Source organism: Eutrigla gurnardus (genome assembly GCF_963514095.1).
Source record: "Eutrigla gurnardus genome assembly, chromosome: 5".
Lineage (NCBI taxonomy): Eukaryota > Metazoa > Chordata > Actinopteri > Perciformes > Triglidae > Eutrigla > Eutrigla gurnardus.
In genome coordinates this window covers 20,731,979-20,792,926 of record NC_139919.1, presented here as the reverse complement: position 1 = coordinate 20,792,926, position 60,948 = coordinate 20,731,979, and the positions used below count along the sequence as shown (strand labels likewise).

The 60,948-nt window shown below is 40.5% G+C and overlaps 1 protein-coding gene across 1 annotated transcript; it reads left to right on the top strand.

The window, feature by feature from the left end:
* Positions 1–433: 433 nt before the first annotated feature.
* klhl4 (kelch-like family member 4) lies at positions 434–23,490 on the top strand. Its single transcript, XM_084010537.1, has 11 exons — positions 434–1,344; positions 9,502–9,669; positions 10,645–10,781; positions 11,122–11,318; positions 14,272–14,484; positions 15,730–15,916; positions 15,996–16,220; positions 18,778–18,940; positions 20,193–20,405; positions 21,575–21,746; positions 22,128–23,490. The coding sequence occupies exons 1-11, from the start codon at positions 890–892 to the stop codon at positions 22,185–22,187; spliced, it is 2,190 nt and encodes a 729-aa protein (XP_083866663.1). The 5' UTR covers positions 434–889; the 3' UTR covers positions 22,188–23,490.
* Positions 23,491–60,948: the final 37,458 nt, after the last annotated feature.

Sequence of the window (60,948 nt, the reverse complement as noted above, 5' to 3'; positions counted from 1 at the left end):
GGATGAGCATGCGTGTGTATCTACATTCATTAATGGATTACAAGCTCCATCACTACAGTAATAGTCCTGATAGTACAGTGCATGCAAGTAGTGTTCCTTTTTTCTTCCTGGAGCAAGCAGTAATTTACCCTCATAAGGTGTGACCTCATCATCCTGGCTCTGTGGTACCCCACCTCCCCTTCGGAGCCTCACCAAAATACACACACATAAACCTGCACATACTTACAGCACACACAGAACAGCGGCAGCGGGGGACTGGGCAGGGCTTGGAGAATTTCTCATTTTATTTACAGAGTATCTATATGTCTATTTCTCAGAGAGAGCGAGAGCGAGAGAGAGAGAGAGAGACAGAGAGAGAGAGAGAGAGAGAGAGAGAGAGTGTGTGTGTGTGTGTGTGTGTGTGTGTGTGTGACAAGCAGAGAGAGAGAGAGAGAGAGAGAGAGAGAGAGAACGAAACAGGGGAGACGAAGGGGAGGGAGTGTGGATCATCCATGTGCATTAACTCGGCTCCAGCGGCACAGCAGCAGCAGCAGCAGCAAACAGAAACAGCAGCAGCACAGGAGGAAGAGAGAGAGAGAGAGAGAGAGAGAGAGAGAGAGAGAGAGAGAGAGAGAGAGAGAGAGAGAAAGACAGAGAGGGAGAGTTGGAGGGAGGGTAGTAGTCTGAGGCACAGGAACAAAAGCTGCAGAGGACTGCTTTCCATCTCCACTAAAAGAACAACGGAGGAGTATTAGAAGGAGGAGGGGGTGGTCATGATAGTAGTGAGACAATAACGGGAGAGAAGAGGCACATTGTAGTGAGGACTGGAATCAAGGCACTTCTCCTCTCTGCTCTCCATGTTTTTGGGGACTAAGCGTGCAATTGCCTTCGTCTCCAAACCCAGAAGAGGATGTCTGTGTCGGGGAAGAAGGAATTTGACGTGAAGCAGATCCTCAGGCTCCGCTGGCGCTGGTTCAGCCATTCATCCCAAGGTTCGGCGGGCGGTGGAGGAGGTGGCGGAGTGGGAGGCTACATCCAGCAGGACGGCCTGGACCACAGGGGGACGCCTGTTCAAGGCCGGCTGAAGAGTCACTCACGGGAAAGAGGCGTTGGAGGACTACGGAAGACTAACAGCCCGGTTCACAGCATCTTGGCGCCGACGCCAGGGCCCACACCTGTCTGTGTCAGAGCAGGTCAACAGTCATGGCACCATCAGCAGAACACCATCCAGGGTCTCCAGGTCAACGAGGAATCTTCGAAGAGCAGCCCCTCACCCAGCACCCCAAGGAAAGAGGACGCCATCCCTGGCCAGGAAGATGTTAAGAACACCACGGAGGAACCTGCAGAGGTGGAGGCGAGAGAGAGGTACGACTGCATTAGATTCTTAGGAGAGACATTTATCATGTGGTACCACACCGGCTAACTTGTGTGCTCAAATAGTGGTAAACCAGGTTACGGAAGCTATTTTGGGAAGACATGGTTCCCTCACATTTCATAAGCTAGATACAATCTGCATCTGTATGAGAATGCCTGCACCACAGGATTTAAAAATAACAATGCTTTGTTGTGATCAGGAAAAATTAGCACAACCATGCTTCAAACAGTAAATGCTGCTGACTTGGCAGATAACAGCCAGAATCTTTTCAACATTTCAAATTATCTGGCCAGCTATCATTTTCTAGTTTACTGTGGCTCAGCAGCTGCCACCATGGCTCACCTGGGGAAGGCTCATCTCATTGTCCACAGCATGTTAGGTAGCATAAACCAATAAAGCATCCTATTAATTATTCATTGCACCGAAAGCCAAGACCTTGTCTGCTCCCTTGTGTTCTGCGGTCCAGATTTTGTATGTACTTTGCCTGATTCCTATTAGTGTATTTCGTTTTTACACGTAACACTAATGCATTCTTCCATAGATTTGAAAGTGGCTAGCAGGAAGGAGCCATTACATCGTGTAGTATACCGGACCTATAAAAAGCGCAAACACATTATCTCGACTGCCACTACAAACACTTTATAAGCCAAAAGCTATCATAGCCAGAGGCTAGCGCATGCTATTTCATTCAATTTTACAAACACCATTTCACAAGCACTGATGACACTCTCAGGGTCACACATGCCTTTTCTAGCTATAAATCCCAACCCATGCTTCCCCCTGGTTGTGTTTGTTCCCCCTGTCTTCCCTGTGATGCTACCTCGTCTATCAGGAAGTAAACAGGTTAGAGATGTGCGTCTGTGTGTGTGTGTGTTGTCTGACAGAACACTAAAAGCAACTCACATCAAGGATGAAAAGACAGAGTCTCCCTTTTATCTCGTCTGTGACATTCGAAGGTGATTGGTCCTTAAGCATCCCTGCGTGCTTTTTGTTCCATGCACCTGCCGATGAAATGAACAATGGAAGGGAAGCCACCCCTTTGTTTTATAAAGAGCTCACCATAATTAGACAGGTAATTCTAAATACACATTCTCTGTCTACAGCCCAAAAATGTGTCAATGTGGATTAAATAAATGCCACGGGGGGCCAGTGGACGGTTGAGTGCCTCTGCACAGAACATGAATTATTCTGAGTTAAGATGCAGTTTTGAAATCCGCTCGAAATTCTTGCTCTTCGTGTTGGTATAATTGGCAGATGTTCACGTTTTGGGGTCGCTGTAAGTGAAGAGTGCATGCATAAAAGATGTGCCTCACAGTAATAATGTGTAACCCTCCGGCTCTCAAGAGAGACCTTGAGTTCATGCTGGCCATGTAAACTACAGCACAGCCATCATATTGTGACAATGACACTGGAATATTAAAATGTCTCTGTTCTGGTGGATCACATTGATACCCTTGGCTCGGTTGTACTTGGTTGAAGTGATATCCATTCATGAATTTGATAATCAGTTATGGAATCGGTCATAAAACGTGTTTTAATGGGGTTTATTTTCTCCCACCCAAAGTGTTAACATTGTATACAGTAAATAATTGCTCATTGTTCTAAATAACAGTGTCATTAAGAATAGCGAGATCAATCTCTTTGTCTTTTCATATAAATAAATGAATCACCTTGTCAGCATCTCTTTTACATTATTTGCAATTTGTGTTTTCTGATCATGCAGTGGCTTGAAAAAATATCTTTGACATGACATGCATACATGTTTGCGTGTGACATAGTAGAACCTTTAAATCAAGTGGTGTATGATGGAAATGCAGTCACTCGATACCTGGGAAGGATTAGTTGTTTGGTCAAGCACTGCGACTGTACAGATGTACAAAGTTGCACGGTGAATTTGGCCAGTGACTGCATGACACATCACAGCTCGCATGTTCTTCAGTGGCTAAGCAGATGTGTGGATGTCACTGAGATATGCACATTCATTTACTCCACCAGCTGGGTGGCCCTATTATGTCTCACATCATAAATCCTTGACACATAATTTGTCACAATCCCTCAGGCTGCATGAAGAAATGACTTCTGCTTGCTGTGGAAAAAAATACAAAAGTTTTAGCCGTTCCTCTGTAGTTGTAAAATATGCATCCGTCGTTTGGTGACACATGCCCCTCAGTGATTGGCTTCATTCACACAAATGTCTACAAGCCATCTATCCCATCGGCTCGTTCCATTCGTTCATTGGTTTGGCTTCTCGCTTTTGTTATTAATATTTTAGATTGCTGTCAAACTGAGCAAACTGAAAAAGTCAATGAAAGCAGCTCAGCGTGTGTGGGTGTACCTTATTGGAATTAACAATGTGAGCATATATTTAGGATTCTGCTTGACTTCAAACATGTTTGATATTAATGATGAATCCGAAGTGTTAACATTACTTCACGGGTATTTATGTGGCAGGAAGATTATTAGAACTATTAATGTTAAACCAATGAAACAGACCTTTTCCTTTAATTTAATGTAGTTGTAGCTCATTTTAAATAACTTGACTGGTTGCTATGAGTACTGGAGATATCTCAAAAAGTCAGTGACTCATTTTATGCCGTGGTCCACGCTTGAATAATTATTCTCATTCTGTTAGCTTTTTAGAATTTAGTTAACCTTTCTCATGTGACTGACCATCTACAGGGTTGTTAAATCAGATGTAGTGATGTAAGGAGCAGATAATGCTATGTTGTTTCCCACCCTTGCTCCTCATGCTCTATGGTAATCTATATGCTCTAGACTCTCATCCAAATATCCTCTTTCCATTATTGGCAGAGAATATATGACAGGAGTTAACCCGAATGGAATGGAAACCCTGACCTCTCCCACATAAACACTAACAGAGGCTTGAGTCAGCGGGCTGTTAGTTTGAATGATATCTCAATTCCCTCTCCACCGCCTTGGGAAAGAAATACCACCACCTCTTCCCCTGTCAACAGCAGTAATTCAGATATTTGTTGGATGCTTCACAACACCGCAAGGCTTATAGGGTCTTGGTCTGCATGTGACATCAAGCGGGGGTGTCTTTAAGAGGGTGTAGATTGTAAAACATGGTATATCTGTTGTAATCTCAAAATGACATCCTCAGAGACGGTGGATATTTTGAATTCCATGTATAACTGATTCTGAGTAGCCTTTAAATTCACCAAATCAGCATTCAGGCCACCTCATATGGAGCCTAAAGATCAAGCCAATAGTTTAAGTGGCCCCTGCTTATGCTTTTGCAGAAGGCAATGATGAACAGATGAATAGAGACACAGCAGCATTATGTATTGGACACAGTCCTCACTCTGTTTAAATGCAGATCAGTCATGTTATCCTCCCCAAACAGACCAAATTCGAAGGAAATAAAAATCGTATGAATTCTACATGGGCAATATTAGAACGGGCCATGACTTTGTTCAACGGTCTCTGAGGTAGTCAGTGATTATCTTTGAAATCGTCATCATTGAGACTACGATCAAGTGGAAAATAAAAAAGCTAAATAAATTATATCAAGCTGCAGGAAGGTGTTCGGTAGGTTTTTCCTGTAACCTGCATGGTTAAAGGAAAACACCACCGCATTTCCATACTGAACTATGTTCTGCTCTGATCTTAGACGAGGTGATATACCTCCCTCTCTTCTGTGCGTGCACTCAATGGCTCTTGCGCGCACTCCGCGCAGCGCTAATTTGCTAGCATGTAGCTTGTCCCAGTATATTCCTTAGGATCCAAAGGGGGGTGAAGTTAGAAGTGACCAAGCACTTCCACGTTGTCCCTATTTAAATACAGTTACGTGAGTAGTTACACGACCCAAGTTTGGTTACACAAAATGAAACATGCCAATTTTTCTAAGCGGATAACAAGGATAACTATATAGTATGGCGGAATAACAACTGGAAGCACTTTGACGTCGGCGCAATAATATCATCACTCCGCTCCCCCTCTTACTTCCGTCAATAGAACCTACGTGACCTGCACGCCGTCGCCTGCACTACCTGTAGTAGTTTGTGCACAGTTGAGGAAGCATCAGGTTGTAGTAAGATAGTTTGTGAACAATCAAACATCATGGTTATAACGTGCATCGTACAGGGTTGTGAAAACAAGCAGAAGGTATATAGTCCCGTCATGTTTTGAGTGATGATATTACGGCGCCGACGTCGAAGTGCTTCCAGTTGTTATTCCGCCATACATTATATAGTTATCCTTGTTATCCACTTAGAAAAATTGGCATGTTTCATTCTGTGTAACCAAACTTGGGTCGTGTAACTACTCACGTAACCGTATTTAAATAGGGACAACGTGGAAGTGCTTGGTCGCTTCTAACTTCACCCCCCTTAGGATCCTAAGGAATATACTGGGCCAAGCTACATGCTAGCAAATTAGCGCTGCGCGGAGTGCGCGCCAAGAGCCATTGAGTGCACGCACAGAGGAGAGGGAGGTATGTATCACCTCGTCTAACATCAGAGCAGAACATAGTTCAGTATGGAAATGCGGTGGTGTTTTCCTTTAAGATATAAAATAAAAATGTAAGATCTTATGTAGGATTTGGGGAAAATAAAGATAATTTGATCTGTGATCATGAATATACACCTATTACATAAAACGTTTAAGCCCACCAAGCTAGGTTGCATAGGATCTATATGATATATACTTATCTAATATATACAGTACACATAGGGTGACCCCGGACCCACTGCTTAAATATTGTAGATTAATTTGTTTACCCATTAAAATCAGATGGAGATAAATTGTGGACAATCCGACAACGATGACATTCTCATACACTATGCAAGTTAACCTGCCATCAGCAAAGCAGTGAGGAGCTTTCTGCTAACATCTGCACATTTTTTCACTTATAGGACGCCCACAACCCCCAACACACACACACAGGGACACACACACGCACACACACAATTTACCACAAATTAATCAGCATTATAATTCACAGCATTGTAATCATAGTTAATCCATGAACAACGACTGGTGATCTGAAAATGGAATGAAGATTTAGCATTAATATGTACCATACCTATACCCTGTTCAAGGCAGTCCCAGTCTTCATTTGCTGGCAAAAATGAAACACTATTTAGAAATTCACATCCACAGCACATTATTTCCTCAGTGGCTCCAAGCAGATAGTTCAAATATGTATGTCAATTATGGAGATTTGCATTATTAAATAAACAGATGTTTTCAACTTCTTTTTCATTTTTACCTTGGAAGATTTCTCCCCTACATGCAATTTCTTAATATTCAAAAGAGAGACCACCCGAGACGTTCGTTAGCTGTTTTGCAGACATTCTGCTGACATATGACTTCTCCACCATCACTTTCTCTTTACAACGTGTGCATTTTTTGGTAAAAGCTGAGGGGAAATATAAGCAGGCAGCAGTGTCAATTTCCCTTGCAATCTCTCACATAAAGGCCTGCTGCTGGCCACATTCAGAGCAGATTTCAAAAGGCATGGTTTCTGTATGCAACTCCATTTCCTCCATCATTATCAATATTATGTCCGGCATAACAAAGGTATCAGAAGAAGAATGACTGCTGTGAGGCTTCTGTGAGATAGTAAAGTGCAGAGAGGAAAATATATTTCTGCACAGTTATCATCCCAGCCTCACTTCCAGGATCAAGTTATTATAGTCAGTGTATATATTTCCCTCTACACAAAGGCAAATGACAGTAATACCGACTGTCAAAGCACAGCGGCATAAAGATCTCATGGAATATATAGACTTGACACATTCTGCACGAGGCTTTGAGGGAGACGTTGGATTCTCATCCCAACCCAAGCTACTCTGCAACCTTCTGGGGCAAATGGCTGTTATAATCCATTTTGAAAGAGACATTTCCCATTTGGCCCAGGCAGGCACTACTTTCATTCTTGTAGAGGGATGGAGTTGACACTAGTTGAAATAAGAGTGAGATTCTCAGCAACATGTCTGACTCATAACGTCTACAGCTAGGAGCTAATCCTTTCTGGCAAAAACACATATAACATTATATTTTAATATTCTAAGTAACGCCTCTGTATTATTTTTATTGAGTATCCTTTCTTTATATAAGCGCTGCATCTTGTGCTAAAAAATAGTATATCCTTTCCGAAACAAAGACTTAAAATTCTAGTTCTTAGCTTGTTAGTTTTTTTAATGTCTTTTCTCAGATCCAGTTGTTTACGTTGCGGTGTGATATCTTCGAGAAGATGTGAGGAGCAAATGTCAAGAGTTAAGGTGAAATCTGCTCACAGAATTAAACAACATGTGTACTGTAAGGTTGATTGTAATCTTATATATCGGCAAATTTGTGTTCTCATTGTTTTAAAAATGCAAGTTGGCACATTGACATAGTAATATGATCCCAAAATAAATCTATAGCCTGTTAGAGTCTGTGAGTCTCTTTGAATTGCTCACTAATGTGCGATGTACAGCAGTGTCCCTACAGCAGTTTCTCTGGAGTAAGGTGTTCTGGGGCTTTAGTGCCTCAATAAAATTGGGCTATACCTCTGATGATCCAACCCTCCACTGAAAGTGAAATATACCCCACAGAGAAATTTACTGCTCCCTCGAATGTGATACCAAAGCAATTAGTGTCGGAGAGATTGGTAGGCATGAAAAATCCTTACAGCAGGCCTTGGAGCCAATACAAAGGCAATGCATCTCAGTTTTACGGCTCCATTGCTTATTCAGTCTTGTTTGGTGTTCCTTCTGCAAGACTCCAGAGGCAGCGGGGAATTATCGTGACGGGGCAATAAATTTCCCTCGCATTTAGCATAAAGTCTCCCAATAAAGATTAGACTATAGGATACTGCAGTGACCAGAGGGCAATATAAACAATTCCCGGAGGTAAAATGTTGTTGCTTTTGGTAATTAAAGGGGAGAAAGTCACACACTCCGCTAAAAACTTTATAATAGTGTGTTAATCAGGCTTGATAAAATCCATCGCCCCCTCCACCCCTCCTGCATTATCAATCTTAGTACATGCCAATATATGTGCTGCCACGTGTTACAGGGTTTTAAGGTCATTTGCATTGACAAATCTGTAACTTGTTTATCCAGTTCTCATATCAGCCTATGAGTGGCAATGAGTGGAAGCAAAATGTCGATTTAAAAAGTAGCACTTTTATTTTTTTCCTTGAGCACAATCAGTCTTTGCACAGCCGCAGGACCGTGAGATGACAGTAAATTCCCTTGGAGAGGCAGCTTGGGCCTGCTTATGTAGCGTAACAAACAACCCTAAATGTCAATGCGTGGACTTTCTCTGTGAAGGACACCAAAGTGTCTGGGCTGCATTATTTGCCACGAGTCTGAGGGATTACTTGGATGCCTGTAGAACAGCGTGTAATCTAGCGGCCCATGGGGACGGGGACTCAGCCTCGCCACAATGCTGCGAGGAGCAGGCTTGTTCACTTGTTACGTCCCTGTCTTTGGGAGAAAAAAAAAACACATGCACACGCAGATATGCAGACGCACACAGGAACAGACACAAAGGCGTACACACATACAGACACAGGGACAAATTATGTCTGGAAGGCTGTTGCGTAGATTGTGGCACTCGTTTGTCCCATTGGATTGCAGCACTTATCGACTTATGTGCAGAGTTTAGTCCGTAAAACAGTTTTAATTTCAGCTTAGAGTGGCAAGAAAGATGCAGATACCCTGCAGGGAACAGAGGATTCGGGAGTGCCATGTGTACGAATAAGCTCCTTTGTGTCCTCAATCATTTTGTCGCTTATCTTGCTGTGTACAGCTTTTTGGATATTTTTTATTTAATTCATCCTTATGATCGTGGACAGGGAGAGGAAACAGTGGATGAAATTAATTAACTAGTTTAATTAATTAGTCTCCCTCAATTAAAATGTCTTTGTTAATTTCACCTGCAGTGTCTAATGTTTTTTTGTTGTTTTTTTTGGTCTGCGTTCTGTGAAGTCCCCATCAAGTGAAGTAATTGGTTACAGCTCACTACTTCTTACATATGTCCATGACGGAAACAAATAACAAGGGCAAAGCTTAACACAACAAACCTGAAGTACGCTTCTGGTTATTTATGCAGCGTTCTAAAGAGCTATAGATGGTGCTATAGACATCCAGAAAAGGTCTATTGCTTTGATACATCTGTCCTCTCCTCCACAGGTTGGCTCTCAACACCTTCTCCAGAATGAACACCAACTCCTCCGACGAGTTTTTCCAGGCCACAAATCATGCAGAACAGACTTTCCGTAAGATGGAGACCTACCTCCAGCACAAGCAGCTGTGCGATGTCCTCTTGATAGCAGGGGATCATAAGATACCTGCTCACAGGTTGGTGTTTGTGCTTCTGTCCTCTTTGATTTTCATTAATTAGACACAAATCTAGTTATCTGGTTGTCGATGCGAGTGTTCACGCTTTGGTCTGGTTTTGTATGCTGAACTATATTTTGTCCGTCCCGATCCATCAGAGGGATAATGGAATAATCTTTGAAATGGAAAACAAGATCTTGTGATTTTCAGGTGGCAGTAAAGATATGCAAACTCCATGTCCGCTGGTATCTAAATAATGCACACTGCTGTGATCTAATTACACCCCTGCCCTCCCCCACTTCTCCATTACATTTACGCCATAGCATCACTGTAATCCAATACACAGAGGTGTCAATATTTGGGCATCCAGCCATCGGTTCAACGGGCTGAATTGAACAGATCGCATGACATCTCCTGAAGTCAGGGAGGCATCGTGTTCACTGAGTGGATATGCCTGTATATATCTGTCTGCCAGCATATATTGTTAGTTCACCCAGACAGATTCATGAAACAGAAACCACAATGCGGAGAGAAAAGAAAAAAAGCATCAGTGACTGACCTACTTGAAATAACCAGCTCTCTCATGGAATGTTTCAATGTGGATTTACATGTTAATAGGAAATAGATTGTTGGACTATTTCATTCGATTTCAATTCCTTGTATCACCAGATGATGCCTGGACAAATGAGCGAATGTAATTAGACGTCTGACCAGTGTAACTATTAGCAACATGAAGTATGTGATAGTTTTATTCATCATACCCGTGCAAAAGCACACAGGCGGTATAAATCACCACAAGAAACAGTCCTACGTGAAATGATAACACAGACAGCACAATGTGATGCAATCCACTGCAAAGATATGCCATTTTCTTATACACGTGAGAAGACACAATCTCAAAGATTGATTTAGCAACCACTCAAAATAATCAGCATCTAGATCTTCCGTATGCAAACAAATGTACAAGAGCATTAATTCAGCTTTTCTTTATGACAGACTGGTCCTGAGTGCTGTGTCGGACTACTTTGCTGCTATGTTCACCAGCGATGTGAGAGAGGCAAAGCAGGAGGAGATCAAGATGGAGGGAGTGGATCCAGAGGCCCTCCGATCCCTGGTTCATTTCGCCTACACTGGTGAGTGCTCGTAAAGACGTTCACTAGCTCTTATAAGTACTTATGAGACTTTCGAAAATCCAGCATGATTAAAATGGATCAATGAAGCAATTCATCACAGGGATGACTGGGCAGCACCTCAACATAACATTGCTTAATTTTACATGAATCCCCTATGATAAGTGTTCTTGTTGGTAATATGCATAATTCACATCCATACATTGCAAAACATTGAAAAATAACACAATGATAATTATCCAGTTTATTCGAATGCAATACTCGTCCCACCGCTGTGTTTTTGGCATCACGGCTTCCTCTAGTCGTGACGTAAAAATATGTTTTGCTTGTCCTGACATTGCAGGCGTCCTTGAGCTGAAAGAGGAGACCATTGAGAGTTTATTGGCAGCAGCTTGCCTCCTCCAGCTTTCACAAGTCATCCAGGTTTGCTGTAACTTCTTGATGAAACAGCTGCATCCTTCCAATTGCCTGGGAATACGCTCCTTTGCAGACGCCCAGGGCTGCGTGGACCTGCTCAACGTGGCTCATATCTACACCATGGTAGGAGGGCAGACTACATTTACATGGCTGGGGTGGGCTAAATTATTCATTTTGGACGAAGAGATCGCATTATCAAAGTGACTCTTCATTGCATGAATACACACGGGAAGCTGTGGTAATGGAAGCTATAACGGTAACAAGGGTGTTTAAAAAATGCAGTTTAATTACCACTGTATGCACTGAAAGGCAGCCCACACTGTAGCGAATCAAATTAACTCTGCTCCACGTAATCTTATCAGTGCATATCTGATTTTTATTTTCCTTACATTGACTCTGATTATAACCTGTGTAATATTTTATGAACGTAATGCATGTATATGGCATGACTTATATAGTGTACATAACATTTAAAATATTTGTGACAGTTGTCTGTTTTTAGGTTAGTTAATTTAAATAACCTGTAAAGGAATGAACTGTTGGTCGTTTATATCATCTCATTTCAGCAGTAGGGGGGGTTTGGTGGGGGGGGGGGCTCCACATTTGAATAGAAATTGAATAGTTTCATGCTTTCCCTTTATCTAATTTGGTTTTGCGGCTGACAGTAAGTGATACCACATTGCGTCACATCGATTAGTGCACCGCCAGACTTGGAGAAATGTGATTTTGATATATTTATGTGAGGAATATATGCATTGGATTAAGATTCATGGACATATTGTCAGATAACGTCTCGCTTGGCCGTGCAAACATGACAGCATGAGGCAGGCGTTATCTCCTGAAGGACATCTGCTCAGCCTGTTTACATAGGCCGCATCCAGGACCAGGAGGTTAATCTAATCATTAAACTGCACAAGAGGGCCAACTTCCTGTTCAATCGCTTTGGTAACGAGCAGCGAGGGCTGCGGGTTTCCTGGAAGTCTGTCCTCTGGGTTGTGAGTGGAGCGAGTTGTGTTTTGATAAGCTTGTTTTTCCTGGTGGAGCATGGCCACTGAGATCTGCCTCTAACATCCTTTTCCTTTATGAAAGAGTTGCTTTTTTTATGTTGCAGCAGATGAAAAAAAATGCATTGTTACTATTGTGGATGACAATATATATTTTTTTATAACACTATTTTTCAGTGGCATATCTCAACAAAAAGGGTGCACTAGAGTGCAGATCTCTGCCAGGGGTGCCTGCAATGACCACTGCTGCAATGCTTGATTGAATGAAGACAACCTACAATTGGCTCACCCCCTTGTCTAGACCACAAGTGTATCATTTGTGTTACGCTCTCATTTTAATCTACGTAGGTGTCTGCACCCGGCTCTGTGCAGGCCTGTTTCAGGTCCATCTTATGGGCGCAAAGCATTTATTTAGGTTTCAAGTCAGCACAGAATAATGAGTGGTGGTGATCCAGTCTGTGGTTTGTGTAATTCCATTAAGTGTTAGCCATTCACAACGTCCAAAACAAGTGAGGAAACAGTTCCCCCCATAGACATGCAGTCTCTGGCTATAGAGCAGCAGCTGGGGGTCAGAGATGCACTCAGCTGTGTTATCAGTCGTGGGTAATACCGGCCGTGGTCTGGTTATGAGTCGTGATTGAGGAGGCAGTTGATGGCAGTATAAAATAGGGAAAATAATAATGACCCACCACAACCACGAGAGGTCTTTGAGCATTTAGCCATAACCAGCCACTCAAAGTATTATGCGGTTTGATGCAATATAATTGCGAGATTAGTGGACAGACACAGAGCTGCACACTCCATCACAGATGCAAACACACACATTTTTATGAATGAATCCCAATCTGCAAAAATAGCAAAATAGCCCTTGCCAGCCTCCGGAAATTGCATGGTAATCAACATGTTCATGAGATGTAATTCTCCCAACCTCACTCCTCTTAAACATCAGTGTTCCTCCTCCTTAGGAAAACCCTGTTATTGCACATTTAATCTTTTGCAGTAGTTAAATCAATTAGTATCCTCTCCCGCTGATCTTGTTTTCCAAGCAGTTTACACGCCGACAAGCTTGTCAGTGTCTAAACACAGGTCTCTTTAAATGTTTATGAAACAAACTCTGATGAGCTTTCAATTGGGTTGTCAGCTGCTCAGGACCGGTAATTACAAATAATCAGTCTAAAGCAATGTCAAAGCGTTGGATGGCGTTTCTCCCTCAGTCTTACAACAACAGATCGATAAATGTCCCTCATTTCATTAAAGCTGTCTGTGCTGTGCTCTTAAAGCCTATTCTCATAATAGATCCCACCAAGACGCTGTAATTTGTTGCAAGTTGATGGTCAATAGCATGCTTGTTTTTCGTAATTGTTCGAACATCCTGAGTTACTCATGCAGCTTAATAATTAATGCTCAGTTACCTCATTTAAAAATGTAGCCAGGGTGGGAATATAGCACAGGATTGCTTCTTATGTGTTTTAATGGATACAACATACATACATCTAGAGGCGTAGAAGCGATTGGGGGGGCAGGGGGGTTATGTAGCATCATCACTAATGGAACGGCCCAGAGACAATGTCCTTGAAGAGGTAGCCATGCAAAGCTGTAATAACGCCTGGGCATCTGGCCAGCAAACGGAAGATGAATCTTAACAAAACTGGACACTGCATTGGTGTGACAGTAATATTGGTGTAATATTCAGCAATAACAGTAATATTCTGTTTCTCATCAGACAGCTTATAATGGCTTAATGGTGTCATGTAAGTATCAGCAGCATTATGTTGTAAATGCTTAGGATGGGGCTTTTTTTGGAGGGGGAGATGCTTTGCGTAAGGCTGGTTGATATCTTGCTGTTGTGTCGATCAGATGCAGCAGAACAGATGACAGCTTCATCTGTTCATACGAAATGTGTCAAAAATAGAGTCGTAAAAATCTGTTCACACTCATTATGCTTTTCACCTCTCTGTCCTCGTGCCAGTTCGGTCCTCATAGGTGTAGAAACACAACCAAGACAGACGCGACACTGCACTGAGCGTCCTCCTCGGCTAATGACTGATGATTATCTGCCTCCTGTGTTGCAGGAACACTTCCTAGAGGTCATTCAGAACCAGGAATTCCTGCTGCTCCCCACGGCTGAGATTGTTAAGCTGCTCTCCAGCGATGACATCAACGTCCCCGACGAGGAGACCATCTTCCAGGCTTTGATGATGTGGGTGCGGTACGACGTCCAGCGGAGACAACAGGACCTCGGGGTGCTCCTCGCATTCATCCGCCTGCCTCTTCTTCCTCCACAGGTCAGATAACGGGCCGTGAGGCTTAGAAAAGGGTTCAACCAGGATCACACACTGTGCTTTTGCTGAGGGTTTGTAGCTGAGAACTGAACTTCCAGTGTGTCCAGGGGGGACACAGGTGCTGTGACAGCTTAGTGTGCATTTTTTACCAGGGTCCAGGGTGCAATTTCCTGGATTGAAAAGGCACTCTTTCAAAAATATTTTACAAGAGCCTAGTGACATATTCAGATGTCAGGTTTTGTCTAAGTAATTGTCTAAAATCCAATGATATTAGGTTTACTCTCATGTAATCCTCACAGTTGAGATGCTGAAACCAGGAATTATTGAGCATGTTTTGCTTGAAAGGCAATACATTTACATTTCGGTCGTTTAGCCGACGCTTTTGTCCAAAGCGACTTACAATAACCCATAAACGACTAATTTTTTCAGCTTTTCAGTACCATGCATTAATTGCAAGGGAACCACGTAGTCCATCCTCAGTCTTCCAACTGACCATGATACCAGTGCATTGTCAAAATTCACTTTATCTTCTGGCCAATGAAAGAAATATAACCCTCTCTATGATGAATCAAACTGACAGTTACACATGGCTTTTTATATACTTTGTCAAACTTTGCTTGCTTATGTTTGAATTATGATTGTTTTAAACACTCAGGTTTTATGAATGCTGGATTTCTGCTGTTTTACACCTTTGTCTTGTATGTCTAATTTACATAACCTCAAATCCACAGAAGTATTGTTAAAGTATGAAAAATCATCCTTTTTTTAAAATTATGGAAGCTCCATTTTCCCTGACAATAATATACTAATCATAATGTCTAATAGCAAAAAGCAACTGCTTTGATCTGCAGTGTGATTTTGAATATTATATAGATATAAGATGTCTAAGAATCGCTATTCCTAATATTTTCCAGATAAGAACTGATTTTCCAAACAGATGAAAAATATGACTTTTTAAGGAAAATGTTGATTTCCTGCACTTAACATGAATCATATGATCATAGACTCGCTGTTGCCACACCTATAGATCTGTTTATGTACAGGTCTTTGTGTTATTTAAGCTCCTCTTCGTTTTTAATTTAAATCATACACAGAGTACCCAAGGCACTGCTTTGCTACAATAGATTAACTTGCTTTTAGGTTATCAGCTCTTTCATTACATCTCTTTAAAGGTGATGCGTATGAATGCATCTTTTCTACACATACAATGTTTCTAACAATGTACGAATGGGATTCCTTTAAATGTAGCTCCTCGCAGATCTGGAAAACAACAAGATGTTCTCTGATGATCTGGAATGCCAAAAGCTGCTGATGGAGGCCATGAAGTACCATCTTCTGCCCGAGAGACGTCCTATGTTTCAGAGCCCGAGAACCAAACCTAGAAAGGCCACTGTGGGTGCACTTTATGCTGTAGGAGGGATGGATGCTACCAAAGGTATGCCCTTTTATGTAGCAGTTATGTCCACAGCAGCTGTTTATTCAAAATGTAATACCTGCTGTGTCTGCGGCTTTAGGCTCCACCACCATTGAGAAGTACGACCTGCGGACTAACACTTGGGTCCAGGTGGGAATCATGAACGGACGCCGGCTGCAGTTCGGTGTTGCAGTTATAGACAACAAGCTGTACGTGGTCGGAGGGAGAGATGGACTCAAGACATCGAACATGGTGGAGTGCTACAATCCCATCAATAAAGTGTGGTCCACCATGCCCCCCATGTCAACACACAGGCATGGCCTCGGTGAGTGTGTCCACTAATTTCATTGAAAAAGAAAGTTAGACACTGATAGATAATCCAATGATTACAGACATGAATACAAATCTTTGTTTTTGCCATTCCAAAATATAGACATTTTTTTAAAACTGACGACAAATATGTCCGTAGGGCTGCATCCAACATTTAGTTATTCTTCCAATACATTTCTCAATTAGTAGTTTTCATCTATAAAGTGTGACAAAATAGTACAACAATACCTATGAACATTTCTCAGATGCCAACGTTATGGATGGTTTCCTACAGTGTAAACTAAAAGATATGCTTCATGGAGTTCAAAATCCTCCCATTCGAGATGCTGTAATCAGTGGATGGTTCGTGATTTTAAAAGGTAGAAGACTGAAATGAATAATTCATTGATTAATCAACTCAAGAAAATAATTTAAAAGTTATCAATTGCATAGTCTCTGTCAACGCATGCTCAGGGTGGTTACACCTGGTGTGCTGTAATATATATCATTTTTTTTGTGCGATAGACCTTTTGATATTTTCCCATTCCCTTATCAAAGCTTGGCAGGCGATGCTGGCCTTGCTATTCCTTACCCTTCCCTGCCCAATAAATCTTATATCAGAAGTGTTTTGATTCACAGTTGAAACAGGTCTGGGTAACAGAACAGGGAGATCTTGTCAAAGCATACAGCTCGCTCACCCGGTGTGGCCGTGGTATCAGCCAGCCCAGGAGATCACACTGTACAGATTACCTGCCTTGTCTTTGATCTCTACCGTAGCAAATATCTCTCGCTGCTTTGCTTGTGGCGTGCATATTTTGAGTTTAAATATATTTGAGCTCAGTGTCTACCAACACCCATGCCCAACCGTTTCCTGCTGTGTGCATGATGGGCGGAGATGAGGAAGAAAAAAAAAGAAATGATTCCAAAGTCACAAGCTGGCAATAAAAGGAAGCCTCACATCGAGAATTGTTTCTGTCTGATGGTGTTTATGTCATTCAAGGTTCTCCCAATGCGTTCTTGCCCTCGAGTTCCCTCTAAAAAACTGAACCCTCACCAAAAGAATCAAGGGTGGTAATATAAAAACCCATTGTGTTAAAACATCCTCTGCAGTGTTGCTGAGGTAAACAGATTTCCTCTGTGACTTGGGAATGAGGAATAACAATACAGTTTTAATGTCTTCCTGTTTTTCTGAATAGATTCGGTCAGCTGCATGACTCACTCTGCCCAGTTCTAAAAGGAGAAGCATACCGCTGCCTCAGCTCTCTCTAAGAACTGTTGCAAGAGAACACGAATTTGATTTGGAAATGTAATTTCACAATCACCTAATACAAATACACATATTTATATTCAAGTATGAAGTACAAGTGGATCAGGAAAGGCATTTCCTTGCATCCTCTCTCTTCACTTGAAAAATTGTTAACAATCCACCATCAGAGAGAATGTCATAATCCCTGAAATGCACCTTTAAGAGCGAGGAGACAGGCTAGGAGGTGAGAGTGAGGACACACAGGTGTATCCTCTGCATAAATCTTTACAAAAACAAGAGGCGTGACGACAGGAATAATCTCAAACAATAGCAGGACCCTACAAACGTAACTCTTCCTTTTTTTATTCATAAGTCATAATCATTTAAGATGATAAAATAATCGTAAAATTGGGGTTTCCAGTGCAAACAGCTGTTTATTATACAACATTATGTTGGATTCAGCACTAATTTGTTGTATTTCATGTATATATAGTTAGGCTTATTTGACAGCGATCATAAAATACACTGGTAAAACAAAACAATGGACAGATGACACAGCTGTGCTATACATCATATTTAATTGGCGTTTTAAAATGAACGCCCCAAAGCAAGGATGTCACATTTTGTTAAATGCCTGTCATGTCTCTTAGTCGCCACCTCCACTTGCGTCTCCCGTTCCCAGTTCCCGTGGGCGGAAGTAAGACGCAAGGAGCCCCGTTCTGGGGCAGACAGATTCAACAGAGATCATTTAAAGGAGCAGTGTGTAGGACAAAGTGGCATCTAGTGGTGAGAATGCAGACTGCATTGTGACTCGACTCACTCCTTTTCCAAGCGTGTCGGGGAACTACAGTTACTACAGGTAATTGGAGGAAGCGTTTGATTCGTCTGTTCCGTTCCGGGCTTGTGAAGCAATGCGCAGCACCTTGTTGAACTCTGTGAAGGAGACTCGCTCCCTATGACGATATCAAAGCTTCATTCTACGCAAAAAAACTAACAAAAACAAAAACAGAAGAACACGATTCTGAGCTTCAGGGCTTCATACAGTAGTGAAAACATAGTTATGAATATAGATCCCTGAAAATGCTACACAGTGGACCTTTAATACAACAAACATCTTAAAGTAGAAACAAGAAAACAAGTCTCAGAACCGACAAAGAATGAAGGGACAGAGGAAGCATGAATATTGAACGGAGGTGAGAATAGGGACCGGTGAATCTGATCAGTTTGACAGATGATCAAAAAGGCAGGAAAACACACAAAGAACCCAAGTAAAAGTGTCTTCTTCTTTTACTAAATCAATATGTATGTCTTGCTTTCATTCGTGTAGGTATTGCTGTGTTGGAGGGACCCATGTATGCTGTGGGAGGCCACGACGGCTGGAGCTACCTCAACACAGTGGAGCGCTGGGACCCGCAGGCCAGACAGTGGAACTACGTGGCCAGCATGTCGACACCCAGGAGCACCATGGGAGTCACAGCACTCAATGGAAAGTAAGTCGCTCTGTCAAACTTAAAGACCTACTGACATTATAATGCTCCAAATGTGCATCCTGACACTGTGACTATTTCTTTCTGTTACTTTCAAATATGATTTATTTTACCTCATCGACCTCAGGCGTCATAACTAGGGTTCTGTAAAACCACAGCAGAGACTGAGGAAGCACATGAGTACAGTCAAAAAGGGAATGCCAGTGGTAGTGCATAATTTTGTTGGTCTTAAACATAGATTTGTTCATTTTATTGGATAAAAACAGGCTATTACGCCGTTAAAATGACTTTACAGTACCAATGGCTCTAGTATTTTTGTATGCATGTTTTGTTGCAGATTCACCTTGTTTGACTTTAAACATGAACTGCATGTCTGTTTTTAAAAATATAAGTCATCTGTTGTTTCCATGCAAAAATAATGTGATTTTGACAAAAGAAAAAACAATTTAATGTTGTAAGTTGATTTGCTTAAACGAGTCAACATGAATTATTAAAGACTTAGCTTTGGAAAATGGTCAACGGTAATATAATATGTAACTTGGAATAGAGCATGCAATAGCACAGGCGTGGTTATGTAACTCACAGTGCACCAGTCCAGGAAAATCTGAAGTGCAGCATTAATGCAGTAATAGTTTGACAAGGTTATACCTCTTGAATGCAGAATCAACCTTTTGTGGTCTGTGTGAGATCGACGACGCCACAGCTGCAGTAGTCAGCAGCTCATGGCAAAGGCTGTTCTGATCAGTGTGGTAATTTATACTGGGTAACATAGACTCTATATAAGCAAAACACTTTGTATATTCGTGTGTATCAAATGCCGAAAAGTAAATTAAACAAAGCACAGCGTGTCTCTCATCCTGATTTAAATATGTTTGTGTGCCTAAGTAGGAAAGCTCTTGCTGCTCGGCTACATCCGGCATCCAGTGTTAAAGTCAATGCTGAGTTATTTTTGCATCTAGGTCAAAAATAGACAACAAGGAAACTGTTTCCCTAGCCTCTACTTTCTTGCTGTCGGGCCTGTAAGCTACAAGCACTTAAAACACTGATGTGATCTTTCTGGGAGAGAACACTCTCAAGGAAAGAGCCTTTGAAAAGTGCTATCCACTGCTCACTGCTGTCTCTTAAAAATCTGTTACTTCATCACTGTTCTGTCGCCATTTTCACAATCAACGGATGTCAGCTGCTCCCACCAGATCCATTAGTACGCGCATCACTTTTTCTGAGATTTTGAACCTATTTTCTTTAATTTTGTCAGATTGTTTGCAGTAGGCGGTCGAGACGGCAGCTCGTGTCTCAGGTCAATGGAGTGCTTCGATCCACACACCAACAAGTGGAGCATGTGTGCTTCCATGGCCAAGAGGCGAGGAGGAGTGGGTGTGGCGACGTATAACAACTTCCTGTATGCTGTAGGCGGACACGACGCCCCCGCTTCCAACCACTGTTCCAAACTCTCTGATTGTGTTGAAAGGTTAGTGAGCGCTTCTTCTCTGGAGGAAACACACAAACACAATGTTTTGTAAGAGGTTTTGGATTTGCAGTTGAATAAAGTCCTGGGTGGGGACAAGGCTTTTCAAACAAAAGGGAGAGAAACTCTCAATCCCCGCCCTGTTCCTGCATTCTGAGGCATTTCTTCATCATACTATGATACTCAACTGAAGAGATCATAGTTTCCACAGATGGTTTTATTTTACACAATCTGGCACCACCTGGTGGCCACAATATCTTCCTGAATCTGAACCTGATGTGACTCACAGTAGAGCACCTCCAGTTGTAATTCACTGCTCAGAATACCTTGCGCCTCATTTTTTGTGTGCTTCCTATTACTTTTGTATTTAAAGTTCAGTGTGTAGCATTGGTGGGGAAACTATCAGTAGAAATGGAATATAATATTAATACGTATGTTTTCTAAGAATCCTTGTAGAGTAGACCAGAACAGATGAACCAAACACTGGCTCCCGACAGGACCATTCACGATTTAATTTTAGCCACTGTAGTTCTCTGACAAATGTGGCAAAAGGGGGAAGTTTCAGTTGGTTGCAATCTGCAACCTCACCACTAGATGGTGCCAAATCCTACACACCTTAAAAGAAAAAACAATATATCGGGGTCTACCCTGTCAAATATTTGTGAAATCATGGCAGTTTCACGTCTAATGATGAATGGCATTATTGGTGCTGTAGTTGAACCTCTTCAATAAATGATGTATTACAATTTCTTAATTGCTTATCACAGTCTGTCACATCATTATTTGACTTATTTCGCTTGATAGCACCAACTTTAAGCAAGACTTCAAAACCAGGAAACCATTGAAAGGAAACCATCATCAATGTGTCTTCACTTTACTTCTTAGCGATCAACATGGTAAAAAAACACAACAACATATGCCTTCACTAGTCCAGCTCTCTGTGGTCCCAGCAGCCAGCACCTGAGCAAGACACCATTTTTGCTTTTGAATACCAATCTGGCCTTCTGAGTGTGCAGAAAGGAACTGGAGTGACCATTCAGACAGCAGTGATTGAATGAGGTGGACATCAGGGTGTCTCAATTAGTTTGGATTGGACACTTTTATGTATTTTTTTTTACCAAATAAACCATCCAAACCATAATGCAAAAATAATCCAACTATTGCAATTACAGGTATGACCCAAAGACAGACACTTGGACCACCGTGTCCTCCCTCAGTGTTCCCCGGGACGCAGTGGGCGTTTGCCTACTGGGTGACAGGCTCTATGCTGTGGGTGGATATGATGGCCAATCGTACTTGAACACCGTGGAATCCTACGATGCACAGAACAATGAGTGGACTGAGGTAATCCCATGAACCAATAATGTATCACAGTAACACAGACCAGTTTAAATATGGTTGTTGTTTGATATGTTGATATATGTTTGATATATATATAGTTGTTAGGTGCCAAAATAGGGCATTTCTGACATGAAAAGGGTTCAACTTTTTAATGGTATTGTAGCTTGTCGTTGCCAGAACTGGTTACCCCATGGTTCCAGTTAACACCCTCCAGGAGCACAAATCTGCTGAAGTCCCTGAACCCCATCAATATTTTATAGCTTGCTTTGTTTTTCCGATCTTGCCTCTGTAACCCTCTTATCTGCATGAAGTCAAATGGGATTCTTCTTTTTTTAAAGAGACTCAGATGAGAGGCTGCATGTTAACCCCTCTGTCGTCCTGTAGGAGGTCCCTCTCAACATCGGCAGGGCAGGCGCCTGCGTGGTGGTGGTGAAATTGCCTTGAGCGCTTTGTCTCGCGACGGCATGGGAAACAAATGAAAGAGCTGCAAAGAAGAGTGGACAAACAAAACAATGGATCAAGGACACCTCCTTCGAGAGTCATGCTTTTTTCCCTTCTTCTTCTTTTGACTCAGCTTTTCCACCATTTTTCAGAAGGAGCACAGACAGAGCGTTGCCGACAAACCATTGTTTCTATCATTAGTGGACATGCCTGCCCACTGGGGACGACTTGTTCAGAAGCTGGAATGCACTGCACATTCTCCACATTCTCAACCGATCAAGAATTTTCATAGACTTGGCGAAGCTGTAGCAAGTGCCAAGCCTTTGTCGTACTGCTTTGGTAAACTCGTTTTCTGAAACATTCTGTGTATGTCTGTGAGATTAAATATTAAAGTAACATTTGGAGTAAACGAGCCTGCAGGTTAGTTTTACATCTTTACAGAGACTTTTCTTATCAGTGCCATCACATACAGTACAGTATATTTTGGGCTTTATATTTCACTTTATAGCCACTAAAATGAAAGTTATGATACAAAACAAATGGAGCCAGGTTCCTGTGTCTTTCCTCCGTGGGTGGTCTGACCAGATTCTTGCTCTTTAGGGAAGAATACCACTGTGTACATATGTTTGTTCATGCTAGTTTGAAGAACAGGAATGAAATTAAACTTTTTGGTGAAAAATATATTTGGACATTTTCTTTCTTTTTTTTTATTGATCCTGTAGCTGCAGAACACCAAAGTCATTTGCTTGTCTTCGAAGTCTTGTTAAAATTAAATAAAAGTTTACAAAATTGTGAATCGCGGGAAAATATATCATATTGATATTTCACAGTGCTGTACAGATTTTTGTGAACTTTCTGAAACTACATTTGTGTTGATAAATCATGCCCAAACCACAACTACAGTTATTACAATTTTCTTTTCTCTATATTTCTGGGCATGCTGGTTGAGCGAATGTTTGAGTCATACAGATATATCAAGATCACTGTCTATATTTTCAAAGATATGATGCCTTTGGGTTAAGTAGATGATCTTAGCATTCATAAGAATAAACTATTAACACAGAAAACAAACCATGGCTAAGTGGCACCAGGTACATCCAAACCAGCAATCAGAGTCTTATGTGCAGCACTCAGAAACCTGATTTCACTAATGTGACTTTTTTTTGGAATCTTTGTTCTTGCTCATAAAAGATGAAACATTACGAACTTTATCACAATGAGAACGATTTGTAACATGTTTTTGAGACCAAATGTTAGTTTTTATTCATAATTTTGTACAGCATGCAAACCTATAAATAAAACTTCAGTCTTCTTTGCACGTTCAAATCCATGTTTGGAGCGTAATGTGGCCGATTTTGATATCTCTTGTTTTGCTTTCAGTAAACTGATTGTTTGACTAAACAGACTTGGGAGCTACTTTGATGCCGGCATTAACCTCAGTGTTCTTCTCATTGCAGCATCCACTTTTTAAATCAAGCGCCTGTTTGTTGATACCGCTCGACAGGCTGAGGACCAACTGGCTTTGCTTGCCTTTGTTTTTACATTGTTTACCCTCCAAATAGTCTCACGGTCCTCCCACCCTCATCTCGTTTGCTTAGATTTGAATGGTTTATGCACACAACACACTGGCTTATGTGTTCACATGTAGTTTTAGTTCTCTTCAAAATACAATCTTCAAAATGTATCTTTTTAACTGGAGAAAAAAAGGTATAGCTTTTTCTTGCACAATGCGTATCTCAGTTTATGTAAACATGAATATCCTTCTCTAGCTTTCTATTTTGGTTTATCTGCATGGCCTCCTGTCAGATCACATAATGGAGATCAAGAAAGGATAACAGCGTTCACCTGTTCAGAGTATAATATTACTGTAGGATATACTGTTTGTATCACACTATGTCTGTCCAATTAATTCAAAGGCATAGTGCAATGCCTGCAGACACATGGGTCCATTGTGATGAAATGAGCTTTATTTCATTTGTAGCAAATGTGCAGCATTATAATGTTGTCCTGAGGGTTAGCTCAATATAATCTTAAATGCTTATGGCATTTAGCAACCACAATTTTAAACCGAGCAATACAAACACATACGAAAAGTCATTAGATTTGCAAGGGAAAATTAATAAAGTTACAACTTTCAAAGATTACACTTTCACTGGAGTTTGTTAATTTGACTGTTGCTAAATTATTTGCTGGAATTCCTACGTGTAATAAAAAGAAAGGTGAATAATACAGAATCATGCAGTTTGAGGCTACAACCGGTGTTGTCTCCTTAGCTCTGTTGTCCATGCAGGAGGATGACGCTGATGACGTGTTGAAGCTGTGTGATGGTGACAAAATCAACAATTCTTGACAACCTACATGCTTACCTCTCCTATCATGTGTGTTGAAAGAAAAGATGTGCAGCGTCTCATTCAGTCCTCACTCTATTTAGAGCTGTGCCTTCATGTTATGCTGTATTGGAGCATGATATTGATGTTGGCGATATACGTCCCCTATCAAACAACAAAAAGGGAGATAATGGAGTACGAGGTGGCTTACTTACTTGAAAATGGCCTAGCCAAACCCAGTCATAGCTCCTGGAGTTCTCCTTGCCGGTTGATGCCCAGTAACTGCAAAGGTCAATGCCATTGTGTCTTACCCTGTTCCCTCCACTAGATGTGAACTTCGGCGGTTCCTAGGATTGGCTGGGTATTATCTATTATCTTCATTTTTCTGTGGTGGTAGCCCCTCTCACTCAGCTCAAGTCAACATTTTGCATGGACCAGTGACGACCGACATGAATTTGACTTCACTAAGCCCCTTCAAGATCAAGGTGGATGCAAGTGCTGCTTCAAGATGGACCAGATACCCTCAGCCATCCAGTCTCCTACTACTCAGTTACACTTAAGCGCCATCTACTTAAAGGAAAAGTTCGGAATTTTGGACATAGGTCCTCATTTCCAACTTACCCGAGGTGATATAGGTCGGTGGAGACCGTTTTCAGCACAATTGGTTCAGTCCTTATATTTGCACAAGTCACCGTTGCTAACTGGTGTTGAGCTAGCGCACGTCAACGGTAACATCCAGCCTGTCACTAAAAACAGCTTTAACTGCTCCGCAGAACACCCGAGACAAATGTATTATAACGTCGGACTATCGATGTACATGTCAGTGTTGGTAGAATAATTTAAAAAATGTTTTTAACGCTGCTACGAGTACTAGCTGTCACGACTGTAGGGCGCTTAGGTTTATGTTTTATCATTGAAAATGCAAGGTTGGTTTAATTTCTAAAATTATTCTACCAACACTGACATGTACATCGATAGTCCGACGTTATAATACATTTGTCTCGGGTGTTCTGCGGAGCAGTTAAAGCTGTTTTTAGTGACAGGCTGGATGTTACCGTTGACGTGCGCTAGCTCAACACCAGCTTAGCAACGGTGACTTGTGCAACTATAAGGACTGGACCAATTGTGCTGAAAACGGTCTCCACCGACCTATATCACCTCGGGTAAGTTGGAAATGAGGTCCTATGTCCAAAATTCCGAACTTTTCCTTTAATTATTCCACCATTGAGAAGGAAACCTTAGCTATGCTCCTTGCCCTGCAGCATTTTTAGTTCATGTATTTTCCAGTGCAGCTGCTGTGGTGGTATTCACCGACCACAACCCCTCGGTGTTCCTTAGGATCAGTGTGAGACTGATGCGCTGGGCTTTACTGGTTCAAGAGTATAACCTGGATATCACACACAAGAACGGTGTTGACAATATTATTGCTGATACTTTGTCCTGAGTGTAATTTTCATTAATTTGACAGTTTTGTATTTAGTGTATGAATCTAAAACTTCTGGGGGACTATGTTTACTCTTATGGGAGAGCAGTCGATCCCCTTTTGGGTTTCAGGCCTGCCACACCCCTCCTGCTTGATCACTCACACCTGATAATCATCTCCTAATCAGTGGACTAGCATATTAACCCTCAGCGCGTGCTATTTTGGCCATGGGCTGTATGCTGGACTGGTGTGTCGTCTGTGGGAATCTGGGAATCTGGGAATCTGGGAATCTGGGATGCTGGTTTTCTTTTTTTCTTTTTTTCTTTTTTAATTCAGTGTGGTTGTCTGCTGATGACTAGCTAAGTGTTATGCTGTGCTAATAGATGACACTTGTTTCCTCTTTAAATGTTTACCCAATAATTCAACATGCTGGCTAAATACCTCTATTGTACATGAATCACTTTTAATGATTTATTATGCTAATTAAGATACCATCACAATACATCACAAAACATGTAATTCTTCCCTAAAATTTGCCAATTCACACCAGAAAACTGGCCTAATTCACATACAATACATAAGTGACTATTTAAGCCCTTTTGAAACCCATAAACCTTAAAGAAGGGGAGACTCAGACAAAGATAAGCAGATTTTTTTGATCATGATTTTCAAGCTTTGTGACGAATGGGATTTTGTGCATGCAATGCAGAGCAGTGGGAATAGGATGCACGCTTTTTTAATGCAGAGGTTCCAACACAAATGTAGATGGTCAACTCCTCATTCAGGTACTTTGAAATAAAAGTATGCAAATTACTTATTTAAATTAGCATTCTATTTTGGTTTTGTTAGTAAGTGTTCGGTTTTAGCTCATTTTAGCTGATCGAGTATTCCAGTATTATCACACAGTCACATACTGTCTGCTCCTCCATGGTGATGTAATCATATAATAAATTATCAAGAGAGGGTGCTGTTGCACTGCAGAGAGAGCACAAACCACATGCACCACCGCAAACGGCAAATCAAAGATCTCCAATACCATTACTGTTCATAATAAATGTCAACCGGCATTAAGAATGCCAAGGACAAATACTTGAGATAATAACCCTGCATAATTATTGAGACGCGATGATGAAATGTTGGGAAATTGGGTGTTAAGGCGTCTCCTTCTCTTACTTTCAAATGAGTGTCTTGCTGAGTTTTAAGGGAAGCATGGAGCCTACGAGGAAGATGAGTCCCGACTTAAAAGATGATTTGTCAAGTTTTAAAGGGATTTTGGCATCACAAAAGTTTGAACAATCTCTTATAATAGTGTGACAAATGTAGACAGATTGTTCTATTTTTGAGCTCTGCTCTATGCCTTTAAAAAGAAAAGAAATGTAGGAGTGAGGGAGCAGCCCTCCCTCCTATTTTATTCTCTTCTTTTGAGCGTGACAGTGAACACAGATGGAAAGTGATGAGAGAAAGATGTAAGAGCACATCGCAAGTTGCAAACACTGTAATATATTGATTGTTGGTTCTGAAGTTATACCATATGAGGTGCTTTCTTATCAAATACATAATACATAAAGACTGAAAGTTTACATAAATTCCAAATCATTCCTTTGGGTTTCACTGAATGATAACGCTGCATAAATGTTTGCTGTCAAAATACAGTCTCACAACATCAGTGCTTGGGGAAAAAAAATAGATTTGGATGGTTTATTTGTCAAAACATTGAGTTCTCAGAGATAATTAAAAAAAATTCAGCTTGGGAGGAATCATCTTTACCACAGGGACAATAGACAAAATGGATCCCCCTACAAGTGCCACAACAAGCTGTCAACTTGGAATGAGATTGTCTCGTCAAGCCTACTTAAATAAGCCTGTTAACGCGGCACTTTTGACATCTTGCAGCGAGGTGCCATGTCAGGCGGAAAGTTGCGTCTTCTCTTCCTAGGTGACGGTAATGTCACAATGCAACATTTTTTTTTATTTTAATCTTTTTTCAAGAGACTGAATTCCGACAGTGACAAAGATTTAACATATCACACGGGCAGCGGGACATTAACCACAGAGACGTGTGTTCCTGTTTGACTAACAATTCAGGTGAGTCTGAAAAATCACCTGCTCGAAGAAAATACACAAGCTACGGTGTTTCTGTGACGCCGGCAGTGATAAAGTAGTTAGCTGCGCTTTCATGAGTCCAGTACTGATACAAAGAATGACAGTTGCTTTTCTCGTCTGATCAAAGGCTGCAGACAAGTGCTGGGGAATCACCCCCCCCCCCCCCCCCCAAACCCTGTCTCTATCTAATGATAGTTGAATACATTGTCATCTCATTATCTTTGAAGAGGGGAAAGATCCCTCCCGTATGAGTGGGCACTGTGTCTCTTGCCATCAGACAGGCCCTAAGATTGGTGAAGCGCATTCTCGTCTCATTATGTTGAGTGAGAGATATCAGACACATCCCATCTGCCTTACGCCTTCCACACACATGCCGCCATGCTTGAACCATGCAAGCTGGTGCAGAAACACTGCGAGCAGTTTATCTGTAATTCTATAACCCGGCTATGAAACTTGTAAGCAGATCCGGACAATGGTATTAACTAAATCCCTTAGATATCACTGGCAGTATTAAGAGAATACAGAGAGGCAGGGCAGTTTTTTCCTCACAGTGATAACCATCAAAAAGCCCCCGAATCTTTAGACATGTGTCTAGTCTGTATCTCATATCATCATTAATATTGTAGCATATGTCTTAATGATTTTAAACTACTACACAAAACCAATTCCCCCCCGGCAACTGGCTGCAAGGCTGTTTTTCTTCTGGTTCCCTCACAAATAAAAACGAGAACAAAATTTGCAGTCCCTCCCAATTTTCCAATTTGCAAACCCTCTCCAGGGTAAAGAAACAGCAGAGATAAGGGAAAAAGAAAAAAAGAAAAAAGAAAAGCTGAAAGCATTACACAATCACACAATCTGATGCAATGGTCACCGTAAATTGCAACCTCAAAAAAAATGATCCTGAATGAATATGATTAGCTTTTTGTGGCTTATATATGCTTTTTAATGAACTTTTTCCAATTTAGGCATACAGTGCAATTATATTCCGAATAGTTCTAGTACTTATGTGATTGTTATAATAAGAACGAATAGTGTGTGAAGCCAAAAAGCCAACAATAGCTTGTGACAGAAATGCCAAATTGGTCCTAGTTTCCCTTGACTGGCTCTAACAGATGTCATGGGCCGATTGCCAAAACATCTTATCGTGGACACAGTACAGTGAAACCACAACACTGATCTACATGATGGATGTCAGATCAAAATGAATCCAGCCATGGTTTTTACCAGCTTTGAATTCATGCATGGGGAAGCCTGTCAGGGGCGAGAGATGATGTGGACACTGGCTCTCACTGTTTGTCAAGATTTTACATCCCTCCCCCCTCGCTACTCGTTTGAAGCTAGTCATCTGTTGTCTAGCAGCTTGCTGCCAATACGCCTGAGAATCTAGATTCAATATTTGTGGACTTCTTACAGGGATGCATGCAATTAGACTGTTTTGTGGGTGTAAAGCATCCCTTTGCATACACCACACAATCTATCATTTTAATGGGCCTCAACTTTCCCAGGGAACACGCTAATTTGGTAACAATACTTGTCGTTTTCTTATTTTACACGTCTAATACTGACAGCGAGCTAGTGACCCATCAACGGCACGTTTTTTTTTTTCACAGCAATTTTGCCACTTTGGAAAACTGGGTGGAAAAAAAGCATAGAAGTATAGAACTAAAAACACAGTTTTGAAAGTTCAGCATCAAATGATGCGTTGACGTCAAATGGGATAATGAGCGGGGTATAAAAACCGGAAGATCACATACGACCCAAATTCTGCAAATGAGATATGTTTGTTTTCTGACTAATGCAGCCGCAATGATAAAGTTGCTCTTGTCCAACTCACTTTCTAAACAATTGCGGCATCCATAATTCAGGGAGCATCATGTCCACTTGAATAACACAAGCTCCCGCTCCCCTGAAGGACACACACCATATATATTTTACTGCCTCTTTTTTCAGATAAATCTTTGCAATGGGAGTATGAAAAAAAAAAATCCATCGTTGCTTGTGTGCCACTATTGTGTCTGCTACGCCTCTTACCCCGTATGATCTTTCTCTCGGCACATTACTGCTGCCCCTGCAATGCCCGCTTACGAATTGCCTCCAGAGCTAAATCACTTTCTTTGTCAGACACGACTGCCTTTCTTTCCCGGACCCATTGCTTACTGCTATTGTTAGTGAAGATGAACAGCCCACGACAATTAAAGGTGTGGACCATTACTTCTGCTGTGGGGAAGGTTAGGCTTCATGCTTTACAGCCTGAGGGAGAGCACCGCCATATCTACATTTTTCATCCAGAGCCATAATGGAGAGCCTTGGAATGGATGAAGAGTCAAGAAATGTCCATCGCTCTGTATGCAACGGGGTCAGGTTTTTACAGCCATGTCAGAGGTCTGAAGGTTGCAGGTTGAACATATTTTGGAAACATGGTGAAAGTGGGTTAGAGATTTAAAGTCTACTGCAAATACAAGAAAACACATACTGAAAGGAAGAGGAATGCTGCAAGTCCAACACAATGGAAATATCCAGAAACTGATGAATGTCTACTTCTTGTAGACGGTGTTCAAATTTAACTTAAGTAAAACAAATGTATTTCAGATTTAAATTTAGCTTTATGCCAATGCTCAAATTTATTGGTTTTAACTGTTACCTTTCTTTATTTTGTAACTGTGTTAAGGCTTTCAAAGTGGATGCACATTGAGTGAGCGCTGCAGCGATGATATGGACAGTGTTGCTGACTGTTGTCACATGTAAAAGGAATACAAAAATATCTGCTACGGTAATTCAATACAGCATATGTCGTGTTGACATGCTCAAATCTAACCCTGTAAAATGCTGTGTTCGGTGAGAAACTGAATACATAAAGTTTCCTGATCATTGGAATTGTGTGTTTTGTGTAAATAATAATAAAGTGTATACCGTCGGTTTAGTGGCAGTTCTTCTGTCTAAAGGCAGCTTTGACAGAGCAGAACCGAGTTACAAAAGTAAAGTAACACATAATGTATTTACTATTTAATTTAGCTGTTGAGTAATGAGTTAAGTCATACTTTTCAATGACAAATGTATCATAAGCAATTGATCAAATGTCTCAAGTTATTCACAAAACTGTGGTTGTAAATGTCCTTTTTTAAATGAATTAATGTTCTATCGCTTAATCCATCAACCTTTTACAAATTAGTTGATTAATATAAATGATTGATTTTCCTTCCAAAAAACAAGTTCAACATTTCTTTAAGTTAATTTATCCAAGGCCAAAACATTAAAAAAATGTGTCAATGTGAAATATTGATGCCGACACATTTTCAGCCTGAGAGCCCAATTATACTTTGTTCATGCTTTCTGTATTTGCAGTCTCTCTTTTCATGCACGCGTTATTGTCAAACTAATGTGAGGTCATTACAGTGAAAATTGGTTAATTCAATACGCCTAGCTATCGTTTATAATACATATTGATTTCTATGTGTTTATTCTGTCTATGTTCAGCTTTTTTATGAAATTGTCAGGACTACACACAGAAAAACAGAACAAGCGAAAAAATATATCTCTATTATACTTTTTGCTTTTGCATAATATCAAAAGAAGATGAAACGTGAATATTAAAAATAATGCAATGTACTCACTGGTCACTGAAGCGTCAAACTAACAAATTGTATTGTGCTCAATACAAGAAAGAAAGGTTATCTGCTTTGCTGCTTTAGCTCAGAGATGGTAACTGATTTATTTTCAGGGAGATATCATAACTGCAACAACACCGAGTTAACTTTGCATTTATATTTACAACTGTTTGACTCATTGACACACTGACTGACGGGTCGCTTGTTTGGCTTCTAATGAACAGTATCTTGTGTCAAGTCATCATTTTCATAAAATGTATTCAGTAGTTTAGTGGATCTTCTTCTGGGGTTGTCTTTGGTATAAGCATGTTGTTGTTTTATCCAAGGCTTTCAACAGACTTTCAACAGACTCTGCTTTAGATGCGTGCTGTATAAGTTTAAAAGCTAGTGCTATTTTTTTCTGTGGCCACAATGTAATTGTGTTACACAATCCTTTCCTGTTTACAGTACAGTACAAATCGAAAAAAGGAAGATATATTACTTCCTGTGCAGCAAAGAATCTCCCCCAAGTTCGGACTAATATCAGTGAATAGAGTAACAAAAAGGAATTCCATTCATGTGAAGACGTAACAGATTACTGTAATCTTAAATTCACTTTTAAATCGTTTATATATATCTTCCAGTAATATGGTCTGAAGAAGGATTAGGTCAAACCTACTTTAAAGCACTGAAAACAATACAGTGGCTAACAATATACGTGCACACGGATGAAATGACAGTTTTGGAAACGCATCAAGGAAATGCAAGTTCTAAAGAAATAACAATGCGCAAGTAAAATGGTGTGATATTGCAAAACCGAACACTTCTGCTCCAGTATTTCAGCTGTAGGCAATAGTCTGTGACTACCTACAGATGGGATCTGAGCTGAGGCACACCAGGGTTGTTTTAATCAACTTTTAGAACATTTTGTTTCTTGCTTAACCCCAGGCAATGAGCATCACACAGGCAAAACCCACACGGCAGCCATATTGCCAGGAGGATTGCCCACGGTGGACAAAAGCTGAACCTTTCTTATCCCTCTATAGCCTGGAATCTGTATCTCATAGCATATGCATGCAGATAACGACTTCAAAAGATTAATTCTCATCTTACTACACATCTTTTTTGCAGGAAAATCTCTTGTATTCTGAGTAGTCTAAGTCTTTTGTTACATAGCCTTTGGCTTGATAAAGAACTTGCACGATACCTCTGTTTGACGAACAGAGGGGTTACATTTTTGAGGTTGAATCTGTATTTTGTTAGAATAGTATGAAATACTAAAATATACAAGCTATGAAGGCTTTGGGTGTATTAAATCCAAGATAGTGACCTTTTAAATAGCAGGTTTGTACACCTGATCCAAACACAACTTTGTTTTTCTCCTGTCTGCACCTGTGCTTGCTTCTAAAGGTGTTAAATTCCAAATTCTGAGCATATCTATTATCCAGGGAAAGCCTCCACACAGTTCTTAGTGTGGCAACAGCTGAGTTGGCAGCTAGCAGCTGAAGCCGCTAACAGCATAAATAGTGCAAACAACACAAACATTGCTGATAGAGCGAACAGTGTAACCTGAGGCCACAACGGAGGGTGGGTGTTACGGTTCCACGGAGGCGCTGTGGGTTAGGACGGTGTCATCAGCGGTAAATGCCGTATGAGTACAGTGCAGAGCAGCGGCTATTAGCTAGCCAGTGGGACACACACACACTGGGACTCACATGGACGTGCAGCCAGAAAGCTTAGAAACAAAGAAGCTTGGATTACAACGCACACAGAGGGAATGTGACTTCATTCTCTCTTTAGGACGCCATTCCTTAAGCCTAAAAACCTGGATCGGGCACTACATGTTAGTCAATGCATCAATCCGATATCACATTATTATATTATTTATCAGCTTATTTATGCTCAAAGGTGTCAAAATTACAGACATTCTATACTTAAAGGAGTCATCACCTGGAAATCGCAATTTCTCTTGTTAAAACATGCATATCTGTGTTTGACCTCAGTTGAAACTTGCCTGAAAGGCTGGAGTTTGAAAGTGGCGCCGTTTTTTCGCTTCTGCTCTTTTTCCGAACAGGAATAGCACACAAGGGTGTGCATTCCTAAAGCACGAGATTTTGATTCTGCGCCTTCGGTGACGTCACCGTGGCGGCTACTTGCATAAGCCCACCCCTCTTTCACCACCCAACCCCGCCCCGTCCGCTACCTGAAATCGCCGAAGCGCCGCCATTATGTTTTGGAGTCTGCATGCAGGCAAGCCCCCCCGGCTCTGTCCTTCCTGCGGCGAATCAACGCGCGCCTCATTACATATTATACAATGCACATCCGGACCAGTCAAAACCTCGCGCGTAATCTCGCGTGATAAAATCGCGGTACGAAAAAGGGTCAGAACAAGCTCAATGTTTGATTAAAATTGTTTTGTTTTTTTCTAATAAGTTTTACGAATTGATCCAAAGCGATCCAAGGGGGGCTGGATACGTATAAAACCAGGTGATGACTCCTTTAAGGAGAATACTTGTGTTCAAAAAGACTTTGGAAAAAGTACATTCAACTGATTCAACTACTTTACTCAAGTAAAAGAGAAAGTATAGCCTCATGTGCTCAAAGTATCACCTTGAAAGACAAAAATGTATTCAAAGTATTAAGTAAAAAGTGTATATATATATATATATATATATATATATATATTTTTTTTTTTTTTTCTTGTCTCACACTGTAGTGATAGCTACGTGTCCTTCACAGCATAGGAAACAATAAATAAAGACCAGGCTTCCCATTATGGCTCAGGTTTTCCAACATAATTGCCAGCCGGATGCAACACTATGAAAGGTGCTGCCTCTTTAAGTCTCCTGTGTGGCATGTTAAGCAATGGTAATCTGCCGCAGTGCAGACAATAAATTCCACTGCATAACTAAGCGTCGCCATGACATCGTACCTGGATAGAATATGATATAGGCAGATGAAGGGATAGATGTATGGAGGCCATGGTCCTTGCAGAATAAATGTGTCCCCGATGTTCTGACAACTAGTCACAGTGTCATCACTTGTCCATGCGCTATATTAAAGGGGGGGGGGGGCATTAATTATTTCCCCTAGCTTAGTGCTGGTTTGGTCAGCATGCGATTCATCTGTTCAGTGCAACAATGCAGCTCAATGCTTTGACAAATCTGAAGGCTTGGGCTGTCTTCCCAGTTCCCAAAAGCTTAATAGTGTGCCATGTGGAATGATGTAATGCTAAAACACTGCAAAACTTGAGTACTCACCAGCTTTAGCGAGGGCAGGGGAAAGGGGGAGAGACAGCCTGGAGAGAGAGGGAGAGAGACAGAGAGACAGAAGGAGACTCAAAGGGCCTGATTACTGCATATCATCTAGAATACAACTTGTACCACACAAATCTCCAGTGAGATCCCCATACTGTTGGAGTATGATAACAGAAATGAAAGCTAGTTTGTGTTGGGGCTCTCAACGCCGCCGCCGCCACTGCCTCCGCCGCCGCTGCCTCCGCCTCGCAGTGTTGAGGAAAGTGATCTTTGAATGTTCACTGCATGACTTAGACAGCAATTCTGCGGTTATTTGACAAACTAAAAGCCATTTCAGGCTGTCATAAGCAAAATTATTTGGAACACCCTGTAGCAAGGACCTATAATCCCCAACAAAGAAATGTTATTATTCACAACAGTGTGAAAAGAGACACCAAAGCTGCCCTCCACCAGTGTGGGTTTGGCTACGGGGTTTTGATATTGTTATTTTTTTTCCCTCAATTTTTCAGTGAAAGATATTAGACTAGCTTTCTTCCACTACTTTTAACTACAGAAGATTAAAGGGTGGTACTCCATAGCAAGCACAGTGACACTTGATAAAAAGCTCTTTGCATAGATATTGCTTCTTACATAAACGAAAAGCCAGTCAATGCAAGTATTGTGTGTGACAACATGCTGTTATTGCTCAATTGTTTCAATCCATTTCTATGATGTCTTCCATAGAAGTGAATACCAAACCACCCGCATGTAGCACTAATTGTTCAGATTGTTTACAGGCTACACTGCATGAATACAACATTGAATCCACCTTTGGGGGCAAACAGTAAACATGAGCTGTTAAACCATAATGAGTAACTGATGAGCAAACTAAATGTCATTGCTTACAACTTCAACTTTTGTTGAAATTGAGGCCACATTTACATCGGGTTAATGCATTTCTATAAACACTGGTGAGGTATTATAAAAATAACAATTTTGTTCCAAGAATTTCATGCAATCCACCTCACTGTGGCATTTAAATTACATGAAATGAAAATCTAATGCGATTATTTTTTTTATCTACCACTGCAGTATGCCTATGTGAGCATATTTTAGTCTCATCTCACACTGAGCAAAAATATAAAGAAGAAATACATCAGATGTTGATCAAAGAATTCCAGAGATTAATAGCTGTAAGTCGAGTTTTTTTATTATTATTATTATTACATTTCCAACCAAATTACATTATATCATTAGGCAAAAATAATTGTAGTTAGTATTTTGAATCATGATTATGAAAAAAAAAAAACATTAGATCTTAGGTATAATGAGGTCTGATTCTTAAAGGGTCTCATAAGAGTAGTTTCCTAATGGTGAGTCTTTATTATTGCATGCTGCAGAAATCAATTACAGTTTTATAGAGAATCTTGATCCCTTTACGGGGAATTCAGCAAGGAACACTTTGCATTTTTACAGGCCTCCATTCAGCAAAGAATCTGGTGACAGGATCAAAGTGTTACAAAGCCAAATGCTTACTGGTACAAGTATATTATTATTATTATTATTATTATGAAAACCAACTCTATAATGACTGTATCCAATAACCATCCAACAGTGCACATTGAAAACTTTTTTGTGGCTTTTTAGTGACTGTATGGAAAAAAAAAAAAACGTGCTATCCTAACATTCATGGTCGATTTTCCATTTCAATTCAGATCCCAGACCAATTTGTTGCCACCCGTAGAAACACGCTCTTTACTATGCATGGCGTTCTAATACCCTTAGCTCTTTTTGGACAAAAGGCAGAGCAGAGAGCCAGGGGCATTTCATTTCATGCTCTGCCACCCCAACCCCAGATGTTCACCTCGAAAACATCTCCACTGATACAGGTAGAAGCTTAATGGCCTGCAAATTGCCCCGAGCTCAGGTAATGAAATGCAACCTCTGTATAATTTTAATTGAGAACTCTGGATGGAAATCAAATGATAATGTGCTCCATGCATGGAAAGTTTTCAAGTAATGGTGAAATGTGTGTCTGGGATATAAGTGCAGCTTGGGCTAAGGTAAATGGCTTTTTCCTTGTGAGCCCCACTCCATTTTAATTGTGGATCACATGGCGTAATAAACGGGTTGGTCATGACTTAGCATCTGGTAAATGAAGCAGAGGATGTACACACCTCTGAATGCACAATGGTGCTCCATATTTACAATTCAATCTGACAGGGTGCCTATTAGAAGCCATAAAGCTGCTCAACTGTTAGATAAGATACCCGCAATAACCCACCTCCCCCTCCTCACCCACCTCTCTCTCTCTCTCTCTCTCTCTCTCTCACTCACTCACTCACTCTCTCTCACACATACACACACACACACACACACACACAATTCCTGCACTTAACTGTTCAGTCATTGTGTCTTTATTACCTTTCTCTATGTTGGATTTTGCAGGTATCTGTTGTACATGATAAAGACCTGCAGGGAGCAGTGCCCTTACATGTAATCTCCTGTTCTTTTTTTCAACACAGGTTACACAGCAACCCAAACAACTAACTGTTGCCTAGAATGAGAAAATGTTAGAAACTAGAACGTTGTTGGCGTCAGTGCTTCTTTGAAAGTGAGTGTGTAAGATTACTTTTAGCAAAACCAGCATTAGTTACTGTCATCATCACAGTCAGTGAGCTCGTGCAATCATCTGCATTTTGGCCTGTTGTCTCTGGAAATTGCTCTGCAGTTTTCAGTGAGTCTGATTAAGACATTTTGCATATTATTATGATGGAAGGCATGTTGGGACAAGAAGAAAGCTTTTTAGCGACAAAACATCCCTTACTATATTTAATTCAACCAAAGACTCCCTGGGTGTTCTTGAATAACGAGCATGTTGGACTGTTACTGTTATTTAAAACTGCATGAATCATTTTTTAATATTAAAATTTTAATTTGGCCGCTTGACTCAACACTAAAATTTAACTTGAAGTTGAAATGGCAAATTGTCTCTTCACACATCCAGATAGCAGCATTAGTATTCATTTGGAATCATGTTTCAGACGACCTGTTCGATATAAGCTTTTGTCTTTGTTTTGGTCTCCACCGACCACTGAGGGAAATATTTTGATTTTTAGCTGCTAAATGCTTCATATGTTCACCAGCTAGTCAATAGTTCCTGCTGGAGATGTAGCGTACTGTGAGTTTATCAGAGCTTTTTCCCTGAAAAACGACTGTTGAAAACAGGGATGATGGTAGTGTAAACAACCAAAACATTTTTTTTACCGAAAGCAGATCGGGATGAGATGCTGTGGGCTCACTGCAATGAGGGATACACTTCAGGACAAACCAGATGTGAAACTGGCAACCCCCACCATTGCGAGAAATAGCATATGAACCGCAACTTCAGCGGTAATGACCAGATCAAAAAAAAAATGACGATGCTGAGATACAGCTCAAGTATTTGAAATAGTAGAGAGGCTTGTGAGCAGTTCACCAAAAAGCAATTTATATACAGCAAATAATGTCTTTTTGACTGTGTCATTTTGGCATGAGGGGCAGAAGTGCAACCAAACTGGAGTGCTGGTATCATCAGCTGTCTCACCATTCCCAGATGTTCACAAGAGTTAATAGCATGCTCTCTCTCCCTCTCTCTCCCCCACCCACCTTTCCCAGTCTCCAGGGTGAGGGCCACTCTTTAAGTATGTTGCACATGTACACAAACATACAGGCAGCCATAGACACGTACACTCAGAGTATAGATGGACCATATTCCAAAGCCTTCTGACAGACAGCAGGTGATGGCGCCAAGGCCAGCTGCTCCTGCCCCACCTCTGCTCAGCTGTCCGAGCCCAGAGCAGCCTTTGAACAGCCTATTACCCCAACACAGCACCAGGGGAAAGCAATCAGCTCCAGAGGAACACCGCTCTCACACCAGATGGTGTGGGAGATGAATCGAGCCATTATATTAGTGCTGGATAATTCCTCAGATGAAGCTAATTAAAAAGAAAAATAAGTGCTGTCCTCCCTCTTCTTACCTCCTTTGCAATCTGAATGGAAACTCCTTCTTTTCCTGTAAAAAAAAAAGAGAGCAATAGGCATTTTTTTCCCTCCGATTCAATCCTCCAAACATCAAGAAATGCGAAGTTTCTTTATCACATCTACGAGACAGCTCACGTTTGAAAAGCACCTGTTCTTAATAAAAAAAATAATTGACAGCACAATCTGATGCTTCCCTTTTCAGACAATAATGGATGCTGCTGACAAAGGAGACACACTTTACAGACTGGAACCTGTGTATTTTAATTAAAACTGAATGAGATCATAATCTGATGAGATCATCAGCTCATGATTGTTTTTTCCCCCCAATATGTTTATAATGTGTTGGGATTTAACACTTTAACTGTATGAGCAGTTAGATTATTTGGAAATGGTTGTATGAAGATATTAAGCACATCAGAAAACATGAAATTCATTTGAAAGGGGCAGCCTCTGAACATTACATATTTTACTATAACAAAGATGTTTGGTATTCATACTGAATGTTGAGCAGTAAAGCAATCATTAAAACACAAAATAGAGGCATAGCATTTTCTTCCATGCATCTTCTTTGTTCCTTAAGTTGACATGGCCAGCTGTGAAATGAACTGCGTCTCTGCTATTGTTTGCCGTCACACCTTGAAAAATGTGGCTGAAAAAGTAAGTCAAAGAGCTGTGTAGATACGCTACCCCATTGGCTTAAGCCCAAGCAGACAGAGACAGGCGACACCAGAATGTGAATCTCAGTTAGCTTTAAAGGATTTAGGTAAACTCTGAAACAGTGCTTATTGCTCTCTTATCCACTTTTGTGTTAATGAAAAGCATGTCCTGAATCTGTCAAGGGAGATTAGGTGAATATCATTACTATTGTCCTTTTGCCAATGTAGATTCAGTGTATTCGCAGGGATTATAGTCCAACACATCCCAACGTGCGTTACCTCTCTCTGCCAAGGATACTTAAAAAAAAGAAGGTTGAGCCGATGATAAGAACAAGAAATCACGCGTCACACACACACACACACACACACAGGTCAAAACAGACTGAATCAAACTTTGAGGTGGATTCTTTTGGGTTTTCTTGTAACCACATCAATGACATCTATCCCCCCTCATGATAAAATACTGAACTTCAGATGGAAGACAGGACTTCTTCATCTCCAAAACTGAAGTTTGTGTAATGAAACAACTTGCATTTATTCTTTTCACAAATATTATCACGACATGCAAAAAATAGTAATCCAAAGACGATCAATTCAAAGTAGACATAATATGTATGTATGTATACATTAAATACAAATGCCAATATCAATATACAATCTAATCGTAATTGAAGATAAATCGCTGATATTGTCTTGCAAGGGGGATCCAATCAGGTCTGTAATCATAGGCAAGGTAACAGACTTCTAAAATAAATGTCTTATATTCTTATCTTTTTCATACTTAAATCCATAAAAGATATTTTTTCCTCAAAGCAAACAGCATCAAGAGTCAACGTTATTTATAAAGAACAACAGAAACTTTCAGATTTCCTCCCGGTGGTCAAGCATCACGTCTATAATTATATAATATAGTGTGTGTTGAACTCCGTCTTTCAGCTCCTCGGGAAGTTCTTCTCTAGCTCTCAGTGGCCCAATGTCACCAAAAAGACTTCCTGTATTGATGTTTCCTATAAATGTAACAAAACTCCATATCAAGGCAAAATTCTTCGAATTGAGAACTACGCTGTGTTGGAACTTAACTTGGGCACAGTATCAGAAATATTTAAATCATCATCATCTCTATCTCCTGCCCCATAGCTTTTGAAATCAGAGGTAAAAAGCACTTGGCCTTAATTCCAAGAAAATGGACAGGTTCACCTGCCAGTGCTTGGAGATAGCTTGAGGGCTTTTTCATGACAAATTGAAGCAACTGAATTATATTTGAATTATATATTTAAATTAAAAAACTAATTAAATCAACTATAGCTTCCTACTTTACATTTACACAAAAAACCCACAAGGATTAAATCCGTCTAAAGTCTAAATTTTGGCCACATTTTTTGACTAAATTGAACTTCCTTCTCAGCAGCAGTGAATTATGGCACGATGAGTTCAGTTCAGAGAAAAGAATCCCAGTTATCAAAGGTCATACTGCTTAGTTGAACATTTCCACTGCAGTCAGTGCAATGTTTAGAGTTGAGAGCAATGTTCTGCGCACATGTGCAGCATTTTAAAAGACTCAACAAAAAAAAAAATCCGGCTGAGGATGTCAGCCCGAAATAGAAAAAAGTTGAACACATCGAGAAAATGCAAAGCAGCCAATTATGTAGTCTGTGTAAGTTGGTGTTAGTCGCAAATACATCACAGACATGCCAGTAGCTGTCTGTGAACTGCTACACCACATACACTTTATTTTAAAGAACATGTGCAGTGGTCAGCAATGGAAAGGATTCAGCAGAAGAGTTAACTTCATGGCAGTTATTGAAATCCTACATGATTCTGCAAAGTTTCAAACTGAAATGTATTAATGTTCACTTAAGAATGTTAAACTGAATAAAGTCGTCTGCTCCTACTTTTTTACATTACTGACAGAGGAGCTATAGCCTCCTCTTACACGTTCATCACCGGCACTTTTAGTGTAAATGCAGCACAGAGCTTAGAGGGAATTTAAGTGTATAAATGTTTCCATCTTCATTATGCAATTTGTTTTAAGCCAAAAATAAATTCAGGAGAAAATCGTTCCATGTGAATGTGTCAAAATATAATTCTAATACTACCAGGGGCACCACCTGCATGTGTCACGATAAGTTTTGCTACTTCAAACTTAGCTCGGAGCTTTGAGGAGGACTGAAGGCACAAATGACATTGTCAGTGCCAGGGGTTACAGGCTATCCCTGAAGCTAAGATGGACTTAAAAATGCATAGAGTATCGATCCTTACCGGCGCAAAGTAAAATAGCACACATAAAAGGTAATATTGATGTATACAGTACTCAAAGCATAATGTTTGAGATAGAAGTTCAGGGGACCACTTATTGTAGGTCGAAGAGGAGGTCTGCTCAGGTCTTAGATATTACTCATGCGATGTTCAAGTCCCTCTAACCTTCTTGCAGAATGGCGGAACAGAGGAAAAAGGAAGAAAGTTGAGAAAGTGTCAGGGCAAGATCGAGCAATATTAGAGTGGCTTTATATAACAACAAAATGGGCGGGGGTGATAAGCTTTTCTAAATATGCTCAGATTAGCTGTTTGCAAAAATTCAAATTGTGTTATTGAGATTTGTTTTTCTTTGATGTTCCATCAAGATGTTCATTTGCTTCTCTCTATACAACAGTAATTCCAGGCCAGTGCTCAGCCGTGTTTAACAATAACAGCTAATCATGCAAATGGCATGAAGAGTGCCACTTTTTCTCTCTTTCACAGGTGACACTCTGTGCCCGCACATAAACACCGTGAAATTTCCATACCGTCGCCGTTAACCGCAATTCCATCATGCAGGAGCCGTCGCTGTGAGTGGTATACAATCAGTTGCAACCGTAATCCATAAGAGAGCCGTGCACTTGTCCGAGATGTACTTGCTATTTCTTGCACGCAGTTGCTGAGCGAAGTGAATTGGAATACTGTTTGTATTTCTTTTCTCCATTTATCGTCTTATCACCATCTGGATCCTGCGTGATTTGAAATGGTTTTTCTTTTCTTGCATCGTACCACACAAGATGACAAGTTATGGACTCTTTTTCGATCAAGTATTTGAGGCAGAGTCACGGCACATGTTGTGCTCTTTAATAACGGTGTAATTACATAAACCCAACAGCTAAATCGCAACACTTTGGCCTTGAGCCGTCGCACGAGCAATCATATAATGATAAATTAAAAACCAAAATAGTATATGCAAAACAGATATGAACATAGTGTAAATGTAACCTTGAAATGCTAATATTTTGCCAGTCTCAAGAGTTTCCCCTGACAGACACAGAGAAGAATAGTTTGATGTTTATGTAAATCATATCTTGCTGACAGATGTAATGCTGTCTTTGGAAGTGCAAACAAAGAAAAAAACAGCGAAGGGGAAAGTAAGCACTGAAGAGTGTGTCTATTGTTTCGACAGCTTGTGTCCCCAGCATCTGGCATCAAGCAGGAACAGCGTGTCAAGATTAATGAAATGTTGCTTTTATTGATCTGCACTGTGCAGTATATAAATATATACTTCTTTAGAAATTGCAGGCTCTTATATGGTATCCAGCAGTGAGTGCATGTTCAGTTTACAAAGTTTCTAAAGTTCTTCTGGCTGCAAACTCCAAAGACAAGGTCTCAGCCATACTGTACGGCAATTTAAAAACAAATGTTCAGTGCATGGTTTAAAAGGAATAGATAATCTTAATGTCTGCCTTGCTATATTCCAGGGCTTTAAATTCCAATCAATGAAGTGAAATTAAAGACCATGTGAATGAGTTTCGGCGCGTGTCGACTGAGCGGACTTGTTAGCGGGAGCAGGGCCGCTGTGACAAGAGCATGGCAGAGACTGCTCCCTCACTCTCCTCTCCCCATTTAATTTTCCAATCCACTTCCTCCACATAGTTAGGAGAAGTGAGTTTTGTTCTGGTTTGATACACCATCTAATGAGAGCTACTAAGAGCCTGTTGAAATCATCCCCTAATAACACATTCTGAAGGCTTCGAACGAAGAATATTTTTTTCCCCCATCTCTCCATTCAGGGCTTAATATATTCTCTCACTCACCTCTGTTCCATTTCCCATCCTCCACTTTCATTAACTGTATTTCAGGGGTAGGAAAAAAGATTTTCAACAATCATTACACTTTGATTTAATATGATTTTAACAACCATTGCATTTCGGTTTTACAGTATGCGGTCAGTGGCTGGGGATACACTCCTAAAAAAAAAAAAACCCTCGAAAACAGCACAAAATAAAAAACGATGAGCAGGCATTGGGGTTTTCTATGCAGAGATTTACAGATATAAATGTTGATGCAAGCATACATTCTTATCTCAAGAAGGCCATAGGCATTAGCAGGTAACCTTGATTTGATGCAAAATTGGTCACACATCTACCATGAAAATGTGTTAAGATCTTGTTTATCGGCATTTGGTGCTTTTGACAACTAATTCATTATTCAACACCAGACATAAACAGATGGCCTGACTGAATATTATATGTCAGCATAACGTGTCTACTGTTAATCCATTCTACTTGCTTGAAACCCCAACTGCAACAAGAACAAGTGACCTGACCTGTGCTGCTGTATGCAGTCTTTGGTTAAAATGTTATTTGTTCCAAAGATAAAGCGCCCTCCCCTCTACTTCCTTGGGCTGTGGGTATTAGTTACAGCTCAAACATTGGTTGGTATTCCGCTTTGAATCCTGGAATTGTGTCGGCACCTTGACGTTTGATTGGATCTGTGCAAATGCATGTATATGCAAATTTGCCAGATATCGCTTCTTGCTCGGGGTGAAATAGGAAACAGTGGCTGCATTCTGACGAGCCTCCTGCCTGGACTTTCCCTCTTTCTCTCCTCAGACAGCAGCATTTGGTGATCTATAAATTCCCAGTAAATCTCAAAGCCTGGGTGCCTTCCCTGACATTTCCACGCTCCCACATAGCATATTTTTAAGAAGGTAAAATCCATAATCTGTGTCAATGGTATCACACGGTGTATTTGCAGGGGGCCCCCGTATGCACTAAACTGGCCAAGGATGCAGTGCAGAGGCTCAGAGGAGGTGCAAAAAAAAATGTTTGTTCTTACCTCTGTTGTCATACTCGTGCCTCAGGGCCTAAACCAGGGTTACTCATGCCTCTGCAGAGACAATCCAATATTCTGCACACTATTCTGCAAGGATTAAATGTAACCGCATTTATAGAAATGACGGAATTATCAGCAAAGTGATCCAAGATAGAGCAATTGCTGATGCTAGAGAGTAATAACATTATGATATAGTCGATGATATATATAGTAATATTTTGTGCGTGGAGGCACACTGAATGTTTTGACTTAAGGCAAATCCATACCCAGCTTTTAAAATCACTCTATTGCATTTCTTCATCTTCATCGCCTCTAACTCAAAGAATAGAACATGACTAAGGGATAACGGCTTACATCTTGATATTGTTAGTGAACCGATACGGCATCTCTATGCAATATAAAACTATTTAGCACATCATTATGTGGATTTCATATACTTAAATTACACGCGTGTGTGTTAACAGTATCTTTCCTGAAACTCTATATGAACCAAATGACGATGCATTACATCACCCAGTACACGTGTATCATGTCCTCCGAACTGAAGCATTAGTAGTGGAAATCACTGTATGAGTCTAATTCAGGAGAAAATAAATAGAGATTAGAAATACTTCCCGACTACGTTCCAGCATTCTGCAATGACGGCTCGAAAAGTCTAGGCGTTCTAATCACATATGGTAGCCTATTTGGATCTAGATGCGTTGCTACTTTGATATTCATTCTTGCAGAGAAGAGCAGATAATTGTATATGATGCCCGCTAAAGAGCAGTTACGCAGCTGTGTCTGCGCATCTATGCATCCTGACAGCGGTAATCATTAGTCTTCCAGCGTTCTTTGCAATTAATCTATCATGACATGATAATTTGCGTCAGTTCTATTTGAGGTGGTTTTGTGAACCTTTGCTCAGCAGGGTGGCATGGCAGTGTGCTTTCCGTAGAAGAAACGGGAGGCAGCGCTTTCAATGTTCTAGTCTGTCACCACTACACAGGCTGTTAACAGCAGACATGAACGGAACAAACCGACCAGGTTTTTGTTCAGTGTGTCAGCAAATTACACTTGACAAGTGGAGGGAAGAATGACTTGATTGATGAACAAAGTCATTCTCTACATGTAATTAATACACTACTAATGGCCATCCATTTGTCTTCAGTGCGGCACGGTAAAACCCAGGAGGAAGGCGGGGAAACATGTTGTGATGAAAGCTCCAAACTGACCGATGTGAAAGGCTGGGTTTGCTTCACCAGATTTTGTTACCTAATGGCTTGTCGGGAAACCGTAGGGACAATGTAATGGAGCGTGTAATGGATAAAGGATTGTGTTGATGGGCATGTGTTGACTTAGCAATATTGATTTGGAGAATTTATATTGATAAATGCAAAGACATTAGACAGCTCTAATGCAGTTTTTTTTTTTTTTTTTTTGGTGGATTCATACAAGGGACAGCTTTAATAATTTCCCTCCATATAAAGTAATGAACTGATGTTTTGATGAAAACAAATGGCTTTTTTGATTTACGTTAAGAGTATAGAGTATTGGTAGGGATGTACCCGAATAATGGTTCGAGTGAAGGAGCCTTGTTCGGCTGTCAATCTCAGCCACCAAAGTGACGGAAATGACATCTATTTCAGAATCAAAGAATACGCCTGCATTTATTAATCAGAGCACGTTTATAAGAACACAGCATACTGTGTCTCAAAACCACACACACACACAGCAAAAAGCGCTTGTCATTATTCTGAAATAACAGCACATCGATAGTAACTTGTATCTCGGCCAATAATGTTGTTTTTCCTATTTTCCTGTACAACGCTTAAACAAAGGAGGGTCATTGAGCAAGAAATAAAAGACAATTCAATGACACCCCTAAATATGAAAATTATTAGATAATAATCCTTTATTGCATTGAGAAGGTGAATTCTTGCAATCAACAGAAACCACGTGTTTGGGTGAGACAAGAATACAAACTGAACTGAAGAATAACTAAATTACAACAATGAGCAGATATGTCTACTTAAGGTTGAGGAAGACAAAAAAAACAAAACAAAAAAAGGCACACAGACATTCAAACTTCATGAATGGGAAATCAAAGTGTGCTCCAGACACTGTGATGGAGAGGATACCTCTGGGGAGCTTAGTTCAGCAACACCACGACAAAAAGCACTTGGCACAAAAGACCACAACCAAGTAAAAAAAGTTAAAAAAAAAAAAAAAATTATAATTTGGGCCAACTCTTTAATTTAAAACTTTAAAAGGGGGTGGGATTACTCCATCAATTAAACGTAGATAGAAACAGTCAGTCAGACGGATAGATAACAGAGCATCTAATCAAACTGTGAGCACGGTATGATGGTATGGAGGGGAGAGAGAGGGTGAGGAAATAAAAGAAAAACAAGAGAGATTGTGATGGATGACACAACATCCAGCATAGTATCATATCTCTGTGGATTAAGTGCTCAGGGAAGCTGGCCCCGGAGTGTGCTTGTGCATATCATTAAGCCCCATGAGGAGGAGGTGGGCATGTTGGAGCTGCTGCCAGGCCAAGTGCATGGATAGGCCACGTCTCACAGCTGGTGCTTGCACTACTCCAACGGCAACAGTTTCTAAGAGGGATTGGGTTTTATAACTTTGTGTGTGTGTATATATATATATATATATATATATATTTATTTATTTATTTTTTTTTCACACAGTATTTGAGATGATAAACATTTCATCTGGACAGAGGGAGACAAATCAAAGTGGCCCTGCAGGACTCTGTGGTTGGGTGTGTGTGTGTGTGTGTGTGTGTGAGGTTCTGCAAGATTTTGCACATGCATGCACATCGCTGTATACCATTCAGCTTGTGTGCGCTCCAAAGTGTATTTACCTGTGTGCATCGGTGTGTGCTTCATTCTTCCGGAAGGCAGTTTTAAAAACACACTATGTCAGATATTGGATGGCTACTGTATAATTTGACGGGTCCGTGCACAGAGGCCGGCTCTGGTATGAGTCATTGATTACACATCAGCTTAGTATGCTGCAGTGCAGACCCCTACATTGGTGGAGAGGCAACCTGAAGCCCCCAATCAATAGCTGCAGGCCTGTGAAGCTTCCGTCAGGTCTGGAGTGAAGGACTCCCCACCTCTCCTCTGGGCCCGGGCCTAACCTTTTCCAAAGAGAGGTGATGAAGAAGCTCATCATTTCTAATGAGGAATTAGTGATCGGTCCAGAAGAAATGACTGTCAGCACCACATAGAGGAGTCGGAAAGGTCTAGCAGACTGGGAAGTGCCAAATGGTATTCATTAGGGACCTGGAGATTTTCCTGATTTGCTTTGAGCGGCAGACAGCGGGGTTTAACGGTCCAGCTGAGAAACCCAATGATTAACATTATCTGTGTTCGCGTCGTTAACTTTTTTTTAACGTTGTGAAGTGGGAAAGAATGAAAGTTCTGTCAAGACGATGCAGTTGCCCAGGAGAGAACAAAGAAATATCAAGAATTATTAAAGATTTTCTTTTTTTCAGAGAGACCTGTATTCTAATGACAGAATTAACCCAAAAGACGCTGCCTTGTTCTAAAACCAGAACCGATACGCCCTTTCTGAAATCATGTGATAATTTTCATGTTTATGAGATGAATCACTCCAATTGACAGAAACATATTCACAGCTAATTAAAAATGTAATTGCGTTCACTTTAGCCATTTAAAGGAAGATGAATGTAAAATCATTAAGCATCCTCAAAAAAAACCAGATGTTCATTAAATTATCTCTATACAAATGTCATTGTTCAATAGATTGCCAGAATATATGCTTACAGTGAAATGCTGGATAATTCATCCCTTAAAGCTCTTTCATTGATTTAAGCCTGCAAAAATACCTCCATCACTGCGGCACAACATTAAAAAACAAGAACCGACATGACAGTTAAATGTTATTTTCTCCCTTTTTTTCTCTCTCTCTCTCTCCCCTGTTGTTCTATAGCTCATCTATTATTAAGATCAATTTTAGAATCAGAAATTGAATGTGAATGGAAAGGAAGCCTGATTCATCTAAGCAGTGCCATCCAGTTGCCAAGCAATGTTGTGTTATAATAAAATATGTCTGTAACCTAGTAATACTTATGAGTGCAATCTACTTTTGACGCATTGGTAATCACAGCAGAGATAAGGCGACATTCCCCTTCACCCGGCCTCAGACAAAACCATCTCTGGAGAATGCAACAATCATGCCTCAGTCTCTGTCTCTCAATTAGCCCCTGCTGTGCAATTCATTGGGATTGCTGTAACAGTCCCTTAACAATACTTACCCAGGCTAGTCATTACTCAGTTCTACGAGATAGGGGACCGCTTTCTGCATATTTTGGGAGACATAATGTACAGTCTGAGAAAAGTGATCCAAATCAGATGGCTCATGATCATGAATAAGAGATACACAATTATCCAAATTCATCAAAACTAACCGAGAACATTTCTTGTTGAAGCCACCTACATATTATCTATTTCTCCGAGCTCTTGTCAAGTTAAGCCCAAATGTTGGCCACAAAACACAAAATCTCTGTTTGCACTGCCAAGTGGCAGTGACGTGCTGAATCCTCACAATGTCTTGCTCGTATTTCTTCTGCTTTTTAATTATCTGGCTTTTTCGGATATATAAAAAGAAAAAAAAAAGTTGAACCAACTTAGTTCGTATTTGTTTGTATGTGTGTTTTCTGTTCGGAGGCATGATCAAAATGCTCCGCTTCAGTGGAGGGGGAACAGTTGTTTCACTGGTGGACAAAGGGTCGCTGACCTTTCTGATATTATACCTCTATCCTGCTCAAGTCATTTCCCTTCTTTTTATGTTTTGACAATTATTATGAGTCAGGCACAGCAAAGCCAACTCACTGTGGTTTATCTACCTAATAAAAGGGGCGCTGAGTAATTCCAACTGCTCTGAAGCCACTGCCTCTACTTTTTACATTAGACAACTCTTCCACTGGCTCTGGATTGGACTAATGGAAACTGGGTACTTTTGCCTTTTCCTTGGAAGGATGGGAGGAGGAAGAACAAGTGAAAAAGAGGAGGACAAGAGAGTTAGACGTGGAGGATAACAGATGGGTAGACTACAGTACTAATTGGTGTTGAAACAGCATCTTGTTTATTAAACACAGATTTCTGCATCTTTAGCTTGCATTATGATTAGTCTCAAATGACAGGCACACTTTATTTCAGAACACTTTCCAATTTCTGTTTTCTTTTTAATAATGTCTAAAATGTCTTACAAAGCAGCCAAGTGGAAACTGATTGTATTCCTTAGTGATTTTTACAAACCTACAATATCTTTTTTTTCTGCTACCACTGGCAATAGCTTAAATGCGTCGCCATCAAAGAGGTCTTAGACACCTTGCTCAAAGCCCCTGCATCTCCCAGTTGCTCCTCATGAGGAAGCCAGAGAGGGACCTTTTTAAGAGCATTCACTAGGTGGCAGTCTAGCAACATAAAACCTGATCGGCTGATATAACCCTGCAAGTGTACATCAAGATAGAGAGATGAGCCGATAATATGGATTCACAAGATTTAGCTGTTATACAGCTTTATCAGAATATATAATTTGATGTTTAGTTTGAAGAAAAACTAAACAACTACAAAAATAAGTTTTATACAGCAAGAGTCCTACTGGGCTATGGTCTGTTTTTCTCTTCAGTAAATCAATGGGTTTGTCGATGCTGCTGTAGTCTGGCCTGTGGTGGGGGGTTGGGGGGTGAGGTGGTCTTTTACTTTAAGGATCTGTAAATTGTCCGAGCAGTGTTCTTTCCTGTGATACCTTCCCACCTGAAACTGCTGTTCCTACACTTCACTGAAGCAATTATAGAGAAGGACTTTGGCAAATCAATGAAATCCCCTTTAGATGAGAGAGCCGTACGAGCGTTTTGATCAATTCCAGATCAATTCCACTGTTTTGCCCAAACCATGGTCAAATAAAAGTGGAACTTTTGGTTTGAGGAGTAGCACTCGCCGATAATGATAACGTCTCTGTGGATGGCTGCCTGTATCTTTTATTTCTGGCTTGTGTCGCTACCGTATATTGTCTACATTACCTGGCTTAGCACACACCTGCCGGTCTCTCTCTCTCTCTCTCTCTCTCTCTCTGCCGCTCGATCTCCCCTCTTTCGAACGTGGAAAAGTGACAGGTGCTTGAATGCAATCTGAGTTGGCAACTCACATCAAAGCTCTCCGTAAATTCTAAAGAGGAGCTGAAAGTCGTCATTAAAGAGACTCTGCGTGGCTAAATCTGACAAGACTAAGTACTAAGTGTAATTGAGATGGCAGCAGATTGAGTGATAGAATCGTTGTAATTCTTGCCGAAAATTCACCATCATTGTGCAGTATGTTCATTGTTAAAAAATGGTCAGTGGGGATTTTAATGGGTTGTCACGATGCATCCCATTGGTCTTGATTTACGGTCCCATGTTTCCATTGTAAGAAACAGAGCTTCAAATCTGTAACTGTGTCTCGAGGTGGCTCATAATTGTAGCATTTTGAGAAAGATAACATGATAAAATGACATCAGTAAGCCACAAAAAAAGGATGTTTATCATGCCACCAGCTTTATGGTAAAAGACACACAAAGGGATAAAAGGGTCTACAGCTGGTTAGTCCTCTCTCTCTCCCTCTCTCTCTCTCTCTCTCTCTCTCTCTCTCTCTCTCTCTCTCTCTCTCTCTCTCCCCCCCTTTCTCTCTCTGCACAGAGGTGTGGTTACTGAGAAATGTTTGAAACCAGAATTTCATCTGGGCAAATATAAACCGAATCGATGCATTTTCAATTAGTCGGGGATAGAACTGTCTTCTCTAATGCAGCTGCACTTTGTGAGGAGCCTGATAGAATGGGTATCTCTTTACATTTAAAAAAATGCCTTGTGCAGCCTAAAAAATATCGACAACTACCGTTGGACATTTTTATTTTTTTGTCATCTGACAACTGCTTCTTTTAGCTGACAGAATGTATTTATTGAATCCTCATTTTAGTAGATGAATAGATAGAAATGTCCATCCCTCTTCTTCCCTTAAATCTTAACCCGTTGGTCTTGTGAAACTCTGTACTCTTACTAGAGTTAACATAACAAGTGCGAATGATGATCTCATGCACTTGAAGTAGAAACTCTGCTCTGATCGCCACACAGACACATAACACCACATTGCCTCTTCTCCTGTATACACAGGGAGCACAGGCAATATTTGTAGAGTCAAGCATACTCATCCTGTACTTTGCACCAGAGCAAGTCAGGAGCTGTTAATACATTTCTGTGCAGTTCCAGCTCTCCACAGCTTCATGATAATATATTTCCATCAGCTGAAAACAAGAAAAACACATCTGAGGCCTTTAATAATGTAGACAAGAGAGCCACTTTGCCCCACCCGCACAACGCATCCAAAAATTAGTGTCAAATGCATCTTCTGGAATAGCCTGGCAGCCAAAGCAGACTGAAAAATAAATGTGTCAAATGTATTGGCGTACTGTATGAATAATGGATATTCTTATACATCAGCGTGTTGTATTGTATTGCAAAAGAGCCATATGAAATATACATCATCTAATTAGAAGATGTTCTCGGACGTGGTGTAGCCTGTTTTTGATCAATATGTAATAAGATCTAGTATCAATTAGTGATGGTGGAGATTAAGCAGCAGAAAAATGGCAATTCTGAAAGTAAGTAAAATAATAGTAAAATCGCTGCAGCGCCCAGAATAAACAAATCACACAATAAAGATTTAAAAGTGCCATTTTTGAAAGCTGAATATAGAAATATTTAGATTTACGGCGTCATTATGCCGTGGCTCGGCAATAACCACTCTATTGATCAAAGGAATTATGTCCGCCTGGTTGTCTCACACCAAGACATTTCCATGTGTTAAAAGAAAAACTTCAGAAAAAGCGACAAAATGATTGCTGACGGCACTCAATCTAGTTAGTAATGATGATTACTGGTGTTGATTTACAATCACGCAAATTTTGCATGCACAGCAGTTATTCTTTATTGTATTAAAACAGCATTTTTTTAAGGGTAACAACGCAAAATTAATCGTGAATGACAAAATTATCAACTGGAGCGCCACTAAATGAACACTGTTATGGGTTATACACTCATGGGTTATACACGAGTATTGACTCCATTTATTGAAGGCAATACTTGTAACGCAAACTGTTAATTGTGAGTAATATGCACATCTACCAATCTACTCTTAACTGCGAGTCAATCCAGCACCAGGGTCTCGAAAGGGAAAGGACGGTAAAGGAAGATTGCGATCTGACCTGTTCTGCTGCTGGTGCCGGCAGCAGGCATCCTATCTGTAACACGGGGGCAGTGTGTGTGTACTTGTATGTGTGTGTTGAGAGAAGTCACTGAAGCAAAGACAGAGCATGCACTTGAATGATTGAGGTTACCCAGGTGACCTCATAAACCAAAACCCGTGGCAGTCTCCCAAGGTGAACGCTGAATTATGCCGTCATTAAAGGACAGGCCCAGTTGCCAAGGTTAGTATGTAAAATATAATCATCTTCCTCCCCCTTCTTCCAGTCACTCATTAGTCCCCCTCATGGGCCAACAGAGATTATACCTTGAACTTGCTTGACAATCGCATTCTGCCCGCTGGGAATGGATCCGCTATGGGCCATTTATATCCCCTTCCTCCATTGCTGGATAGCCTGGCCTACAATTCTGCAGGTGTAGTGTCTGTATGCCTGAGAGAGTCTGAGTGTACTTGTGTGTGTGTCTGCAAGCCCACACTCGGCACACAGATCATCGAGTTTGTCCCATAAAAAAAATGAGGGGGGCTTTGACTTACCGCCGCATTATGTCCCAATTTATAAAAGAACCGCTGGGAAGAAGCCCACTGGCGTTGCTACAATTTGTTAGAATTAGGACCATTTGTTTTGTTTCCCTGGGCACTCGATGCCGATTCAAATCCTTCGCTTCCAAAATGGTCTCAGTACCATTTTAAGTGCAACAGTACTACCGAGCAGCGCATAAATATGTGTCAAACGTAACCGCCCCCTTCAATTGTAAAGGACTATCTGTTGATGGTAATGGCAATCAAAATGCATGGGAATACATTGCAATCAAAGCCTGGACACTTCAGGGCACTTTCATCACTTTAGTATGCACACGGGTCAGCCAAGTTTAATCAAATCTTGGAGAGCAACCAAAGGTTATGTTTTTAGACGAAATCATGCGCTGTTAAAACCAACCTGACCATTCATCACATCCATTCCCTTTTGTTTACCTGACATTGACCGTGCAGAAACAAGTGCCACTCAAAGTCAAAGCCGTAGCTGAAAAGAACACTTTGACTTAAATTATTAAGTGTTGTTTTGTCTGGCGGTGACTCTTTTTTTTTGGAATATGCTAAGGTATTACTATGAGATGTGCTGTAATCTTGTTAAATAATTTAGCAGTAATATGAACAGACTGTTTATGTTTGTGTAAAGTGATAAATAATGTTTATCCACTTTCCCCATTTACTCTCTCCAATTGCCTGTTAATGTTGGTATCGGACGCTTAGAGAGGGTATTCATTTCAAAATTGGCAGTGACACTAAGCACACTTCAAGCTACGAGTGCTTCTGGTCGGATGTACAGCTGCTGAAATGTAACATTTTCCGGCTCAATTGATGTGTCTCTCCTTTGAGTTAGTCATACATTGCCATTCCATTTAGCGAGTATCATTTCGGCTGCTTTGTGTGAATGGGTTTTCTAGCAACACAGCTTGCGCATCAGGTAATCATTATATTGGAGGTTTATGGATTCAGAGTCGCAGACAGCTCATCTCAATCTCCTTAAGAGAATAAAGAACTGCTTTGTTCCTGTAAAGTTGAGAAACAAAGAGACTCTGATCAAGATAACCAAGTTTTTTGCTGGACAATGATAGAGAACTAAATAGAAGAGAGGCTACGGTGTGTCACACACTCTAAGAATACAAAGCTTCATTATCATAAAGTAGACTTTGTATTGGCAACTAAAGCTTTCTTGGTGTCTTTATGAAAATACCTGTGAGGTACGATTCTTTCAAATGGATCCACTGACATGCGATGTTAAGGCGAAGACAAGTCTTTTCATGGTTTCAACAGGCTTTGATGTACCGGTGTTGAATGTATTGTACAGTAATGGACAAATATAGCACAGTATGTGGTCCTGAATAGCAGCCCCTCAAAATGCAACAGATAACTTATTCTTAGCTTTCCCACTTTTAAATAATGATAGAAGCACAACACGTTTGCAGCTCAATGATCACTGGCAGCCAGTGGTGGAGCAAATATTCACATCCTTGACTGGAGTAAAAGTAGGCTACAGCACAGATACAAGGTTGAGCTGACTTTTAATGTGATCCAGCGCTATTCCCCTTAAAATAACAAGTCTCCCCTCTTTTGCACAGCTTTTTTTTTTTAAAAAGATGTAATATTTCTGTTCTGTTTAACAAATATAATTGGTCAAAATACTTATTGTAGGTTAAAAGTTAAATGGTTAATTATTAACATCTCCAAATTCATTAAATTTGTTCATAAAGACATGTTTTTCAACTGTCAACTTTGCATTCCTTTGTGGCTTTGCATTAACTTTATACAAAATTGCGCTGTAAAACTCACTTTGAATTCTGTTTGAAAACATCTTAAGAGCAACAGCTTCAGTTTATAACTTTCTTGCCCAGATTTCAACCTCTACTGGGACCAAATCTCCCTATCCCTGCAATTATTGCATCAAATCCTGATTGACATGGTGCAACAGGTTTGGCCAGTATTGATCTGCCACAGCTGCTCGATCCTCAGCAGAAACGGGGCAACGACAAGGTGGTTCTTGCTGTCAACACACAGCACAAACTCTACCACAGTGAACTGAACAACACTTGTGTTAGCGCTGTACAACTCTCCCGACAAGTGTCTCACTCAATCCTTGAACAAGCACAGCCCTGGAGAAAGATCCAGATGCATCCAACAGGTACATCTGATGAATGTGCGGGGGAATGAGCCACAAATCTCCGCACAGGTTGCGCAGACCTGATGCCTGAATACTTCTCCATACAGCTGCACACAAACAGCTGTGGAAGGATCCCATTTTAGCACGCCGTCTTCCTGGGACAAATTATGCAACCTCTGTCACTATCCCCGACATCCTTACGGGGCGGCAGGATTGAGTGCATTGTGCTGACGCGTTAGAGCTAAATGTTCTCAGGCAAGAAGGATGGATTCTGTTTGAGCCACCGCTCAGATCCTCTTTTAAATACTCAGCTCTGGTTTGCCGAAACGCAGACGAATCGCTCCATCTCTTTGTTGAGGTCAAAGAAGGCAGTTACACCATCTTAATTGCCAGGGACTTGAGAAATGTGTTGAATGTGCTCATAGGGCTATTTTGAAAGGACCTCGATAACCAAAGGGAATTCACTGGAGAATTTGTTAACACCCAGTATGAAATGCTCCAACTACTTATGCCGTCACTGAGGCATACAAAGTGACTGAACCAGTTCAATAATGCAATTAAAATGTGACAAGGCCCACTTCTAGCAGAAGCTAAACCATTGGCAGATGTTTAACCATTTGGTGGGCTTTTGGAACAATAATAATAATAATAATAATAATAATGATAATAATAATAATAATAATAATCATAATAATAATCATAATAATAATAATAACACTATTTCAAAGCCCTGTATCCAATCAAAGATGATGTGTCATCATTTGTGTTGACAACAGTGGGCTTCATTGCAAGGTCAGTGTGCAATCCCCCTCTGCATGGGCACTCTTTGCTAGTTTAGATCTATTGGGGATGAATATATTCATCTGGCCTTAATTTGGAATTGTCTATCTCTTTTTGATACTGTATCAATGAATACAATATCACAAGAATCAGAGACATATTGATGCTACGGCCTTCAGATGACTGTGGGGAGTCAGTCAGCTGAAAAACCAGGACTTCATAGGGATAAAAATGGTACTTTCACTGTATCTGTGTCTTCTTTATTGCTAGTTAGAGAATAAACAAAGTAAAAAACAGGCAAGCAGGACATGAAAGGTCAACTCCAGTGACAATGGAAAAAACTTTTAGAGTAACTTTGTATGTATGCTATACATATTTTCCCATGACAGAACATTGCAGGTCATAGTGAGCCAAGACCTTAATAAAATAACACTTAGCAAATCGGTGATTTACTCGACACATGCACCAAAACGGGAATTTGAAAATAATGTAATCACTTCTCTTGTGGAGGCAGGCACTGTAGCTTAGTTGCTTAAAGTCACTGTCTATTAAACAGATGGTTCTGGTTTTAAATCCCAGCATTGCCTCTTCTTGAAATTCCATTCTGAAAATCAAGTTCTTGTCATATCTTGTATTTATAGTAGTGAATCGAATTAGGCTAATTCTATATTAAAGGTTAGATGGACACACATAGTAAATATTTTGATCATCATCCAATTACTGACAAATACCGAGCTAGAAATTCACTGGTGAAACTTGTTGGGAACAGCAGCATGTACTAAACTGTAAAAATATATTAAATTAATTGATTTTGGTTCAATAACTACATCAAAACATCAACAGTCAAGCTCATGAATTGTTAAGCCAATTGCACCAGCTCTGATCATAAGAAAAATATTTACATTTCATTTTTAAAAATTTTGATTTTTCCCCTGCATGACAAAAAACAGAATGACATTTCCCAGTAAGTGAGGGAGTGCTGCTCACACCCTCAGGTGCCGCAGATACACTGCCAACATGGTCAGTATTAACAGGGTATGGATTCTTCCTAAGAAGGCCCACTAGCTGTGTCGAATGAGGGCCACATTAAATCATTTCATTTGTTTCCAGATTAGGCTACATTTGTTTTCTTAACCAAAATCCTTTTTTTATTCTATGTTTTAGAGTATAAGCACATTTTTTCGTGAGAAAAATGTTATGAACATCTATTAATTTGATGTAACATAATGTTGCATACAGGTACTTTTTCTAATGAATGAAAATTATGTAATGGTAATTAAAAAAAGCATGATATTGTTTTGAAATAAGGTGCTCTATATTTAGCTGTTAGTATCAAATTCCTCTTTTTTGTTTCTCTGATTCCATTTTTATCTTCAACTTCTGTCCCTGCTATCCACATGAGGGGGACATCATAGGGCCTATAGGGCAAGCCCAGCAGCCAGTTCTTTCCTGCTCAGCAGCTTAACCATAAGAGCAACGGGAATTGGTTTTCTGTGAAAGGTCACTGCACCATAGGACAATGGAGAGAAATTTAAGAAGGGCACTTAACCCACTGCTCATGTTTGGACACAAAAAGCAGAAGAAGATGTGTTACGGGGTTTTTGTAGCTGTTGTTAGGGTTTCCAGAGACGTCTCATCGACAGCCATGCTCGTATTTCAAGCATCGGATGCTCGACTGATGAGCTTTGGCCATGATGACATTTGTTGAGCAGCAGTCCCCCATGATTGGTTCAGCACATGAACATTTAAGCATGCAGGAATTAGTGAGTAGATCTATTAGAGTCTTGTTGGAAAGTGAAGGCAGGAGCCCATTTTATATTAACTAAGCAATCTTTTAAAACAATTTAAAAAAAAGTTGATCATGGAATTACGCTGGGCACCGATGCAAATTTGCCATAGGTGGCCAGATTTTGTAATTACAACATCCTGGTCACATGATACCATTTCGCTCAAAAGACTTTCCCACATAATGGACTTACATTGTGAAAGAGACATCCGTAAACCTGCTGACAATTAATTTTAAGCAACTTCCCAGTACCAACACTGACCATTGATTGTCAATGGTGGAACATGTTGATGCTTCTGCCAGTAGATCCCAGGATTTTGCTACATGTGTCATAATTTGCTGTCTCCAACTGCAATTTGTTGTGTATCCCTCATGATTCACACATTTGTCAGCCGCAGTGACACTCTCCATACTGCTGCATCCCAAGGTTCAAAGTATTGACCACAAAAGGTATTAGAATTCAACATTTTTGCGTTGAATGATGCTGACTGATGGCATTATTTTATTAATGATTTAGCACTGAACTTTGCATTGTGCTGACACCAGTGATGGGGTAGCTAAGCTGTGAATTAAGCCCCAAATCCCTTCGATTCCCGTGGCTGGCAGTGTGCTCATCACCATTACTTATTCACCAGAAATAAAAAAAGGGACTTCCAGCGTGGTAGCAGCCCTCTACATACACTATATCCTGCCAGTCCTACCTACCTGTTATAATCCTGCATAATGGAAAAGTGGAATGTCACCTTGTGTGAGAGGCAGCTGATATCTCTCGGCGAGCAGAAGAGAAAAAAAAGTATTTTAGCACAAGTGCAGATCACATTTAATTAGACGAGAGGATTTAAATTGCCATGCATCAAACACTGCGGATGACCAAAACGGAAAGAACTTGGGCCACGGGCCAGATTCCATGAGCTCTTCCATAACCCATCAAAATCCCTTGAGCTACGGGGGTCAATAAGTCAGAACACAGCCGCCTTAATTAACGATGACCATAGCTGTGAGGTGCCCAGAATTTCAATGCCTGCCACCTGCATTCCAGTGAAATATGGAGGGAATTTACAAATTCACGAGTTTTGTTCCAACATTGCCATTGTTGTTTTATTTAATACAAGACTTAATTTTGAAATTCTGTCCAGGAATATGCTATTACAAGTCCTTCTGCATGGGCAAAATCATCCAGAGGATTATACAGCAGTAACTCATTACATGTGCAAGATAGATATCTCCATAAGGCGTCTCAGAGAAAATGAGTTTGATGTTTCTAGTTCACTAATGACTCCAGACTAGGTATGGGGGGGGAGGGGGTTTGATACATGTTAACCTGTCAGAGTGGGCGAATATTTTCACCATTTAGCTGCCACCTATTGTTGAGGAGTGATTCAACTTTCATTATGCTTCACAGGGACATCAATAATAGCCACACAGCTGTCAGAGTCCATTAAGACACATCTACATAAGGACAGGAGCAAATATTCATAGGCATATCAGTTTTCTGGGAAGCGTTCGGTGAGATGGATTGGAATGACACAAAGATGAACTCCCTTTTGAATGCATTGGGAGACAGGAACTGCCACATTGGCTCAAGGTAAAATATCACCCACACATGCACACACACATCAACAGCAGACGCACACAATTCGCCATACACATACTGTAGAAATGTATTTATTCATTTATCAGTCATGTGGCAGCTTTGCTACTACAGAGGTGTTATTGTCTAAGCACTTATCTCTCAAATGTACCATGGCAGAAGAAACTTTATAGGCAGGACATATGGAGTCACTGATTCACTATCACTGTGCGCTGCAATATTTAAATGAAAGAATGTGAACATAAATAATTTGCTGGTGAACTGTACGCAATTATAAAGCTCCAAAATGACCAATTCAGATTATGAAATAAATAATTAAATGATGAAATCCAATAAAATAAATTATAACATTCTTGGCTGGACCACAGAGAGCCAGTCCTATAAGTCGCTCTCTGGATGAGTAGGTAGAAATTTCTATGATTTATTTTGGTATTGACAATATGCCAGTATTTGAGTGTCTTTACTGTTAAAGTAAGAATTATGGCCAATGAGCTTTTGAATGTTTATCATTTTCTAAATAAATGAATACAAATGTTTTTTTATTATTATTTGCAACCAAAAGGTAGCTGGTTTATTCAGAATTTCATGTTGCTTTAACTATCATGCAAAAAAATGAAAAAAAATTTGAATACGCATCTAAATAGAAAAAAGAACAAACATACTCATGCAACAGCAATTAGTAAGTTAACAACAACTTGCCTCACTGTTCTTGATTCACATCTGTGACATACAAAGCAAAACGACCAAATTGAGTTAGCATGACAATATTGCGTTGATAGCTCCATAGCCCCGAGCAGTCTCTGCATAACGAGAACAATGTGCGTGATGGTCTCATAATTAGTGCATATTGCTTCGCATACAGAAAGGCGCAATTGCATTCTAAGCTTATGTGTAGGTTAACATGCATTGTACTTAACATTAATAATCAATGGCCCATTGCTGTTGTCTGAGTTCAGCAAAAAAAACAGAAGAACAAAAATGAATGCCCACTGCTGCACAGGATCAAATCCCAGATGGACCAGTATTGTTACAATGAGCGAATATCAGCCCATATCCAGGTGTCCCTGGAAGCGAAGGTATTGACCATCACAACAGTGCCGGAGCAAGAACAAGCTTCCCTGTTGGGCCCAGATGAATAAGGAGCTGTCACGCCTGGCTCCCCTAAGCGTTAATAGACCCCCTGCCTGCACCCATCTCCAAGCCTGCATCTAGCCTCCAGCTGAGTTCTCCAAAGCTGGGAAACATGTTCCTAT

Excerpts from the sequence above, each read along its gene's own strand:
- klhl4 (XM_084010537.1), top strand. The coding sequence starts at position 890 with ATGTCTGTGTCGGGGAAGAAGGAATTTGACGTGAAGCAGATCCTCAGG. Across the intron at positions 9,670-10,644 it reads CATAAGATACCTGCTCACAG|ACTGGTCCTGAGTGCTGTGT; the intron begins GTTGGTGTTTGT and ends TCTTTATGACAG. Across the intron at positions 15,917-15,995 it reads AGGGATGGATGCTACCAAAG|GCTCCACCACCATTGAGAAG; the intron begins GTATGCCCTTTT and ends CTGCGGCTTTAG.